Source organism: Indicator indicator, chromosome 3 (assembly GCF_027791375.1).
Source record: "Indicator indicator isolate 239-I01 chromosome 3, UM_Iind_1.1, whole genome shotgun sequence".
In the NCBI taxonomy this organism is placed as follows: domain Eukaryota; kingdom Metazoa; phylum Chordata; class Aves; order Piciformes; family Indicatoridae; genus Indicator; species Indicator indicator.
In genome coordinates this window covers 49,147,869-49,210,245 of record NC_072012.1, presented here as the reverse complement: position 1 = coordinate 49,210,245, position 62,377 = coordinate 49,147,869, and the positions used below count along the sequence as shown (strand labels likewise).

Here is a 62,377-nt window from a genome sequence, read left to right as displayed (position 1 = left end):
GCATTCCTGTGTGGACTACCCTAGGTGATGCTGCTCTGGCAGAGGGGTTGGACCTGATGATCTCTGGAAGTCCCTTCCAACCCCTAACATTCAGTGATTCTGTGCAATACCCACAGCTATGTTCCTTGTAACCTAATCAAATGTCTGCTGTCATCTTAGACTGTGCCCAGGGAAAAAGGACCACTTGAAGTGCAAAAGTAGCACTGGAACAGAAAAAAGCAACTTCCTTAAGAAGCCAGAGTCCTTCCTATGGTTCTATTTGTAGCAAATAGTGTGTGAAGAATCTGATACCATCCTATGGAAATGATCATCATCACATTAAAGAAATCACATAAGGGATATTTTCCACCTTCAAGGGGAGCTGTGGGAAATGGAAGTATAAACATTTTTAATGAAAGAAAACCAGATGGGAATAGAAAGTTTTTAGCAGTCAAGTCAGGACAGATTTTGAACCAAAGAGAGACCAAGGTAACTTTACTGCTCCTTGATGTTTGACAAGCAGCCTGCTCTATAGAGAAGACACCTGGATTTATGGTGCTGTTAATTCTTCCAAATATGCTTCTCTTCCAGAAATGTTTTAACAATGACCAATACAGGAAAGCAGCACTGAACCATAGAATTATTAGGGTTGGAAGGGACCTCAAGGATCATCCAGTTCCAAGCCCCCTGCCATGGCCAGGGACACCTCACACTACAGCAGGTTGCTCACAGCCACATCCAGCCTGGCTGCAAAAACCTCCAGGGATGAGGCTTCCACCACCTCCCTGGGTAACCTGTGCCAGTGTCTCACCACCCTCATGGGGAAGAACTTCTTCCTAACATCCAATCTGAATCTACCCACTTCTAGTTTTCCTCCATTCCCCCCAGTTCTATCCCTACCTGACACCCTAAAAAGTCCCTCCTCAGCTTTCTGTAGCCCCCTTCAGATACTGGAAGGCCACAAGAAGGTCTCCTTGGAGCCTTCTGTTTTTCAAACTGAACAACCCTAACTCTCTCAGTCTGTCCTCATAGCAGAGCAGCTCCAGCCCTCTTCTCATCCTCATGGCCCTTGCTCACCTTCCAGCACCTCCAGATCTTTCTTGTAATAGAGACTCCAGAACTGGACAGAGTGCTCCAGGTGGGATCTCACCAGAGTGCCCTAGAGGGGGAGAATCACCTCCCTCCACCTGCTGGCTGTGCTTCTCTTGCTGCAGCCCAGGATGTACTGTAGATTTCCAAAGTCCTCCTAGGCACCTGTTAAGTGTATTTGGCAGAGATACCCAGAAGAAGACAAACATGGATCTAAACACATTTTTGACTGACTTATCAGGGGGGTTCACATCATTCTGCATCAAAGAACAGAAGGCAGACACTGCTTCAGACTAACACTTTAATCAGAAGTTTTGTTGTCAAATGTAAATTACAATCACTAATACACCCTCCAAGTGCTGACCACATTGGTTCAACTAAGTGTTCTATGTAGGCATATACAGCAGAGGCCAGCTGAAAACAATCACAGTACTTCTTAAGTGCAATCTGCAAAAAAGGAGACAGATCTTGGACCCACTTTGTGGAAATAAATATCAAGTGATGAAAAAGGAAAACAAAATTAAAAAAAAAAGAAAGATTGAGCAATTTTGATGATGTATATTCAATGGAGTTCATGCATGAGCAACAGTAAAAAGATTTAGAGCTCTTCCTTGTAATAGCCAAGTTTTGCTAGTGACATCTCTCTTCTCAGCTGCATCACTTCCCAGAACATCTGATCCACTACAAGAAAAAAAAACAACAACGAAAGAGAGAATTGTCATCAAATATCCATTCAGAGCTTTTCACAGGCTGCCATCAGTTTAAGGGAACTTCAAAAGGAACCTAGAATATTGCATCCAGTTTTGGGCTCCCCAGTTCAGGAGGGACAGGGATCTGCTGGAGAGAGTCCAAGGGAGGGCTCCAAGGATGCTGAAGGGACTGGAGCAGTGCCTGGGAAGGAGAGGCTGAGAGCCCTGGGGCTGTTCAGTGTGGAGAGGAGAAGACTGAGAGGGGATCTGATCAATGTCTATCAATAGCTGAGGGCTGGGGGTCAGGAAGGAAGGGACAGGGACAGCCTCTGCTCACTTGGGCCCTGGGATAGGAGAGGGGGCAATGGATGGAAACTCCAGCACAGAAAGTTCCACCTGAACATGAGGAAGAACTTCTCCACTGTAAGGGCCACAGAACAGGCTGCCCAGGGGGGTTGTGGAGTCTCCCTCTCTGGAGACATTCAAAAACCACCTGGATGCATTCCTGTGTGATCTGCTTTATGGGATCCTGCTCTGGCAGGGGGGTTGGACTGGGTGAGCTTTAACCCCTGACATTGTGATTCTGAAGCAATAGCAGTAAAAAAACACCTTTCCCTTTTGAGACAGGGCTTACTCAAGCCTTTCATTTGTAACTAGAGACTGAGCCAAGAGACTTTGCCATGCCACAGCAATGCCCAAGACCGCATTTATCAGAAGTTGGCAGACAATGATTACAGGATGCTTTCCTGTTGACTTGTTTACAATTTAATAAAAAAATGTTTAAAAAGTTCTCCCTGACAGGCAGTCTGACAAAACCAGCTGCTGGGATTCTCAATGAACGCAATGAGAAGATCACAGAATCACAGAGTGTTAGAGGTCAGAAGGGATCTCCAGAGATCATCCAGTCCAACCCCCTGCCAGAGCAGCAGCACCCAGGGGAGTCCACACAGGAATGCAGCCAGGTGGGGTTGGAAAGTCTCCAGAGAAGGAGACTCCACAACCTCTCTGGGCAGCCTGCTCCAGGGCTCTCTCACCCTCACTGCAAAGAAGTTTCTCCTCATGTGGAGCTGAAACCTTCTCTGTTCAAGTTTGTCTCCATTGTTCCTTGGCTTATCGCTGTGCACCACCCAAAAGAGCCTGGCCCCCTCCACTTGACCCCCAGCCCTCAGCTCTTGAGAGACATTGATCAGATCCCCTCTCAGCCTTCTCTTCTCCACACTAAACAGCCCCAGGGCTCTCAGTCTCTCTCCACAGGGGAGATGCTCAAGTCTCCTAAGCATCCTCCTGGCTCTCCCTTGGACTCTCTCCAGCAGGTCTCTGTCTCTCTTCAACTGGGAGGCCAAAACTGGACACAGGATTGCAGCTGTGGTCTCAGCAGGGCAGAACCAAAACAACAAGTGCAAGAAGAAAAAATGGCCCAGACCCAAAGCGAAGTTGTTTTGATCTAAAACATTCCCATATTCTGTGAAAGAGACCTTTTTTTTTTTTTGGTTTAATACTGTGTGGAAAAAAATTTCCTAACTCTTCTTGTTACAGAATTTCACATAGCATTTTCTTCCTGAGCAACACAAGGGGAGTTTTAGATGGAGAGCAAAAAGTGATTGGGGCTTTATTTAGCTTTATTGGAGAGTGGAGCACGACCAAACTCCTGTAATCCACAACAATGACTACTAAATGACCCAATTCCTGCAATCACAACATTGGCTACTAACCAATAGCTTTCCTGACAAGTTTTAGGCACATGCAGCATGGAAAGTGTCTATTTACATATGTCAAAAGCAGTGTCTTACTCACCATCTTGCTGCTTCAACAGCCCTTGTTGGATGTATCGAATATAGGTAAAGAAGTTACACACAGAAGTGATCTGAATCCAGATTAAAAAAAAAAAAAAAAGGTAGTTAATGTGGTTCTATATAGTGGTATGAGGAGTAGGGGGAGAAATAACTGCTCCTCCCCATGAAATCACAGTAAATTACTTACCCTGTAACGACAGAAAGGAGAGATGTAGTAATAGCTGCTGGAATCTCCGAGTTTGATTCTGTGCTTGCACGACTTGCTCTGCCCACTGAGAGCACACTTCCTACAAAACACCAAGTTGGCAACATTTCATAAACAAATCTGACACTACCAACTCAACACCTGCATGTGTTTGAAGGTGCCAATGTCATTGCTTCCTATCACAGAATCACAGAATTGTCAGGGTTGGAAGGGACCTCAAGGATCATCCAGTTCCAACTCCCCTGCCATGGGCAGGGACACCTCACACTACAGCAGGTTGCTCACAGCCACATCCAGCCTGGCTGCAAAAACCTCCAGGGATGAGGCTTCCACCACCTCCCTGGGCAACCTGTGCCAGTGTCTCACCACCCTTATGGTGTAAAACTTCTTCCTAACATCCAACATGAATCTCCCCATTCCTACTTTTGCTCCATTTTCCCCAGTCCTATCACTCCCTGACACCCTCTAAAGTCCCTCCCCAGCTTTCTTGGAGCCCCCTTCAGCCACAAGAAGGTCTACTCAGAGCCTTCTCTTCTCCAGACTGAACATCCCCAACTCTCTCAGCCTGTCCTCACAGGAGAGGAGCTCCAGCCCTCTGCTCATCCTCGTGGTGCTTCTCTGGACACAGACTCCCAAGGCTCTGCCTTCACTTTGCAAACTGCAATGGTTGCAGTGGGTTCTCAATTGCTTTAGTTGCACAAGGACTAATTTTCTTCCAATACTGATGCACTGTGCTGCAGCTCTGAGTTTTAAAACTTCCTTCAGCTCTGGCTACATACTACCACCTGCACTCCTCAACAGCTCTGAACAGGGGGATTTCTTCAACTCACACTTCACATTTGAAGCTAACATTGCTTACTGTTATTAGGTGATGCCAACACTTCAATAGCTTTAAAAAGGAACTGCTTGATGTTGCATTTCAGCATAAAAAAAAATACCAGCCCTCAGGAACAGCAGTCAGCTTTCAGATGTGTTCTAAGGCCAGCTTTGCATTTATACCAAATTTGAAATCATATTATTTCTTAATTAGAGTATGAAGTAATTTGGGATAAAACAAGCTGTCTAGCAGTAATTCTTCCTGTTACTGGCACAAAAAAAAAAATTATTGGTTTAATCATTTTATTTATCATCACTTTTTTGGGACAGTAACAGGAAGAATTTTTCTCTTCTGGTGTATTGGGAAAGTCTGATGAGGAGAGGCTGAGGGAGCTGGGGATGTTCAGCCTGAGGAAGAGGAGACTTAGAGGGGACCTTATCAGTCTCTACAACTACTTAAAAGGAAGTTGTAGCCAGGTGGGGGTCAGGGTCCTCTCCCCAGCAACTTGGGACAGGACAAGAGGGCATGGCCTGAAGCTGAGCCAGGGGAGGGTTAGGTTGGATGTTAGGAAGCACTTCCTGCTGGAAAGGGTGATTAGAGACTGGGATGGACTGCCCAGGGAGGTGGTGGAGTCACCATGACTGGAGATGTTTAAGAAAAGCTTGGCTGTGGCACTTGGTGGCATGGTTTAGCTGATGTGGTGGTGTTAGGTCATAGGCTGGACTTGAAGATCTCAGAGGTCTGTTCCAGCCTCAATAACTCAGTGATTCTGTGATTGCAAGAATGTTACATTCAGCAACAAGGGAAGGTCAACAGGCACCAGGAAAAGAATTTTTTTAAAGTTTCCTTCAACCCTCTTTAGCAAAAGGTGCAGAGTGGGCCCAAGTGCAGAGGAGGGCAAGGAAGCTGGGAAGGGCCTGGAGAAGTGTTAGTGAGAAAGAGAAGCCTGAGGGGAGACCTCGTGGCTCTCTACAACTCTCTGAAAGGAGGTTGTGGAGAGGTTGGTGCTGGTCTCTTCTCCCAGGTCATTAGTGCTAGAAGAAGAGGGAATGGCCTCAAGCTGCCACTGGGTAGCTTTAGACTGGACAGTAGGAAACATTTTTTGAGGGCAAGAGTGGTGAGGGACTGGAATGTGCTGGGCAGGGAGGTGGTGGAGTGCCCAAGCCTGGCTGTGGTGCTTGGGGCTGTGGTTTAGGGGTGAGCCTTGTAGAGTAGGGCTCTGGGTTGGCCTTGGTGATCCCGAGGGGCTTTTCCAACCTGAATGTTTCTGTGATTACTACAATGTTAAGACATGTAAATAAAGCAGGGTTCTGAATATATTTGGAATCTGGGTTGCAGCACCTCAGATGAGCTGGGTTGTCATGGCATCCCCTGCTTCATTGACTGGAGGGGCTGCTACCTTCCAGTTCAGGAAGTGAGGGAGCCTGAGGATGAGCAGCCTTTCAGAAGCAAAGCAAAAATTACTGAGCCTCTGTGGGTCTAACCAGTGGCTCTGAGGTGCTTTTCAATAGCCCACAGCTGGCTCACAGAATTATGTAAGACAGGAGGAAATGGAAGAGTGGAGATGATTCTCCGCAACAATTTATGAGAACAACAGCACTGATCCATGAAACCCCAGGGTAGCTGAAGCAAGCTGCTCACTATTTCAATCAAGCTTTTGTGAGAAGACAGAGTTTCAGCCCTAGCAAAGTAAAGCTCTTTTTTTCCCTTCTAGTTGTGGCCATAAAATTACCTTCTCTAGGTTATCTTCCATCACAGCAGGAGAAATGCTGCCCTGACAGCTCCTACTAATGAGTCTGTTGTGCACCACTCAGCACACACACAGCACAGCACTATGCTCCCCTGGGGGACAATTATCCCTATCCTGTGGGGAACATCCAGCTGCCTTCCCTTAAGACACCACTTACTACACACCATCACAGGCACCATTCAATAGCTCCTGGGTATCAAGAGCCTTTCTTCACTATTGTAACAGCTCTCCCCCCTCTGTTGTGCTGTTGGGCCTTTGCCTGCTATTTTAGCAATCCATCCCCCCCTATCCCTCAGGCAATTGTACAACAAAATCACAGAATTGTCATCATGCTTGGAAGGGGCCTCAAGGCTCATCCAGTTCCAACCCCCCTGCCCCAAGCAGGGACACCTCACACTACAGCAGGTTGCTCACAGCCACATCCAGCCTGGCCTTCAAAACCTCCAGGGATGAGGCTTCCACCACCTCCTGGGCAACCTGTGCCAGTGTCTCACTACCCTCATGGGGAAGAATTTCTTCCTAACATCCAATCTGAATCTACCCACTTCTAGTTTTCTCCGTTCCCCCCAGTCCTATCACTCCCTGACATCCTAAGAAGTCCCTCCCCAGCTTTCTTGGAGCCCCCTTCAGATACTGGAAGGCCACAAGAAGGTCTCCTCTCCAGACTGAACAACTCCAACTTTCTCAAATCTGTCTTCATACAAAAAGAGCTCCAGCCCTCATCAAAATAATCCCTTTAAAAACATTACCCTAGTTTCCAGTATTCATAGAATAGTAGAATCAGTCAGAGTTGGAAGGGACCTCAAGGATCAGCCAGTTCCAACCCCCCTGCCCCAAGCAGGGACACCTCACACTACATCAGGTTGCTCACAGCCACATCCAGCCTGGCCTTAAACACCTCCAGGGATAGGGCCTCAACCACCTCCCTGGGTAACTCATGTCTACATGATATCACCTATTGAAGAACATTGTTTCAGTAAGAACAGTGCTCAGCACCCTCTAAAAATAAAAATGTGAAAAAACAATAAATGTGAAGCTGCTGCTGTGATTGAGTGCAAACTGAAGCACCTGTTTCCCTCTCACTGCCAGTAGTCATACGTAAAGCAAAGCACATTTGCTGTCAAATTAAGACTTGAATACTGCTTACTCTTGACCTATTACTTATCTGGAAGCAATACCACAGAAGTTTTTGTTGCTACATGGCAGTGGGAAAAGGGAGACTTGGCCTTTTGATATGTTTAAAGTAACTACACTACCTATAGAATATTGTGTCCAGTTCTAGGCTCCCCAGTTCAAGAGGGACAGGGATCTGCTGGAGAGAGTCCAAGGGAGGGCTCCAAGGATGCTGAAGGGACTGGAGCACTGCCTGGGGAGGAGAGGCTGAGAGCCCTGGGGCTGTTTAGTGTGGAGAGAAGACTGAGAAGGGATCTGATCAATGTCTATCAATAGCTGAGGGCTGGGGGTCAGGAAGGAAGGGACAGGGACAGCCTCTGCCCTGGGATAGGACAAGGGGCAATGGATAGAAACTCCAGCACAGGAGGTTCCACCTCAACATGAAGAGGAACTTCTCCACTGTGAGGGTCCCAGAGCACTGGAACAGGCTGCCCAGAGAGGTTGTGGAGTCTCCTTCTCTGGAGCCTTTCCAGCCCTGTCTGGATGTGTTCCTGTGTGCCCTGTGCTGGATTCTCTGGTCCTGCTCTGGCAGGGGAGTTGGACTTGATGATCTCCAGAAGTCCCTTCCATCCCCTAACATCCTGGGATCCTGTGATTTGTGCATTGTCATCTCAAAAGATTAATCTATACCTAACCAACTATTTAAGGATTATACCAGTTCCAATGAAAAATTTGTCTTCCACTGCAGAAAATGCTTTTAAAAACTCAATGAAACTTCCAAATGATACAATGGAATCTACAGGGTTTGAGTAAACATTTCATCAGGTCAAAGACGTAGTGAAGCTGTTTGAACAACAAGGATTTTAAAGAGCAGTTGGAGAACTGATTTCTTTCAGCAGCTCCTGGCTGTCCAGATTCCCTACAGCATTCATGGAATGCAGCTCACAGTGGTGTGTCTTAGCCTTGAAATCAACATCTATTGAGTGGCTCCATTATTGCTGATGGCCTCTTTTGATGTGGGGCTGTTACAGTTCAGAAAAGTGTGTTTTCTGATGACATGAATAAGTTGAGGAATATGTGAAGGCCTGAATTTTGTAGATAAAATTGTCATTTTATATTAAAAAAAGAAATTGATGTATGTAAAATAATAAGAACTGGAAACCAACAGGCATTAGAAAAAAAAGAAAAAGTCTTAAGAGGCAGATGAAAACATTTTGATGAGCTTTTTCCAGAAAATCCATCTCTGTCAAAAGAAATTTACAGAGACAACTAACAACTTGTGCAGAAGATCACCAGCAGAAGAGTCCAGGCTCTTTCAAGAGCTGGAAGGCTCCAGATTAACACTGACCTTTCTTGCTTATCCCTGACACACACTAAAGCACACTACAGATCCCCTCCATCTCCACAGCCATCAAAGTCCCCATGCCTCAGCCAAGTCCTTCCCATCTAACCTTAATGTTTGTATCAGTACCTGACAAAAAGTCTTGCTTCAGATTCCTCCAGGACCATTCCAAAATGTCACAGCATCACAGAAACATTCAGGTTGGAAAAGCCCCTCAGCAGCACCAAGGCCAACCCACAACCCTACTCTACAAGGCTCACCCCTAAACCACAGCCCCAAGCACCACAGCCAAACCACCTTCAAACACAGCCAGGCTTGGGCACTCCACCACCTCCCTGCCCACCACATTCCAGACCCTGACCACTCTTGCCCTGAAAAAAGGTTTCCTAATGTCCAGTCTAAAGCTACCCAGTGGCAGCTTGAGGCCATTCCCTCTTCTTCTGTCACTAATGACCTGGGAGAAGAGACCAGCACCAACCTCTCCACAACCTCCTTTCAGGGAGTTGTAGAGAGCCAGGAGGTCTCCCCTCAGCCTCCTCTCTTTCACACTAACCATCCCCAGCTCCTTCAGTCTCTCCTCATCAGATTTCTTCTCCAGGCCCTTCCCAGCTTCCTTGCCCTCCTCTGCACTGGCTCCAGCACCTCCACATCTCTCTTGGATTGAGGTGCCCCAAACTGGACACAACACTCCAGGTGTGGCCTCCCCAGAGCTGAGTCCCAGGGGACAATCCCCTCCCTGGTCCTGCTGGACACAGCATTGCTGATCCCAGCCAGGATGCCTTTGGCTTTCTTGGCCACCTGGGCACACTGCTTATTGTCTGCAATAACCTTTCTGTCTCTCAAGCACACTTCCTGCTTCAGACTCAAATTTGCCTTCCCCTTCCTCCCTGCTTCATTACATTCCTCCTGCTCAAGTTCAGAGGATTTACTCTATGCATCTCCTCTCAATTCAGCTACCTTTGTCAGTGTGCTATTATGTTCTTAAGTTCTTATGCCACAAAATCTAGACCACAGGCACACAGGATGTTAGGGGTTGGAAGGGACCCAAATAGATCATCCAGTCCAACCTCCTGCCAGAGCAGGACCAGAGAATCCAGCACAGGGCACACAGGAACACATCCAGACAGGGCTGGAAAGGCCCCAGAGAAGGAGACTCCACAACCTCTCTGGGCAGCCTGTTCCAGTGCTCTGGGACCCTCCCAGTAAAGAAGTTCCTCCTCATGTTCAGGTGGAACCTCCTGTGCTGCAGCTTACATCCATTACTCCTTGTCCTATCAGAAGGAGCAAGTGAGCAGAAGCTGTCCCCTCCCTCCTGACCCCCAGCCATCAGATATTTATAAACATTTATTGAATCCCCTCTAAGTCTTCTCTTCTCCAAACTAAACAGCCCCAGGTCCCTCAGCCTCTCCAGTCCCCTAAGCATCCTTGTAGCCCTCCACTGGACCTTCTCCAGCAGGTCCCTGTCCCTCCTAAATTGGGGAGCAGTACTCAAGATGAGGTCTCACCAGGGCAGAGTAGAGGGGGAGGAGAACCTCCCAAAGAGAGGAGTCCCTTACTAGTCCAATGACCTGCACTAGATCCTATGGTCCTGCTCTGGCAGGGGGGTTGGACTCCATCTCCAGAGGTCCCTTCCAACCCCTAACATCCTGTAAGATTCTGTGAATACTAAGCCTGTATGCCTTCAATACCTATTTCTGTCATGATGCTTTCCCTAGTTCAAAAGTACCTGTTTTTTAAGCATCAGGATGGTCTTCTCCAAGGAAGTGAATGTTACTTTTGTGGTCAGTGTATCCTAAGTGAAGTGAACAGCTCTCTCTTAGAGGTTTGTTCTCTTTTACTCCTTTTTTCTAAGGCTTAAATTTATTTGTTGCTTACTTGCCCCATAAAAATCTTGCAACAGCAGCCTTGAAACCTTAAGCCTTCAGGCAATAAAACTGAAAATACACACATTTGACTGACATGATGAGCTGAGGGCATTTTGCTCAACCCAAGAGCTGATGAGTCAAGATTCCCCCTTCTGCCTGTTAAGCTCAACATACTTTGGTCCTCCACATTCGACTGCAGAAGCTTTCACAAATCGAACAGGTTGCAAGCCAACAGGTTCAATGCTCAGAGTGTTGTTTTCAACAGCTTCCAGAACAGCTGAGGCCAACTGCATGAGAAATTTAGAAAGCAGTTAAAAACAGCTCTGTGTTACCCCTTGCCTCAAAGCAGTGACAGATTTCTTCCTCTGTAAATTCAGGAACACTGAAAAAAAAAAAAAAAGAAATTTAAAGAAAAAAATAATAATCCACTCACCAAACAGAAACTCCAATTCCAAGTGAGATTTTGCCTTTGTTGTGAGCAAGAGGTCCCATTTCCAGGCTCCTGCTTAAATTCTGCCCTCCAAATAACCCTGCCTTCCCTGAGGCAGAAGAGCTGCCTTTACAGCTGGGAATGCAGTCAAGCATGTTTAAAAAGCTAACTGTATCTTCAGTCACTCCTCAGAAGCCCAAACAACACACTCATACATTTGTGCAGGCAGTGTTCTTGGCACAGACTGAACACAGCACACGTTTCCTTTAGTTTAAAGAAAAAAAAAAAAAAAAAAAAACTTGCTCTGATTTTCTTACAGCCTGTGGAAACACAAAATGAGGCGGCAAACTCTCTTGGAAAAAGATCACTGGTTTTCAGCTGCAGACAGCTTCGGAATCATGGAATCAGAAGGTGTTCTTGAAGACAGAAATGCATTCAAGCAAGTCAGTCCGAACAAAACAGAGAAAAGCCAACATATAGAGAAGCCAAAGTACATAGAAAGGCCCAGCTGCAACTTTCAAGTGCTAATTAAAACCCCATCTCCAGGAAGCAAAGTGCAACTTTCCTCAGGCCTTTTCTGCTAGTCCTTTATGAACACACAATCACAAGGCACCAGAAACATGCTCAAGTTTTGCTTGGCTGGACTCAACACTTGCCCCAGACGACTGTTTAAATATGGACAAGTAAAAGCCATGAGTTGATTTACAAGAAAGTGGTGTAATTTATGTGGCTAGTAAAGTACTTCTGTGCCCAGGCTCCTTCCTACTGAGCAATAAATACATTTTTCTATTGTCTGTTTTCTATTCTCCTTCTTTGCCACCCCCCAAGAGCAAAATAAAACATTACACACATCCACAAGAGGCTACTGAGACTGAATGCAAGACTTCACCCATTCATAGAGCTGCATTTCCAGTGGTTCAAAACCACAATGCCTGTGCAGTTTGTTTGGTTTAGCTGCACATTAGTTCATTGCTCTTCAAGTGAAAACAGAAATTGGTCACCATGCACAGCAGCTAGAAAGAATAACTGATCACAACTGACAGGTCCTGGAAGCCTCACTCTTTCCTTTGGAGGAAATACAAATCTACAGTAATTATATCAGCACTGAAGCAGAGGGGAGGGGAAAAAAAAAAACACACCACCAAAAATTAAGTTGCTGGGAAACATAGCAGGATGGCCTACTTATACACACTGCAGAAACAATTTCATTTCCATAGTAACCAAAGTTTTTAGTGGGAGAGGTTGATATGATGCTGTGTAGCAATCATAATGAACTGGTATGCAATGAGCTAAAAGACTGATGGTCAGCAAGTAACAGCAGGTGGAAAAGCATAGGGGGAAAAAAGGTAAAATCCCATGAAAACAGTGGATAAATGTTATGAAGAAAATAGAGAATCTTCCATGTGAAGTATTTAATTCTATTAGGGGAGGGGAATGTATTCTCATTTGAATAGAGATCTAATAATATGGTCCCTTTCCCCTAGGGACTGATATCACAACTGCAACCTGTAAAATGCATCTGAAGAACAAAAAGTTGAGCAAAGCAGTTGAAGCCAGAATCATCTGGACATTATTCCCAGGATAGGTAAAACACCAGCCTTTCCTTGGACTTCATTTCATCTAAGACTTTATTCCCAAACACAAAATCCCCAAGTGGCTAACTCTTGTAATCAAAGAAAGCATTCAGACTGTGCTTGCAGCCTGCCCTGATTGACAGGAGAGGAAAACAGTCCATAAAATTAAATAGATTGGTCTCTACTGCCCCCTGTATAAACAAGAGGCTGTGACACCACAGCACTATTCCTAGCCTGGAAATATTGGGGGGGGGAAGAAAAAAACCTCACACAAACCATTCCTACAGACATCAAACTCTGCCAGACAGCAGTAACATCCAAAGGAGGAGACCTGGAAAGGCCACATCTGGAACAACAAAAAAAGAAGAAGGGGAAAAGGGGGCAAGGGAGAGGGCAAGGGGGGGCAAGAGAAAAAAGAGAGGGGAGAGGGGAGCGGGGAGAGGGGTGAGAAAAAAGAAAAAAAGAAAAAAAGAAAAAAGAAAAAAAAGAAAAAAAGAAAAAAAAAGAAAAAAGAAAAAAAAAGAAAAAAGAAAAAAAAAGAAAAAAGAAAAAAAAAGAAAAAAGAAAAAAAAAGAAAAAAAGAAAAAAGAAAAAAAAGAAAAAAAGAAAAAAGAAAAAAAAGAAAAAAGAAAAAAAGAAAAAAGAAAAAAAGAAAAAAGAAAAAAGAAAAAAAGAAAAAAAAAAAGAAAAAAAGAAAAAAAAAAGAAAAAAAAAAGAAAAAAAGAAAAAAAGAAAAAAGAAAAAAAGAAAAAAAGAAAAAAGAAAAAAGAAAAAAAGAAAAAGAAAAAAAGAAAAAAAGAAAAAAGAAAAAAAGAAAAAAAGAAAAAAGAAAAAAGAAAAAAGAAAAAAGAAAAAAGAAAAAAGAAAAAAGAAAAAGAAAAAAAAGAAAAAAGAAAAAAAAGAAAAAAGAAAAAAAAGGAAATAATTTCAGCACTGAAAAAAGAGAAAAGAAAAAAGAAGAAAAAAAAAAGAAAAAAGAAAAGAAATAATTTCAACACTCCAGATACTTCAGTACTTCATTGTAACCTGCTGCAGTCCAAGGAAACAAACGGTGAAAGTTCATGCACAAATATTTTAACACAGGCTTAATGTCAAATAGTTCATTAGCTTAACGTCAGATAGTCAAGGGGAAGTGTCTGAGGCCCCATGTAGTCTGCTTCCATTACCTCACTTTTGGAGAAGGTTAAACATGGAAAAATGTCTTCCCGATAAATTTTGTCCAAGAAAGGGCAGGTTCTGTCCATAGTAGGCTCATCCTTCCAAGACCTGAATTCATTGTACAAAGACAGATCAGCCTGGAACACAAAGATTCACATATTTAGTGCTGCCACTCCCACACTGGCATCTACCATTTGCAAATACCTACAGGCACGCAAGGAGCATTCAAACTGCACTGGCACAGACGTGCTGTGTCCTAGAATGGGCTGGAAGGGACCTCCAAAGCTCATCCAGTCCAATCTCCCTGCAGTCAGCAGGGACATCCCCAACTAGATCAGCCCAGAACCTTGTCCAGCCTCCCTTTGAATATCTCCAGGAATGGGGCCTCAACTACCTCCCTGGGCAACCTGTTCCACTGTTCCACCACTCTCACAGTAAAGAACTTGTTCCTAACATCCAATCTAAATCTGCTCTGCTCTAGTCTGAAGCCATTGTCCCTTGTCCTGTTCCTGCAGGCCTTTGCAAACAGTCTCTCTGCAGCCTTCTTGCAGCTCCCTTCAGGCACTAGCAGGCTGCTATTAGGTCTCCCCAGAGCCTCCTCTAGGCTGAACACCCCCAGCTCTCTCCGCCTGGCCTCATAGCAGAGCTGCTCCAACCCCCTAAGCATTCTCATGGCCCTCCTCTGGACCCTCTCCACCAGCTCCATGTCCTTCCTATATTGAGAGCTCCAGAGCTGGATGCAGCACTCCAGGTGAGGTCTGACCAGAGCAGAGCAAAGTGGCAGAATCACCTCTCTGGCTCTGCTGGCCACACATCTTTGGATGCAGCCCAGGCTGGGATTTGCCTTCTGTGCTGCAAGCTCACACTGCCTGCTCCTGGCCAGCTTCTCATCCATCAGCACCCCCAAGGCCTTTTCCTCAGGGCTGCTTTCTATCCCCTCCTCCCCCAGCCTGTACTGACAGTGAGGATTGTTCCTGCCCAGATGTAGAACCCTGCACTTGCTCTTATTGAACCTCATGAGGTTCACCTGGACACCACCTCTCCATCCCTCTGGATGCCATCCTGTCCCTCTGGTGTATCAACAGCACCTCTCAGCTTGGTGTCATCTGCACACTTGCTGATAGAGCATTCAATTATAGTTGAGATCATAAAAGAGGGGAAAGAACATGTGCTAAAAATTAACATACTTGATTACTAAAAATATCAGTACACTGCTCTGAACCAACCTCTTTCAGCCTTTTGTTCTTTTATCCCTTCTCTGAGCTGCCAGCACTTTGCTATTCCTTTAACATAAATATTTTTGGGAGCTCTTTTGTCATTTCTGTTGCCCTTTGAATCTACCAAAACAAAAACAAATTAGACTGGCAAATTTGTTTTCCATTAGAGCTACTTGCCTTACACTCAGGTGCAATCAGGAGCAACCATCTTAATTAAGCTAGTCCATCAATGTGCAGGTTGCTAAGCCACCAACTTCACTGTACAGATGAAATTCAATAGGTGTAACTTGCTCCCCTAAAGGAGGGTTTCTCGTATCTTAAAACTCATCTCAGGCCTGGCTTGAAAATTAATACAATCAAGAGACACCAAGCAGGAAAAAAAAAAAAAAAAAAAGTCATTTTTGATTTCTACTCTGATTCTAAAAAATAAACTTGGCTACTTTCTAGATTTTAACTCAACAGCACAAAGGGCAATGGTGGAAGTTGAGGCATAGGAAGTTCCATGGAAACAGGAGAAAGAATTATTTCCCTGTGAGGGTGACAGAACACTGGAACAGGCTGCCCAGGGGGGTTGTGGAGTCTCCCTCTCTGGAGATATTCCAGACCTGCCTGGATGTGTTCCTGTGTGATCTGCTCTAGGTGATCCTGCTCTGGATGGACTGGATGAGCTTTGGAGGTCCCTTCAAACTCCTAATATTCTGTGATTCCCCAAGCCTGCAATTTATAAGGAAGCTGCCTTGACAAACCTGCTCAGTGAATATAGCTTGATGCTCTTCCTTTCCAAGCTACACTGTTCCCTGAGTATCTCCTCCCAGCCTTTACTTGCACTTTCACTAGACCAAAGCAATCCCTGCAATTAAATATACAGCCAACTGCAATAATAATAACTCTAGTTACACTTTTCATTTACAGCAAAATACAACAGAGAAATATTTCAGCTCTTTAAACATTGATGCATTACATTTACAGAGTAGATGCTACCTGCCTGCCTCAGAGCCAGGTAGCTACTCAGCTTGCCTAAATCCTGTTAATACCTGAATTAGAAAAGTCCACTTACCCTGAAGACTACTCCCCTATGCTAGAATTACTTCTCTGGGATGCTTGCACCCTTCTGGCTCCACTACAGTTTAGGGTAGACAGAGGGCCACTCTAACTCTGTCTGCATTCCACAAGGAAACTTGTGAGTTGAGATTTATTTGCACTCAGCTCCATCCAGCATCTCAAAATCCAAAGCTCTGGTAGGCTCTCCGTAAGGGTCCAAAGCTATACTGCATGTACCCTGAGCAAGGGCAGGCTCAGCCCCCGTTTGGAAGCAGAGTCACTCACAATCAGAAGAACAAGGGGCAATGGATGGAAACTCCAGCACAGGAGGTTCCACCTCAACATGAGGAGGAACTTCTTCGCTGTAAGGGTTCCAGAGCACTGGAACAGGCTGCCCAGAGAGGTTGTGGAGTCTCCTTCTCTGGAGCCTTTCCAGCCCTGTCTGGATGTGTTCCTGTGTGTCCTGTGCTGGATTCTCTGGTCTTGCTCTGGCAGGAGAGGGTGCACTCAACGATCTCCTGAGGTCCCTTCCAACCCCTGACATCCTGTGATCAGATGCAAAGAGTAACTTAACTCTGTGGCAAGAACATTTAGCAAGAAGGGGACAGAACTAAGACAGGATTTCAGACCCAGCTCCCAGAAATGCAAAAACATTTACCTTAGACCAACAATGAACAAAAGCAGTGAGCAAATCCACACAGCACAGAACAATGAAAGCAGTAGGGGAGACACATCACATCAATATCCTAACCACCATGCCAGGGGCAGACTTGCTTTCCTCATCCCCTGTCACACTCCATTAAATACTCCTGGCTCAGAAGAGCCAGAAAGACTTAAGTTCCACTGGGTGGAAAAAAAAAAAAAAAAAAAAAATCTGTGTTTCTTACTGATTCCCTGGGCTGTCACTGGAAGAAACAGTCACCTGTTTGGAGCAGCCTCAACCAGCTTCAAAGCATCTCCTTATGCAGCTGACCAAAAGAAGACTGAAGAAAAATTCACCACCTTCTCTCCACAAGAAATTAAGACTACAGAGCAGTATGAGAAGACACTGACAAGTCTTCCTTTTACAGCCTCCCAACTTCTAGAAGGAGTTAAAGCAGCTTCCTAAGCCAAATGTCATTATCTATCTTTCATATATATCACTTGACAGGCTTTTCCTCTCTCACTTCTCATGGGGGGAAGGGGAGTTGGAAAGATCCCCTGGAATGTGCAAGAGAGCTAAGCACATCATGGCCTGATCAGCCCAGAGGTGTGTGGTAAACAGGTGGGAGGCAGAGGGACAGAGGCCACTGTGGCACCAACTCCTCCAAGCACACAGAAAAGACCCCCTGGGGGCAGCACCTGGAAGACATCTGCATTATAATGTGACTAGGGGCCAGGGGGGAGCTGGAGCCAGTGCAGAGGAGGGCAAGGAAGCTGGGAAGGGCCTGGAGAAGAAATCTGATGAGGAGAGACTGAAGGAGCTGGGGATGGTTAGTGTGAAAGAGAGGAGGCTGAGGGGAGACCTCCTGGCTCTCTACAACTCCCTGAAAGGAGGTTGTGGAGAGGTTGGTGCTGGTCTCTTCTCCCAGGTCATTAGTGACAGAAGAAGAGGGAATGGCCTCAAGCTGCCACTGGGTAGGTTTAGACTGGACAGTAGGAAACATTTTTTGAGGGCAAGAGTGGTCAGGGACTGGAATGTGGTGGGCAGGGAGGTGGTGGAGTGCCCAAGCCTGGCTGTGTTTGAAGGTGGTTTGGCTGTGGTGCTTGGGGCTGTGGTTTAGGGGTGAGCCTTGTAGAGTAGGGTTCTGGGTTGGCCTTGGTGCTCCTGAGGGGCTTTTCCAACCTGAATGTTCCTGTGATTCTGTGAAATAAACTGTATAAAAGTCCCAAGCTATGCCTGCTCTGGGAGAGAAGTAGTTCCCTGAGAACACTACACACTGGAGCCTGCTCAAGGAGGAAAAACATCACAGACCACACTAAACTCACTTGGACCTCTCCTCTGGCCACAGACAGCACAAGCAGAAAAGGACAGAGACCCTGGGACATCTCCCTCTCCCTCCCCTCCTCTGGACAAAGACCTAAAAGTGCCTTGGGGTGGTAATATAATTTCTCTCCTGCTCTCTCTCTCTTTCTCCATTTTTCCTCTCCCCTTCTCTCTCCCTCTTCTTCCTTCCTCTGTTTCATTTATTTTATTCTTTAATAAACAGGCTGGCTTTGCTCTCAAGCCTCATTTGTGCCTTAATTTCACACAGGGAAATGTTTTAAAAGGAACAGAGTCTCCTTCCTTACCTCCAGAGCAAGACACTTCTGCAGCTCCAGTGGTAACTGTCCTCCCATTCCCTAGTAAATCACTGATTCCGTTTTTCCCCCTGGCTCTTTCACCCATTACTGACCTATAAAAATGACTCTTCCTCTTTTTTTTATGAGAGTGCATGAAACATACATGAGAGTTTATGAACTTTTGGTGCTGAACTTGGCAAAAAGCCACAAGGGCTTATCATGCAGTTATTCTGTTTTTATTTTTTTCTTTTTCTTTCGTTTTTCTTTTTAATGCCCATCTTTATTGATGCCAATATTTCAAACCTTATCTCATTTTCCCCATGACTCCAAAGGTAAACAAGACTTGGAAAATCACCAACTATTGGTATTAAGAAAAATTCCTTCTTTAATGCACACAAATACCTGCAGATTCAGTGCACATGAATACCTCTTAAAATAGTCAGCATTACAGATGAAGATGTAATATACACTAGATTCACTGTGAGTAAAACAAGACAACAAAGCCACCTTCTCAGCAAAAAGAGGACAATCTTTGCAGCATTACCTCTTTACAGTCCTTTACAATTGGCTGCATCATGGTAAGGTCCTGATGACTGCCACCCATAGCACTGCTTGTACTCTTGTTTCTTGCATGGCCTTTCTTAAAAGGAGTTTTTCCACTAGACTGAAACTCCTTGGTTGGAGATGTAGGTGAAGTGGACAGTACCAGTGTTTTTAATGCTGCTACTTCAGCCTGGAGGACATCAATCTTTGGGGGGAGGGGAGGGAAGGGAAGCAAAGTAATTAATAACCAAAAATATCATCTTAGGCTATACGAAGTCATTTAATAAAACTTCCAGTCAGCTTTGTTCAAATCAGAACTCCACATGCACCTTGCTGAGAAGCCAGCTGTGTCCAGAGGTGTTAGCTTAGACACAAAACAACTTAGTATTTATTTTAATACTGTTTACAGGTAATGCTCTGTTTACATCTTTATGATTCACACTTTAGATTTATAACCATATGAGGGGAAAGGAAAAAAAGGCAAACAAGTTGGACAAAACTCACTTTTCCTTGTGCTTCTTTCAACTGTTTTTCAGCTGCAGCTTGTTTGACATTAGCTTCTTTAACCATTTTGTGTGCTTCCTATGTTAAAAAAAATTAGATAGTGTAAATACTTCAGACAAATTTAGAAGAACCAGTAAAAATCCCAAACAATTAAGGGCATACTTTTGCTTCATGAAGACTACTCATGAATAGTAAGTTGAACAACAGTCTGAAGTAGTTACATACCAAAAAAAAACCCCACCTACAAATCTATCACCTGGATTCATCACTGCCCCACCAAGTTTATTCTCCTTGGCCCTGAACCTGAAATTCAGCAACTTCCCCCACCCTCCTCCAGCAGGAACAATACCTCTTCATGAACACCAGGCTCCAGTCATGCTTGGTGGCTGCCAGGTTCCTTTACCCTAAGAGAAAGACTCAACCAGCAGCAACAAAAGCAACATGGGCACAGTAGCTCGTTCAAAAGAGCTTCTCCCTTCCAGCCAGAATAACCAGTTGCAGTCAACTGTAAAGTTCTGCATGAAGGAACCAGTCAGGCAGCTATGAAGTTTGAATTCTTACCATCAATAAAAGAGACAAAGCAACAGCTTATAAGTCATCTGTGGAATAATGAACATTTCTTGAGAAGAACTAATAACCAATCCAAACAAAGAAACATGACCAAGCCAATAAAGAAGAAAGCATAAAAGGACTGGGGTTTTGTTGGGTTTTTTTAAACCTTCTTTTACCTCAATACTAAGCCTTTTGTCTGCATAATGTGTTAGTTTAGGCTCTGATCCAGCAATTTGGGATCAAATTACTGTTCTCATTTGGTGTTTACTGAAGGCAACAAAGATTGAAACATCAGGGTCCCCAGCTAAACGGCTTGAGCTTAGGATCCTTCTCATATCTGTAAAGCGCCTAGCACATATCTGGACGCTATATAAACCAACCAAAAGAAGTTCATCCAGCATCATACCAAAAGATCTGGCTCCCACTGGCATACAACACAGCTGTATCATATGGGTTTGTAAAAACTCTCTTAAGTAACAACAGACACATGCAGGAATGGGCACATACACATTTATACAATGTGTACAAATACATTTAACATCCATCATGCAGTTTCCGCTCGGTGACGCAGCTTTGGAAGCAAAGCAGGTTACAGTGCCTACTGTAGTGTTCTAAACACAGAAACTCAGCTGTGCAAAGCAAGTCTGGAGCCTCCACTGAGGTGCATTAAGATAAAAGCTATCATCTCTGTGGTCACTGAAATTAGTGGAGATTAGAACAGAAGGTGAATCCAAGGGCCGTGGATTCCAGCGCAAGCATCAAGAAACCTCCACGCTGTGCTCGGTTAGGGGCTCTTTAGTGAAGTCAAACCTTTTGAAGTCAAACCCAAAGTCTTTAGTGAAGTGAAGAAAATTCAGGTGACATGCCCATGACAGTGCTGAATAATTAAAGCTTTAATTATGACTATTAATATGCTATATTTCAAACACAGCTTTAACAAACTGCTGCATCCTTGAGTTCTGAGGTGACATTGATACAGAATTTCACTGATAATTTTGTATTCCCCTACAAACACCTGCCCAAGATTTTCCTCCCCTCCCAACACACACAAGCATTTATGCTAAAAAGTATCTCTCCAGTCTCCCATTTATTCTCTACACATAGGAACTGCTTAATATTTTGAGTAATTTTGCCCTAGTACCAGGGTGACAAAATAAAACGCATTGCCAACCCACAGAGCAGTTTGAAATTTGATTATTTTTTCTTTAATGTCAAGTTTTAATTACCACTTTTACACCAATTCAACATCCTAGGGTTTTAAATGCTGCTTCTAAAACGTACCTAATGTTGTATCTTTATGCATACGCTGAAAAAAACAATACTTGTAATTTGATAAATACATAAATCATCTTCAGATTATGAAATTTATTCTGACAGTTACAGGCACCACAATTTAGCCTCTAAGGATTCCTGTATGTATTGCTACGATAAAATGAAAACTGATCATGCTTCAAGTATGGATTTAAGATTTTTTTTTTCCTCCCCTGTATAATCCAAGCTCACAGTCTTTGCTAGCACTACTGCCTCTTTCTCAAAATGAAAAAAGGTCCCATTTAAAGTTCAGGCTTCTCACTTGGTAACCAGGTTCCACCCTGGTGCATCACAGTATTAATGTTTCTTTTCAAGTCTGTGGTGGCAGCACACTGCCAGACCCAAAATTCAAAAGCTGAAAGCTATAGTTATGTTCTTGCTACCTCCATTGATCTGGAACCAAGTTATTTTTTTTTTCCCCATTTAGTCACCATGGCAACCCCAAATTTAGCTCTTATCTAGCTAGCCTTGTTGTCAGACAGAGAAGCTGTCTTAAAATAGTTAGGCCAAAAAAAACCTGAACAGTTTTAAGCTTTCTGGTGTATTTTCTTTATTCTCTTCATTTTGTGTCTAGGCAGACTGACAAGCTCAAGGAAGTCTCTTTCTTCTAAATGAAGAGTCTGCTGCTTGCTCTTAAGCCTCTACTTTAACACCCCCAGGTCTTCAGGAAACTTTGGTATACAATACACTGATTCTCCATGAAACATCTGGCTCAGCTTCCTTTAAGGATATCACATTGAAGACTCCAACAAACCTCAAACAGACTAGCTGTAAGTTCTTCCAACTCCTGTCCAAGTTGATCTCGCACTTTAGAAAGCCTTTCACATTCTTCATCTTTTAACTTCAGCTCCTATGGAAAATTGAAAGTTATTTATTCTGACTTAGAGTAGTAAATTTGGCCTTTTAAAGCTAATACCACAAGGAAGGGGGAGAGAATGAAGTAGGGGGAAAAAATAAAGAAGAAAATAAAATCAGAGGAACATAAAACCTTTGCTAGACAAAGCCTGTCAAAATATTAGTCTTAGCACTAGAAACAGTTAATGCTGTACACACATAGCTACTTTTTCCTCCTATACAGAAATACACCAGGCCAAGCAAAAGTAACTCTAAGCTACACAGAAGCATTTCCAAAATACTCTTGAAGCAAAGAAAAAATTGAATTATTTTTCTCCTGACAGTACAGAGGACTAAAGTAACCTAAAACAGAGATCCAATGAAATATTGGGAAAGACAGAATGTTAGTTTCTGTTAACCCATTCCCCAACAGACACTTTAAAGTAATCCTCAGAAAAAAAAAAATCTTCAGCTTTGTCTGAAGATAATCCCCAATTCTAAAAGAATCTTAAAACCTATTTTTGTGTTGTATCCTATGTATCTCCTTCCATCTAATACAATTCCAAAATCATCCTGTCATTATATCCCTGCTCTTCTTTATGCAGATATATAGTAAGCAAATTAAAGCAACTTAATGAAATTCAGAATGTTATTTGTCTACACTGCTGTAATGTGAATGAGTCCTGACCAGACCAGTTTTACAGTAAGATTTTAACACAGATTTGGCAGGGTAAGTGTTGCACATGCCCAATGTCATCTGTACTATCCCAAGGCTGAAGGAATGAGGAGGAACTTCTTCACTGTCAGGGTCACAGAACACTGGAACAGGCTCCCCAGAGAGGTTGTGGAGTTTCCTTCTCTTGAGAATTTCCAGCCCTATCTGGATTAATTCCTGTGTGACCTGTGCTGGATTCTATGGTCCTGCTCTGGCAGGGGGTTGGGACTCAACCTTCAGGGGTCCCTTCCAACCCCTAACATCCTGTGATCCTGTGAATGCTGGGGCAATTTGCAAAGAAGTACAAGAAGCTTAACAAGGCATTTGAAGGAAGAGCTCCCCCTTTCTCAGCTATTAAACCTTTTAAACTGTTGCCAGAAAGAAAAGTATGGAGAGAGAAAGGGTGAAGCAGCAGACAGCCTGTTCTGACCTTCCAAGCATTTGTTTTGGTTGTAACTCCCCTCCCATCCCTATATAGTTCTTCCTCATCCTCCTCCCCTGCCTACCTGCCAAGGTAGCCATTACACACTAGCATGCCTGAAATCACAGAATCATTCAGTTCAGTTGGAAAAGATCATCAAGTCCAACCATTCTCTAACTCTACCAAGGCTGGTGCTAAACCACGTCCCTCAGGACCCAAGCATGTCACTGACGTACCAAAGACTCCAAATACAATCTAGCAGTAATTTGCTTTCACAGAATCACAGAAACATTCAGGTTGGAAGAGACCCTCAGGATCACCAAGTCCAACCCAGAACCCTGCCCTACAAGGCTCACCCCTAAACCACAGCCCCAAGCACCACAGCCAAACCACCTTCAAACACAGCCAGGCCTGGGGACTCCACCACCTCCTTTGAAAACCTCCAGAAACTAGTAACAAAAACATGTGCCTGCAGAAAATTCTTGAAGTCAATCACTGCAGTCCTTGAAAGACCCAAATGGCAGCTTGCTTTGTGTTTCTGAGAGGCAGTTAGTACTCCTCCTGAAGTCTTCATCATCAAGTAATGTTCTACACAAGGAGGAGAAAAACTACATCTTGCCTTGTAGAATGCTAGTATTATTTGCTCTCACTTCTGCAGTCCAAGTGGCAAGAGATCTTCCTCTTCGATGAAGGGGTCCTGTTTGATTTCAGCTTCTGAATTCCACATGTGTTTAAGGACTCTTAAAGACTCATTTAGTATCTACTTTGATTGATTTGCATATGTAGTTTGTTTCTTACTTAGATGTTTTTTTCCCTTTCCATATGCAACCACCTCACTATTTGGAAAGGTACCACTTAAATGATGGGGGGTTTGGTTTCTCTTTTTTTCCAAGCATGGTGTATCTCAATTGCTCAAACAGGACTCAAATCTTACTTGCTAGCTACTCTTCTCCACACAGTGACCTAGCTCAAGAAATAAATAAAGACAGGAAAATAGCTGCAAATGGAGGGAAGAGAAGGAGAAAGGAGTATAAAAAGCCTAAGGAAAAAAAAAAGACATTAAAAAAGGAAGAAAAAACCAAATTCAATTAATGTTGTGTTGGCTTAAATTATTCCCCATATAAAGTATGGTTTTTAATAAGGGAATAAAAGATTGTGAAGCAAAACGCTTAAAGCTCAAGTTCTTAATAAGGAAATAAAAAGATTGTGAGGCAAAGTGCTCAAAGCTGAAGTTTCAGGTGTTCCTCTAAATGCAAAGAATACATTTCCTTTGGTTTATTTCACTGACTTGTAAGGAGAATGCTACCCTCATCTCAACACATCTTTAAAGGAGGTTATACCAATATTCAGGTCAAGAGTTATCAAACTAACAATGAAGACAAAACTACCCAAGGTTCACTTTGGGGCTACCACTATGCCTACACTATTTTAAGTGAGAGGGTTGCAGTTTTGCCTGCAACTGGAAAGCTGGGAGAGGTATAGATTAAAATTTAGGCATAAAAGTAAAGCTACTTAATGAAAACAAAAAAGGAGACAGCAGGCAGTCTACTATGCATGGCTGCTTAGCCAGGTTTGCCAAACACTGGGCAAGTTTCCATGACATGATTCAGAAGGCGCAGAATCTAACACATTCTTTTGCCAAGAAAGTTTTAATAGCTTGAGCAGGGCAGAAATAAAAAATGTCCAAAAAGCTTAGCAGTTATTTAAAACATTATTATGATTGCCTGTGTCTTAGAGGCATCACTGGAGACTTCCCAGCCATCCACAAAGAGAGGCAGGAAAGATGACTGTGTGTGCTACACTAACCACATCCTTCCCACATCACTGTGCTGAAAAAATAACTTCATGAAGATGAGCTATTATAAAGCACACCACACAAAGATACCAAAGCAGTGACAACAACTACAAAAAATTAACATGTAAAAAAAAATACTAAAGTCTGAACAAACAAACAAAAAAAAGATCAAAGATTTAAGATCATTGGTTTTCACTCTGCTCTTCAAAAGAGGTCCCTTCCAACCTCTGATGTGCAGTGATCCTGTGATACAAGGAGGGTCTTTCAGAAAGAAGCAGTGAGATAAGGAATGCAAATTACTGCCTCAAAACCATTCATATTTTCACTTCCAGAAAGACAATCATCCTGCATCTAGCTCAGCAATTTCACTCAGTCAGAATTAGATGCAGAAAACCAAGGAAAGAATGAAAGTTTTTTTTTAATAGAGCTATCAGGAAAATCATATCTGTGGAATGCTGCTGAATCCTGAAGTTGTTAAAAAAAAGTTTGTACTTAGAATAGATTTTTGACTTGAGGTCTTCACTCAAGTTAATTAAACAGGGTACAGAACAATCAGTCCATTGCAACCACATTTACAAGGGTGTTTCATGAGAAAGTCCAGAGGACCTTTTCATAAACTATTATCTTATGGTCTGAGGGAAGTTGCTTCTGTTTTGCTTGTGTGTAGAAAATGTCTATGCTTATGATAACACTACAACAGCATCAGTCACAGGTGTGGAAGCTGAAAACTTTCATTACTCAGACAGCAAGGAACTGCTAAAACACCTTCAGAGAGCCAACTCATCTTTAACAATCACAAGCCAGTGGCCTTACTCTTCAACTGCAATTTTGGTTTAGGAAAGCTTGAAAGCTTACTCTTCAGCAGAGTTCTTGGATGGTGTTTCATCCTGGGGCATCCCCACTTTTACTGGTTGCTACCTTATAAGCAAATGACAGGGATCTACTTGAGGGAGTCCAACAGAGGGCTATAGGGATGTTGAAGAGACTAGAGCACTGCCTGATGAGGAGAGGCTGAAAGACCTGGAGCTGTTTAGCATGGAGAGGAGAAGACTGAGAGGGGATCTGATCAATGTCTATCAATAGCTGAGGGCTGGGGTCAGCCTCTGCTCACTTGTGCCCTGAGATAGGACAAGGGGCAATGGATGGAAACTACAGCACAGGAGATTCTACCTCAACATTAGGAAGAACTTCTTTACTGCAAGGGTCCCAGAGCACTGGAATCTCCCCAGAGAGGTTGTGGAATCTCTTCTGGAGCCTTTCCAGCCCTGTCTGGATGTGTTCCTGTGTGCCCTGTGCTAGATTCTCTGGTCCTGCTCTGGCAGGGGAGTGGACTGGAAGATCTCCAGAGGTCCCTTCCAACTCCTAACATCCTCTCATTCTGTGACAACAGACATTTAAAAATTATGAATGTACTGTATAGTACTACTGGAATTCATTGGTGGCCACTATACATCTATTTACTCATTAATTCATGCAGTGTTTTAAAATGTCATGTGTTACTGGGGAAAAGTGAAAAGACTTAACCACCACTGTTAGCCTGAGCAGAAACACTCCACTAACCACAGAATCACAGAATTACTGAGGCTGGAATAGACCTCTGAGATCATCAAGTCCAGACTATGACCTAACACCCCCACATCAGCTAAACCATGCCACCAAGTGCCACAGCCAAGCTTTTCTTAAAGACCTCCAGTGATGGCAACTCTACCACCTCCCTGGGCAGTCCATCCCAGTCTCTAATTCCCCTTTCCAACAGGAAGTGCTTCCTAACATCCAACCTAACCCTCCCCTGGCACAGCTTCAGGCCATGCCCTCTCGTCCTGTCCCAAGTTGCCTGGGAGCAGAGCCTGACCCCCACCTGACTACAACTTCCCTTCAGGTACTTGTAGAGTGTGATAAGGTCCCCTCTAATTCTCCTCTCCTCCAGGCACCAGCCTCTGTTAGACTGGCACCTTTGTTGAGGCAGGCAGAACAACTGCGGGGTGGGGGGAAAAAAATCTACTTCACATCCTGTATTCAACACACAAGACACCAAATGATAACATTCATTTTGTTTCTGCAATGAAGCATGCATAACACTTTCTAATACAACAAGGCAAAGGTGATTTTACCTGTTACCAACAAGCCTACTGATCTTGCTTCTAAAGACCATGGCAGCATAGAATTCATTCTCAAACCAAACATAATATTTGCAATCCGTGCCTCTAAGTAGACTGCTCATTCCTCAGAGAAGGAGGCTAACCATCAGTAACAGGTGTTAACACTCCAAGAGAAAATACATACAGAAATCACAGAAACATTCAGATTGGAAAAGCCCCTCAGGATCTTCCAAGTCCAGCCCAGAATCCTGCTCTACAAGGCTCACCCCTAAACCACAGCCCCAAGCACCACAGCCAAACCACCTTCAAACACAGCCAGGCTTGGGCACTCCACCACCTCCCCGCCCAGCACATTCCAGTCCCTCACCACTCTTTGTGTGAAAAACTTGTTCCTCATGTCCAGTCTAAACCTACCCAGTGGCAGCTTGAGGCCATTCCCTCTTCTTCTATCACTAATTACTGGGAGAAGAGACCAGCACCAACCTCTGCTCAACCTCCTTTCAGGGAGTTGTAGAGAGCCAGGAGGTCTCCCCTCAGCCTCCTCTCTTTCAAACTAACCATCCCCAGCTCCTTCAGTCGTTCCTCCTAAGCTTATGAGGCTCACAGAGTCATGAGGATGCTTAGGGGACTTGAGCATCTCCCCTGTGAAGAGAGACTGAGAGCCCTGGGGCTGTTTAGTGTGGAGAAGAGAAGGCTGAGAGGGGATCTGATCAATGTCTCTCAATAGCTGAGGGCTGGGGGTCAAGTGGAGGGGGCCAGGCTCTTCTCAGTGGTTCACAGTGATAAGCCAAGGAACAATTGGTTCAAACTTGAACAGAGAAGGTTTCACCTCAACCACCTCAACATGAGGAGAAACTTCTTTACAGTGAAGGTGACAGAGCACTGGAGCAGGCTCCCCAGGGCGGTTGTGGAGTCTCCTACTCTGGAGAGTTTCAAAACCCATCTGGGTGCATTCCTGTGCAGACTCCCCTAAGTGATGCTGCTCTGGCAGGGGGGTTGGACCTGATGATCTCTTGAGGTCCCTTCCAACCTCTGATATACTGTGAGACTGGGATTTATTCTCCAGGCCCTTCGCAGCTTCCTTGCCCTCTACAGTCATGGATAACACCATACTGACTGTCTGACTGAAGAGGAAATAACTTCAGGACCAAATCATACCCAAAAAAAAAAAAAAAAAAAAAATCAGGGAAAACACAACCATGAAGTGCCACAGCTCAGAAACTACAAGCAAGCTGTCCAAAATAGATGCAGTGTAGTGCTTAATACAATATAAGCCATGGGCAGCCCATGGCTTGGACAGCAGCACTCTGTGCTGGGTTAGGAACTGGCTGGAGGGCAGAGCCCAGAGAGTGGTGGTGAATGGTGCCACATCCAGCTGGCAGCCTGTCACTAGTGGTGTCCCCCAGGGATCAGTGCTGGGCCCCATCCTGTTCAATATCTTTACTGATGATCTGGATGAGGGGATTGAGTCCATCAGTAAGTTTGCCCATGACACCAAGCTGGGACACAGCTCAACCTAAACATGGCAGATAAAGATGCAAATGCACAGGGAAAGGAGGAGAAAAGGTGCCAGGCAATGAGTGAGGAAGCCTTTCAACACCCCCATTTTCTGATACTGCTTTAGAAGGATATCAAAACAAGGAGAATGGTTCAGATTGGCTAAACCAAGGGTTCTCCAGCTCCACTTGTACAGAATACAGCCAGAAATTAAGTCTTCAGTGAAGAAATAGGCGAACATTTTAATTATAGTGACATTTTAAGGCAAAAATAGGTGCAGTTATGCTCTATGAAGACAGGGAGTTGGGGTTGTTCAGTCTAGAGAAAAGAAGGCTCCAAGGAGACCTTCTTGTGGCCTTCCTGGATCTAAAGGGGGCTACAGGAAAGCTGGGGAGGGACTTTTTAGGGTGTCAGGTACTGATAGGACTGCAGGGAATGGAGCAAAACTAAAAATGGGTAGGTTCAGACTGGATATTAGGAACAAATTCTTCCCCATGAGGGTGGTGAGACACTGGCACAGGTCTCATCCCTGGAGGTTTTTTAATTCCAGGGTGGATGTGGCTCTGAGCAACCTGATGTAGTGTGAGGTGTCCCTGCCTGTGCAAGGGGGTTGGAACTGGATGATCTTTAAGGTCCCTTCCAACCCTGACAATTCTGTGATTCTGTACAGAACACTGCCCTGCTGTTACCTCTGCTGCCATCAGTCTAGACTGAAGTAGAACTGTCTCTCAAGAAACAAATGTTGTGGGTTGTTTGGGGTTTTCTTTGGGTTTTTTTTAATCAAACCACTTTGGCAGCAATGCTGTTCATCTTGAGGAGTTTATAGACTAAAAAAATGCAAGACATACAAAGAGACACAAAAAAAAACCCCCAAACCAAACCAAAAACACCCAACTTTATTCTATTGCTGAATAATTTCAAGAACCTTATTTAAATGTCTAACAACTACATGCCCCACACATTTCATATTAAATCAATAAATAAATAATTAAGCACATTAAGAAAAAGGTTGTATTCCAAGCAGAGACACACAAAAAAAAAATCAGATAGTGGATCCCTAAGCTTAGAAATTCCTACTTCCTTTCTGATCACTACAACAAATTCAAATCAATCTTTCATATATGTTAACAGTAGCATACAATTTGGGTAAGAAATTCAGAACAAGTGAAAGAGCAAATCTGTGTTTACTTTGTTTACTCCTAGAAAGTTTGTTATCTGTAAGGTTTCCAGGCTCAACGAGTTCACAAAATTTGAGTGCTATTTCCAACTCTCATCTTTCTCCCTGTTCCTAATACACAGCACAGAGACTTGCAGAGAATTTAAAACCATTATGCAAAAAAAAAAACCCAACCAGCTGTACACAAGCACTACTTATTAATTATATCCCTACAATTTTTTAAATCAAGTACTTATTAACAAAATTAACATACTCAGAAATAGAAATCTGAAAGATGTCTATGTTTAAAAGACATACTGAATAGTGCAGAGTGTGTATAGATCTATGTAGACAGTCCTGACTTTTGGAAGAAAGCAATCAGAGATCAATTAGGGATAGAAAAGGCTAGACAGGAAGTCAAAGAAAGCAGATACTACAGAAGGAATAGGGTTTACTGTTGTACAGTCTGTAAAGACTCCTGCTATGATTCCTCTGTTACTAAGCAGTCCTGAGACAGCGCAAGTTTAGTGTAACACTGGTAAGAATTAACCTGTTGGGTTGAGAATTAGCAAGAACTTTGATGTCACCAGCCTCAAGTTAGTCCTGAACTGTTTTTCTTAAGACCCCAAGGGTCTGAAAATGCATTAACATGCAGTTAGTAAGTCCTAGCAGCCCTAATGCTATTTCCTTAAAAAGCAGCTGAATAATTTTCAGAGTGAAACAGAAAGCATTTAAATCTTTAAGAGATGGAGATACCTTGGCATAAGATATCCAGATAATGCCAAGGTAACAGGAACAGAACCAAGTTGTGGTTTTCCAGTATGTTAGCTGTACTTTGGTATGTTGTCAGGAGCTGGAAGAGCTTTTCTAAGTTTAAACTTTAATTTGTTCTTAGATTCTAAAGCTCTGATTTTAATCGCTACGATTGTACATTTGCAAGCAAGGTCCTCAAACTTGGCTCACGTTAATGTCTCCTTTCAATGTTCATATGCTAAGCAATTGAACACATCAGCAAAGGAAGCAACTACTCAGCAACAAAACAACAGAAAAAGAGAGTCCATATTTAAGATTCACATTGACAAGCACAAATGGAACTATGAGAGAGATGATGACTACATTCAACAAGATAATGCAACACCCAGGTGAGAGAGCTCAAGGGTGGAACCACGTAGAGGAGAGGGAAAGAGCACAAATACAAAGAGCACAAAAATCTACTGAACAAGTTTTAGCACAGGGGGATGTTGGAATGAGAAATAATGGCTTTGCATTTATATAGCACCATCCATCCAAACAAGACAAAGCGCTTTACAAATATTAATGAACTGAGCCACAGCATCTTCAAATGTATCCATATTCAATTTGAAGGGTGGTGTAACAGTAACTCTAAAGGACACCAGTGACATCTTTATTGCTTCCTTTCTATGCAGGCATTCCCTTATGAAGCATTGGAAGTACTCCTGTTCTAAAGCATTTCTATATTCCATGACACCTGCTACACTTTTATGTTCTAGGAGGAAAAGACTCAAGAGGTATATAATCAGCATTTATAAATACTTATACAGGAACCAAGGACTGACAGAAAACTACTCCTGTTCTCAAATATCAAAACAAAGGAAGGATCTGCTTTTCAAAGAAATAAAAAGCTTCTAACCACCTATTGCAGCAAGAACTTTCCAAGGGCAGCAGCCCTAAAGAAAAACATTATCAAGGAACAATTCTAAGACATCAGCGCTGCACACATGCAGAAAACTTTGACATAAAACAATCCTATAAGGAATCAGTAGGCCCAGACTGCACCTTCTGGCCCATCTATCATTCTGCAACATTAAAACCACTTTGGAGAGAGAAAAAGCAGGAGGAGACAAGACAACAGGCCTTACCCTCTGAGCCTTTGCAAGTTCTTCTTTCAATCGTTCATAGCCCTTTTCTCTTATTTCCAGTACAGATGGGCTCCGTAAGTGAGATAAACTGTCTGTACTCAACCCAAAAATATCTTCATTTCCTTCAGCAACATCTGCTACTGTAGCACCCTGCAAAAACTCTCTCTCTACGTTATTGCTCTCCTTTCTGGAATTACTGTGATTGAAGGACCCACCCTGGGGTCCAGAGGTAGAACAAAGCACTGCGTCGGTAACATTGATGCTGCAAAGAGAGCAATACATTTGGTTGTTTAATTTACACAATGCATTAAAGAAGAAATATTTCAGCAATGGCAGTAGGGGTGTTGAATGTGCCATTATGGACACAACTCAGCATTACAAACTTACTTTAGGGAAGGTATGACTTTAATATGGCTTACAAAGAGGTTTCACATGCAGCAAACCAGCAATTTCCATCAGGGGACAGAGGGAACTTACCTGACACCTGATACTTCTGCACAATTCAGTTGCCTGGGAGATGAATAAACAGGTTGTGTGGGAAGGTCAGAAACGTCTAATGCATTGGGCTGGATCGCGGTGGAGGACACGACAGAAGGATGCGGTCTGTAGATGACGCTAGGTGAGGTAGTTTGTTCCTGAGTCCCTGGCTCCTTCACTCCAAGAAGATCTGGTGTAGTAGGTGAAGCAAGGTTCACTTCATGAAAGCCTTCCAAGGGGTCACTGGCCATAATAAAAACCTCATCATATGAAACCCTGAATTAAATAATCACATTGTCAGAATGCAAACAGGAAATCACAGGATCACAGTACATTAAAGGGTGGAAGGGACCTCCAGAGATCACCGAATCCAACCCCCCTGCCAAAGAAGCAGCACCCAGGGGAGTCCACACAGGAATGCAGCCAGGTGGGGTTTGAAAATCTCCAGAGAAAGACTCCACAACCTCTCTGGGCAGCCTGCTCCAGGGCTCTCTCACCCTCACTGCAAAGAACTTTCTCCTCATGTGGAGCTGAAACCTTCTCTGTTCAAGTTTGTCTCCATTGCTCCTTGGCTTATTGCTGTGCACCACCCAAAAGAGCCTGGCCCCCTCCACTTGACCCCCACCCCTCAGCTATTGAGAGACATTGATCAGATCTCCTCTCAGCCTTCTCTTCTCCACACTAAACAGCCCCAGGGCTCTCAGGCTCTCTTCACAGGGATATATTTCATTACATCTGACAACTATTTCCATTTCAAAAAACCACTCAGAAATATGTTCAGAATATTTCATGATATAATGGAAACTGTAGACGAATTGTGCCAATGCACTAACTTTGACTACCAAATATGTTTAACATACATTGGACTGTTGAGCCCATCAGAGTCAACAACAGACTCCACATCTAAATGGGATGATGAAATCAAGAACACACACCACTATCAAAAAGCAAAATTATCTTTAATACAGCTTAGAGTTGGTTTGTATCAAGACAAATACATGACATTCATGAAAGAGGGCAAGACCTGGGAACTGGTAAGAAAAAGAATAAATAAACAAACCTAAAGCTTCCACTTCTAATTTCAAATAAGCAAATAATCTAGAGCCAGAAATCAGTCAGCCTGGAAATAATTCATAGTCCATAGTGATTTTAGATAAATTACACATCAGATCTTGTAAGAGTTGACTGAAAATACAGAAACAGTCAATAAGATTGCTCCTGAAGTATGATGACGTGCATTTAATACAAAACATGATTAAATGATAATGAAAATCCTGAATAAGTACCATTCCAAAAATATGTTACAGGTAAAAGAGTACTACGAATTAGCACCTCAACTGACAGTAGCTTTTTTTTTTTTAATCACATATGCTTTTCAAAAGATCAACAGAAAACAAGTACAATACACGGATTTTCAAGCTACAACAGAAAGCTGTTTTCACAGAATCACAGAATTGTCAGAGTTGGAAGAGACCTCAAGGATCATCCACCTCCAACCTCCCTGCTGGACACCTCACACTACAGCAGGTTGCTCACAGCCACATCCAGCCTGGCCTTAAAAAACTCCAGGGATGAGGTTTCCACCATCTCCCTGAGCAACCTGTGCCAGTGTCTCACCACCCTCATGGGGAAGAACTTTTTCCTAACATTTAATCTAACTCTGCCCTCCTCTAGCTTGGATTCATTCTCCCCCATCCTGTCACTACCAAACACCCTAAAAAGTCCCTCCCCAGCTTTCCTGTAGGCCCTCTTCAAATACTGGAAGGACACAAGAAGATCTCCACAGAGCCTTCTCTTCTCCAGACTGAACAACCCCAACTCTCTCAGCCTGTCCTCATAGCAGAGCAGCTCCAGCCCTCTGAGCAACCTTGTGGCCTTTCTCTGGACACATTTTTCCAGCAGTTTATCAGAGATCACAAAAAATCTTTGCAGGATACAACACTAAGTTGGAAGGAGTATGGAGAATTTCATGAAGGAATTGCTTAGCAGTGATTATTCACTGCAAAAAAGGCATTTTCCATGCTATATGAATAAAGAAGAGGGAAACTTAAGGCTTCACAAAGGTACTTAACATGCAAAAAAAAAAAAAAATGAAGTGCACAATCTAAATGAAATAATACTTCACATTTTACAGAGAAATCTGCTTAGATCCCAGCTAGACGAGCACAGATTTAGATTACATGTTAGGAAGAAGTTCTTCCCCATGAGGATGGTGAGACACTGGCACAGGTTGCCCAGGGAGGTGGTGGAAGCCTCATCCCTGGAGGTTTTTGCAGCCAGGCTGGATGTGGCTGTGAGCAACCTGCTGTAGTGTGAGGTGTCCCTGCCCATGGCAGGGGGGTTGGAAGTGGATGATTCTTGAGGTTAGATGATTCCAGTTATTCCTGGAAGAACTGAAAATAAAGCCCCTCAGCTAAACTTTTCCCAGAGCCTGTCAAATGGGCACTCAGAAGCATACCATCAGTGTAAAACACTTCCCATTCACAACTCTTTTCTTTCCTAGCATTAATTCTCACTTAGCAGTGAGCAGGCAGAAGCCGGGTACAGCACCCATACAGGACAAAGAAGCCCATATTAAACTTCAGTTTTGGGCTCCCCAGTTCAAGAGACAGGAATCTGATGGAGAGTGGCCAATGGAGAGCCATGAGGATGCTTAGGGGACTTGAGCATCTCCCCTGTGAAGAGAGACTGAGAGCCCTGGGGCTGTTTAGTCTGGAGAAGAGAACGCTGAGAGGGGATCTGATCAATGTCTCTCAAGAGCTGAGGGCTGGGGGTCAAGTGGAGGGGGCCAGGCTCTTTTGGGTGGTGCACAGCAATAAGCCAAGGACCAATGGAGACAAACTTGAACAGAGAAGGTTTCAGCTCCACATGAGGAGAAAGTTCTTTGCAGTGAAGCTGACAGAGTCCTGGAGCAGACTGCCCAGAGAGGTTGTGGAGTCTCCTTTTCTGGAGATTTTTAACCCCCACCTGGCTGCATTCCTGTGTGGACTCCCCTGGGTGCTGCTGCTTCGGCAGGGGGCTTGGCCTCAATCATCCCTTACAATCTCTAATATTCTGTGATCTCTGTTTCAGTACTCACCAACACCATTATTGTGTTACCAACACATCACATGAACACAAGTTAGGCATTAACAAAACCAAAGGTACAATGCAAAAAGCTAGGTGGTCCTAAAAATAAAAGCTCTCTGTTAAGGGAAAGAGCTCCTCAAAGTAATGGTAAATAAAGAGGGGAGGTGAGGGGGAGATGAAGCACATTCAACTCCAGTGTTATTAAAGGTTACAGGATTGGGGTAGGGCATAGCCCATTACTGACTAAGGCAGCTATGCGAAAGCACAATGAATCATAGATTAGTCTGGGTTGGAAGGGACCTCCAAAGGTCATCCAGTCCAACCCCCTCTGCAGTCAGCAGGGACATCCCCAACTGGATCAGGTTGCCCAAAGCCCTGTTGAGCTTCACCTTGAATATTCCCAGGCAAAGGGCCTCAACCACCTCCCTGGGCAACCTGTTCCAGTGTTCCACAACCCTCATGGAAAAGAACTTGTTCCTAACATCCAAATCTGCTCTGCTCTATTTTGAAGACATTGTCCTGTCCCTGCAGGCCTTTGCAAACAGTCTCTCTCCAGCCTTCCTGTAGCCCCCTTCAGGTACTGGCAGGCTGCTATTAGGTCTTCCCAGAGCCTCCTCTTCTCCAGGCTGAACACCCCCAGCTCCCTCAGCCTGGCCTCACAGCAGAGCTGCTCCAACCCCCTGAGCATTTTCATGGCCCTCCTCTGGACCCTCTCCATCAGCTCCATGTCCTTCCTGTATTGAGGGCTCCAGAGCTGGATGCAGCACTCCAGGTGAGGTCTCCCCAGAGCAGAGCAAAGTGGCAGAATCACCTCTCTGGATCTGTTGGCCACACATCTTTGGATGCAGCCCAGGCTGGGATTTGCCTTCTGTGCTGCAAGCTCACACTGCCTGCTCCTGTCCAGCTTCTCATCCATCAGCACCCCCAAGTCCTTTTCCTCAGGGCTGCTTTCTAACACCTCCTCCCCCAGCCTGTACTGACAGTGAGGATTGTTCCAGCCCATCAGCACATGGTAAGCAGAGAGCTTTACTAGGAGGCAAGCTGACAATGTGTAAAAAGAAGCAGTGTTGACACAGCACTCCTCAGTAGTGATTCTGTTACTGCCAAGAAAACCTGATATCCTGACATTTCTGGGCAGCACACTTAAAACAAAATAACGAATTTTCTTAATACTTTTTTCCACCATATCAACATATGGTGAAAGCTTGAAGCGGCATCAGCACCTACCCAACAGGTGGTTATTGTTGTCTGAGTTGATAGAATGCAATTTGCAACACAGAACCACAAGAATATCAGGGATTGGAAGGGAATTCAAAAGATCATCTAGTCCAATTCCCCCTGCCCGACCAGGATCACCTGGAGTAGGTCACACAGGAAACGATGTGCAAAATTCAAATCATGTAGTAAATCAGGATGAAACAACAAAATAAACTGATTTCCTTATACCTTCAACTGGAATTACTGCAAATTGCTGGAAGCTGTCAAAATGTTGCAGCTTTGTAATACCTCCCCACTGCTACACTTGCACTGCTCACTACCTACATAAGGTCATAATGAAACAAGGCTCAAATCTGATGTTGTATGTACACAGGATCACAGGATGTTAGGGGTTCAAAGGGACCTCTGGAGGTCTTTGAGTCCAACCCCCCTGCCAGAGCAGGACCAGAGAATCCACCACAGGGCACACAGCAACACATCCAGACAGGGCTGGAAAGGCTCCAGAGAAGGAGACTCCACAACCTCTCTGGGCAGCCTGTTCCAGTGCTCTGTGACCCTTACAGTAAAGAAGTTCCTTCTCATCTTCACTTGGAACTTCCTGTGCTGCAGTTTATATCCATTGCTCCTTGTCCTATCTCAGGGCACAACTAAGCAGAGGCTGTCCCCTCCCTCTTGACATCCAGCACTCAGATATTTATAGACATTTATTAAATCCCCTCTCAGGCTTCTCTTCTTCAGACTAAAAAGCCCCAGGTCTCTCAGCCTTTCTTCACAGGACACATGCTCCAGTCCCTTCGTCATCCTACTACAAAGAAATCAGTTTAACAGTGGTCAGTATAACACATTTCCACAGCTTCTAATAGGAATCAAGGACTATGAACACTTTCAACAGCAGTCAAATCAAATTACTCAATCTAATTCTCCTGTTACTACTCTAAGAGGGGCTCAGCTTCTTGTTTGAATCAAAGCAGTCAATAACTAAATACTAAAAAGCTCCCCTGAAAAGCAGCAATTCAGTGTTGTTTATTCTCTTTTGGAAAAAAAATATAAAAATAAAAACTTATTATTGAAGTCCACCAACAACAAACACTGGAGTCTGTCACAGATTGCTTTCAAATACAAGGCAAAGTTGAAGATGCCATCTTTAAATAATCTCCTAATTGTCACAGCTTAACTAAAAGAGGCACCAGCACCAAAAATCTAATGCATCAAAAAAAAAAATCCCATTTTTAGCTTTAATAATAAAGAGCATCACATCACAAAAGGGTCAGCTACTCAAGTGAGCAACAACAACAAAAAAAACCAATCAATCACATAAGAAAAAAAATGTTACTGCTTCTAGACATTTTGATGGAAAAGTAAACTCCAGCTAGCATTTACAATAAAAGTGCCTAGAGTGCCAATGGCATCCTGGCTTGTTTTAGCAACAGTGGCCAGCAGAAACAGGGAGGACATCATCCCCCTGTGCTCAGCACTGGGGAGGCCACACCTTGAGTACTGTGCTCAGTTCTGGGGCCCTCACTACAAGAAGGACATTGAGGGGCTGGAGCATGTCCAGAGAAAGGAAACAAGAGTGGAGAAGGGCCTGCAACACTTGGCCTGCAAGGAGAATCTGAGGGAGCTGGGGGTGTTCAGGCTGGAGAAGAGGAGGCTGAAGGAGACCTCATTGCTGTCTACAACTACCTGAAGGGAGGTGGGAACAAGGAGAGGGCAGCCTCTGCTCCTTGGTGTCAAGAGACAGGACCAGAGGAAATGGTTCCAGCTGCCCCAGGGGAGGCTCAGGCTGGATGCTAGGAAGTATTTCTTCCCAGAGAGGGCTCTCAAACATTGGAATGATCTGCCCAGGGCAGTGCTGGGGTCACCATCCCTGGGGGTGTTCAAGCAGCCTGTGGAGCAGGAGCTTAGGGACTTGGTTTAGGATTGACCCTAAACTGGGTTGAAGGTTGGACTGGATGAGCTTTGAGGTCTCTTCCAACTGGATGTTTTCTGTGTGATTCTGTATAGATGCCTATAGCTGTAGTGTTTTAATCTTCATTAAAATGTAATGAAGTAAGTCTCAAGGATTTCACTGCAATGTCTGCTTCAGTTAATTTGGGAGAGGACAGAAAGTGGATTATTTGCAACAGTTTCTCAAAAGAACTGGCACTAGCCCACCAACGGGCCTGCAATCTTCTCAGTGGATTTAAAAAAAAAGTTTAGAAATATTTGGCATTATACAGTGTGAAATGTAATACATTTTAAGCTCTAAAGAACTCAGCAGGGAATTAAAGAAGTGGTCTAATGCCTTTTAAAGAAATAGTGCAGTTAAGTACTCCATTCCTATAGCTATCAGATGCAAACAGGCTGTTTAAAAAGTGAAATTGGTGTAAGGCACAGACAGACAGTAATTTAAAGTTCACAACCAATTCAATTACAAATACTCAGCAGATGTTAGCATGGGACAAAAACTTGGTGCAAGTTTTTTTTTTTTCTTGAATTGTTTTGTATTCAAGCTTAGCCAGGGAATTCAAGCAAACTTAAATATGGTTCTAGATGCCAGCTCATTGCACAAGCACAATTCAAGACTTGGCATAAAAATTCCCTTAAGGTTTGCAAGAAACAATTCTTTACAATTTAGCAATTACAGTAGAAGTTTCTACTTCTGGAGCCCAAATATGTAATTTTTCTGAGCCAGAAAAACACAAAAGAAAGCACTGAACTGATCTAGTCTTTACATATCCTATTTTTATTTGTGAGTGACCTTACACTAGGTATTTACCAACAGATGGTAAATTAGGCAAGTGAGTAAACAGAAGGCAAATTTTAAGGCAGGCAAGTCTTCAGAGCTAGCAAAATCATACTTGGTTCACCAGGAGTACGGTTTTCTATTACATTCCCACTAGTGATGTCACAAAGCTATGACATGAATCTTTTTCTACCCTTTACTCTCAGGCTAGGGATTCCAAACTCCATTTCCTACTGTCTTAAAAGAAATAGGTAGTCTTCCTGAGAGCAAGATTTGATAAAGTTAAAAGAATTTTTGATTTGATAAAGTTAAAAGAATCTTCATTTTGCTGAACTGATGGTTAAAACTCTTTTTTTAATCTTTATTACAGAGTTATCTTCAACTAGAAAAATACAGGTGCAGGCAGCAAGTGGCTCTCTTTACAGAAACAAGCAGCACATAAAAATCACCGACCTATATTTATGAAGTGCTTGTGAAACCTATAAATAAACATGTTTTAGAGTCTGGTAAATAGTACACTTCTTACTAGGAAGTAAAATCGGTGCTTTGCAAGGTAGAATACTGCAAACTCTTATTGCAAACAAATGTTCAATGGATACTGCTCAGCTCACAAAGACTCTCTAAACCAAGGGAATTTAACTGCAAATATGATTCTCCCTGCCAACACTTTGCTCTTTTCAAGACTCAGCACTGTTCTGCCTTATCTTTGAGAACTTCACAGTTCCATCTCAGGTTTAACACTGACCACAGTGACTGTGCCAAGACTTAGAATTGTTTTGGGCAGAAAAGACCTCCAAGATCATCAAGTCCAACTGTTGACCTAACACCACCACAGCCATTAAACCATATCCCAAAGTGCCATGTCCACACGTTTCTTAAACACTTCCAGGGATGCTGACTACACCATGTCCCTGGGCACCGTATTCCAACACCTGACCACTCTTTCAGTAAAGAATTTTTTCCTATTATCCCAACTAAACCTTTCCTTGCACAATTTGAGGCCATTTCTTCTCATCCTATTACTTGATACTAGGGAGAAGAGACTGATCACCACCTCACTACAACTTCCTTTCAGGTAGAGAGCAATCAAGTCTCCCCTCAGCCTCCTCCTTTCCAGACTAAACAACCTCACTTCCCTCAGCCACTCCTCACAAGATTTATTTTCTCCAGACCCTTCACCAGCTTCGTTGCCATTTCCTGGATATGCTCCAGCACCTCCATGTCCTTGTAGTGAGGGGCTCAAAACTGAACACAGTGTTTGAGGTGCAGCCTCACCAATGCTGAGTACAAGAGTATGACCACTTCCCTGCTGCTCACACTGTTTCTGATCCAGGCCAGGATGCTGTTGGGCTTCTTGGCCACCTGAGCATATTGTTGGCTTGTGTTCAGATGGCTGTCAACCAGCATCCCCAGGTCTTTCTCTGCCAGGCAGCTTTCCAGCCACTCTGCCCCAAGCCTCTAGCATTGCATGGGGCTGTTCTGACCCAAGTGCAGGACCTGGAGCTTGGCCTTGTTAAACCTCATACAACTGACCTCAGCCCATAGATCCAGCCTGTCCAGATCCCTCTGCAGATCCGACCTTCAAGAAGATCAGCAGTCCCACCCAATTTAGTGTCACCTGCAAGCTTAGTGAGAGTGCACTCAATCCTTTCATTCAGATCCCTGATAACGGCATTAAACAAGACTGGACCCAAAACTGAGCCCTAGGGAACACCACTTGTGACTGGCCACCAACTGGATTTAAGTCCATTTGCTACCACTCATAGGGCCTGGCCATCCAGCCAGTTTTAACCCAGGGAAGCATCCTCAGACCTAAAGGCCCTCTAATTTTCAGTTAATACTGAAAATATTCATTTAGTAAACTTAAGTAAGAATAATCTCTGTTTTCATGATATGCGAAAGCTTTCTAAGCATATCTGCAAATGCTTTTGGAGAAACCTTTCCTTCATTCCTGAAAAAATGTTTAGCATGCAATTGCCTAACAGAGGTCTTAGTTAAGTTATATTAAGACAATTTTTAAATGTCATATTAAAAGCAGTCTTTAAAAAATATAAATCTGAAGTACATCATTCTTTTCTGGGGAAATTTATAAACACCAGTAGAACAGTGAGACACCAGCTCATTTGGCATTTGGCATGAATTTTAAATCAAGTCAATAAAAGCCATGAAGATAGCTGCAATCTATAATCAAAAGGCTTATTGTGACTGGTTTTTTCCTACAGAAAAAAAAAATCCCCTTTTAAACACAGTGTCACAAGACAGACATTTCAGTCACAGCTGTGAGGTGCACTCCCATTTGTTATTTATTGAAAGCATAATGAGAATGGTAAATTATTTATCCTTCTTTGCTCACTAGGTAAGGTTAACCAAGCACAGCAAATGAATGACTGCCAAGACACAAACACAGAAAGCCTGACTTTAACCCTTCCCAGAACTCATTAAGCAGACCTACAATGAAAAATAAAAATATTAAAAGAAGACCTCAGGTTTTGCCCCATATTTTACTGATGAATACAAATATGTGAGCAGATGGTAGCTGCCAATATATGCTCCTAGACTGAATAACCTTCCATCTGCTTCAAAAGTGAAGCTGATAATTTTACAGTTATGGCAAGTCTGTGGAAGATTAATTATTTTAGCTAGCCAGATTACTGGTCTTGAGGCAGGACTTAGTGATCCTGAGGGTCTTTTCCAACCTGAATGTTTCTGTGATTCTAGGAGACTTCCTAAGAACATGCTCAGAAATGAACACAGCAAACAACTCAAGCAATATACAGAATCTTAGTACACTATCTGCAAATAAAACAGACAATGCTCTCGAAGCGATGAAAGCACTGTTGCTTTTTTTGTTTGTTTCCTCAGCAAAGCAAGCATTGTATCACCAAGGTTTTGGCCACCCGGTGTTTTCCTGCTTCGAGAGTCCTGAGAGTCGAGCATCAGCACTTCAGTAGCACAAATTTCTGCACTGCTCATCACTTGCAGTCAACTTGTAAACAGAATTTCCCTTCCTGAGTCTTACTCTCTAACGTAACTGCATTACGAAATTGGGGTTAACTGAAATCCCCTGCTACTTAACTGCTTGAGCTCACAAGGCTATTTATCGGCGACCTAGTATTAATGCTGCTCGAAGACCTTAAAGCAACCAGAAACGCTACAGGAGAGCGCAGCTCCACAGTCCCACAGAGCAACACTCCCCTCCGGTCTCCAACGGCGCAGTTTCTGGCACCCCTAGGCACCGTCGGCCCGGGCCTCGGCTGAGGAAGGCGAAGTCTGTGAACCCCCACAGCAGCCCTGTGCCCCCTCCCCTGCCGCCGCACCTCCCTGCCGAGAGGTTTGTGAGCGGAGAAGACTTCAGCACCGACTTCTCACAAGCCCCCTGCTCCTCATTTCACTCATTCTCGCCTGAATGCCCTTCCCCACCGGCCCTACCCCTCGTCAGAGCCGCCCCCACGCAGGCAGCCCTGAGGGGGGGACGGCCGCTCCCCAGTCACCAGCTGCGGGCGTGCGACACCTCTTTGTCCGAGGCCGCCTCTCCCGGGGCAGGTGCGTCCGACACTGGCGGGCTGATCTCTGAGAACTACTTTTTGCCACTTCTGCCTTCGACAGCGGCTGCGTTTGGGGCCATGCACATCCCGACCACCGGCTGCCCCCTCCCCACCCACGCAAACCTCAACGGGGTCGAGGGCGCCCGGGCCGGCGGCCCCTCCTCGCCGCACACAGCCACGGAGGCACGGCACGGCCCGGGCCGCCACCTGCCACCGCGGTACTGCTTAGTGGGGGACGGAGGGAACACAAGATTCCCACTCCCTGCAGCTAAGACGGCCGCAGCGGGCGGCCAATGGCTTCGCCTAGGGGAAGAGCAACCCGCGCCCCAGAAAGGGGTAGCCCTCCCAGGTGGCGCCGGCTCCGCCCGCCAGCCCGGGCACGGGCTCCCGTGAGCGCGGCAGCAGGCAGGTGCTGCGGCGCTAGCGGGGAACCGCCGGCAGACAGACCGGACAGCCGATGCCCCCCCACACACACTCCTTCCCGCAGAGCCGAGGCCGCGCAGCTCCCCTGCCACGTACCTGCCGAGCCCTGTCCGAGCGGCGGCCGCCGCACCGCGTCCCCTCACTCAACCTGGGGGGGCGGGGCGCTGGGCAGCCGCCGCGCATGCGCCCCGCAGGAGCACCGCCCGCAGAGGGTGGGGGGCAGATGTGTGCGCGACCCCCGCCGCCGCCCCCTAGCGGGGGGTGGCGCAACCGCCCCGCGATCGGTGAGCGGTGCGGACTGGGGTCCGGTGAGGCCTGCTCCGCACGGCAGCCTGCGGGGGCCGGAGGCAGGGATGCGTGGCTGCGGAGGCCAGGTGCCACCCCAGAAGCCCAGGTGCAAGGCCGGTCAGAACTGCTTCCTGTCAGTCGTGGTGTCCGGGCCTCGCTGTCTGCCCTCCCCGGTTGGTGACCCAAAATACCTATGAGGGACAATCTCGGGGAGACGTTTCCGTTACAGTTCTCGCAGTCGGCCATGCTGCCAGCTGGCAGTCGGGATTTTAGAGGCCAGAATGTCTGGCAAGAGGAGGCCTGAGGCCGAGGGAAAGCAGACGTGTTGCATAGGTGTGCGAAGGGCAGAATGCCTCTGCTCCAAGCAGTGCCAGGGCAGCCTATGGGAAGACACTGACTGCAAAATGCAGGTAGAGCATTTCCTTACAGCCTGGCTGGAAATGGCCTGGCCACTCAGGGCTGGCACAGCACAGAGCACGGGTGCTGTCTGGCACTGCAGTTCACAAGGAAGGCTGCACACCCTTGCAGCTTTGGGAGAGATCAGTAAACATTGCTGTGCCTCCTCTCATCACCTGGAAGAACCGCAGAATTGTCAGGGCTGGAAGGGACCTCAAGGATCATCCAGTTCCAACCCCCCTGCCATGGGCACTACAGCAGGTTGCTCACAGCCACATCCAGCCTGGCTGCAAAAACCTCCAGGGATGAGGCTTCCACCACCTCCCTGGGCAACCTGTGCCAGTGTCTCACCACCCTCATGGGGAAGAACTTCTTTCTGACATCCAGTCTGAATCTACCTATTTCTAGTTTTTCTCCATTCCCCCCAGTCCTATCACTCCCTGACACCCTAAAAGGTCCCTTCCCAACTTTCATGTAGCTCCTTTCAGATACTGGAAGGTCACAAGAAGGTCTCCTCAGAGCCTTCTCTTCTCCAAACTGACTAACCCCAACTCTCTCAGCCTGTCTTCATAGCAGAGCAGCTCCAGCCCTCTGATCATCCTCGTGTTGCTTCTCTGGACATGTTCCAGCACATCCAGATCCTTTTTGTAACTGGACACAGTGCTCCAGGTGGGGTCTCACCAAAGTGGAACATTGCTTCTGTCCACAGGCAGGTGAGTGCAGGGCTATTAAAGGCTGAATGTGTTGTTAATCTGAAAAAAAAAAGAGGAAGTTAATAATTTTGTATTTAATGGTGTAGAGTAACAAAAGCACAGGATTACCCAATTAAAACTGAGAAAATTAAAACATATGCCAGAGCATTATCCAATGATTTTTCATTCACAGGGCATGCACTGCTCCAAATCAGATTCTGAACCTGCCCAAAGTGTGTAGTAATTAAAGAATGAACTGTAATTCATATGCACAGAACTTATGAAATAAGGCCACACAGGGAGCTAAAGTAGGGCTCATCTGCTAAAAAGATGTGGTTTTTTTCAGCTTTGCTGGTTTGTCTGACAAAGATACATTTACTATAACAACCTCTCATCTTTGCTTGCCTCTCTCCTCAAGCCATCATTACTGCCACCCTGACAAAAGCACAGTAGTTGGGGCAATTTTCCATCTTTTCAGAGGAACACGCAGCTTTCACTTCTTTCCTTTTGATGTCCTGATCTGTACTGTCTTTGTGTTTCCTGTGTCTTTGGGAAAAAAAAAAAAAAAACAAACAGTAGGCAAAACATTGGAAAGCTGCTATAAAACAAGACTTCATTTTACCTCTGGTTACAACTGCAGTGCCAAACCCCACGCTTCAAATGACAGCGGTGTTGGCTGGGCAGCAAACTGAACTGAACTGTGTGCTGCAATGGTGAGGAACTTCAGAAAAAAACTAAGGCAAACAAAATCTTGTCCCATTCATCAGTTCAGGAATCTAGGCCACGTTCCAGTCAATAATTGAAACGTTAATTATCTCGGCAGCTTTCCACTGAATGTGGAAGAATCCCGTTTGGCCAGTCCTGCAGGACACAGTCACAAATAATTTTCTCTCTGGCACCTTCATGGTAGCATCCACTAAGCAAGAAGTTCATTGAGGGCAAAATAATATCACAGAATCACAAAACACTAGGGACCTCAGAAGATCATCCAGTTCAACCCCCCAGCAGAGAAGGAACACCTAGAGCAGGTCACACAGGAACACATCCAGGTGGGTTTTGAATGTCTCCAGAGAAGGAGACTCCACAACCCCCCCGGGCAGCCTGTTCCAGTGTTTTGTCACCCTCAGGATGTCAAAAGGCTAATGTATCAATGCCATTTACTTTAGTAAATATATTTACCTATAAATAATAACATCTCCTAAATTCCTTTCCAGGATGTAAATCTACACTGGCTACAAGGGGGCTCAGGCAGCAAAAATGGCTACAGCCTGGGCTGCATCAGGAGAAGTGTGGCCAGCAGGGCCAGGGAAGTGATTCTCCTCCTCTACTCCACTCTGGTGAGACCCCACCTCTCATCCGGTTCTGGAGCCTCAATTACAAGAAGGATCTGGAAGTGCTGGAAGGTGTCCAGAGAAGGGCCATGAGGATGAGCAGAAGGCTGGAACTGCTCTGCTATGAGGATAGACTGAGAGAGTTGGAGTTGTTCAGTTTGCAGAAGAGAAGACTCCCAGGAGACCTTCTTGTGACCTTCCAGTATCTGAAGGGGGCTCCAAGAAAGCTGGGGAGGGACTTTTTAGGGTGTCATGGAGTGATAGGACTGGGGGGAATGGAACAAAACCAGAAGTGAGTAGATTCAGATTGGATGTTAGGAAGAAGTTTTACACCATGAGGGTGGTGAGACACTGGAAGAGGTTGCCCAGGGAGGTGGTGGAAGCCTCATCCCTGGAGGTTTTTGCAGCCAGGCTGGATGTGGCTGTGAGCAACCTGCTGTAGTGTGAGGTGTCCCTGCTTGGGGCAGGGGGGTTGGAACTGGCTGATCCTTGAGGTCCCTTCCAGCCCTGACCGTAAGCAACCTGAAAGCTAAGGAACCAAGCTGTTCCAAAAGTAGAATGTTCAACCAGCAGCATGATTTGAAGTTTTCTGACAAAAGCAGAGATGTTCAGTTTGAAGAGCTCTGACCCTTCCAGTTATTTCATTTACTAATCCTGACATGCAATAGAACCCAGGCAGTGCTCTCAGAATACAGGGTTGCCAAATTAGAAGATGCATCAGGAAGTTCATTAAAAACAGGATTGCAAAAGAGGCATGACAAGTGGAATCAGAAGTTAAAAACAATGTGTTAAGACATAACAAACTGACAAGAGTCTATAATTAGGATCTGTAATCCTGTAGTTCTTAATCCTGTACCATGACTGTACTTAGCATGACAATCTGCTGTCTTAACCAGATTAGACATCTTGCACTTCAAGAAATAAAAGCAAGACAGTTCCAAAGACATTTGACTGTGCTAAAATTAATCACCAGCAGATTTATTTTGTCAAAGCACTCCTGTATTTTTGCTGTATGTAATACTTTTAAAAGGCAGGCAGCAACCTACCCCAGAAAAAATAACTTCTATGGTTAAAATTAAAAGTTGAAACAATCTGGATTAAATACAGAGACATAAATAAGTTTGTTTGTTTGCTTTGTTTTAATTTTCAAAATTATCTATTTTAAAATACTACTTTTATTCACCCCTTGATTTCTTCCAGAGTTGCACATTAGTGTCAGAGCAGGGCTGTTTCTCCAGGTGTGATGAGCTGGGAGCCAAGGGCAGTCCCACTAATGAGGACACAGTGAAGATCAGGGCTAGGGTAGTGATAACAATAGGCTTTGTCAGAGACCATCACACAAGGTGAGATACCAAATCAAGTCATAAAATCACACAATCAACCAGCTTGGAAAAGACCTCCAAGATTATCAAGTCCAAACAATCACCCAACCCTAACTAATCAACTACACTATGGCACTAAGTCCATCCAGAAGGTCTTGTCAGGAAGAGCAAGAGACAGAGCAAGAGACGGAGCAAGAGACCTATATGTAGACCTACACCTAAAATTGTAGGCCTGAGGCTCGTTCAGGGAGGAAGCAACCAAGATAGGCTTACTCTAGACAGACCATGGGCAAGCTGCTGTGATCTCAGCCAGAGCTTAAATGGAGCCCTAGAGTCCCCTCCTATTATGGAAAGAAGGTAGCTGAATATGGACCACAGATGAGACTCCTCAAGCCAATTAAGGACTTTTAGTGCCCTTAGGTCCCTGGCAATGAGGGCAACTGGAAGCCCTTTTAGAAACAAACCCATGCAGACATCATCTGACAGGACCATTCAGCAAAACTGCACAACACACAAAGTCTGGAGGACAGACTTTGCTGAATCTGCATTGTTTCTGATGATGAGCACCAGTGTTTGCTGCTCCTGTAAAATCTATTCACTTGGCTTGTTACATCAGTTCATCTTTTCCTTTCTAACTCCTCCCTGTGGTTAAATGCCCCAAATGAGAAATTCCTCTTCTCCAGATACACTGGAGTTAGAAATACTTTTCAAGGTCTAACCTAATCTTCTTTGCTGCAGAGTAGAACATGAGGTAATGAGCTTTTCCTTTTTAACTCCTCCCTCTGGTTAAAGCTCTGTTGGTGCAGACTTGGCCACAGCAATCTGTGTACTAACAACTGACAGTCTCACTTCTGTACCTTCGCTACAGTCATAGTGGTGCAAAATGAAGTAAACATCATTGCAAACAGTTCCTGCACTGCAGAGTCCTCCTGGACTGCAGCTCTGCCTGCTCAGGTCTTCTGTTGCATCTGAACCATCCATCTGAGAGACTGTTTTCAAAGGTGGCAGTTTCCTTCACTAGTAGTTACAATCCACTGGACCTAAGAGATCTATTTCAAGGAGAAAAAAGCACAAGAGGCAAAGGCGTTCCAGAAAAGGTAGCCCCAGACCATGATGGGCTTCCCTGTTGAAGGCAAGAATGGCCCCAAGACTTTAAAGACACCAACTGCATCGTTTTTCTTTGATCTGAGTTGAAGTTTCTCATCTATAGGCACAAACACAAATGCCAGATGATCAAGTTTTTCCTCCTACAAGTTGGGAGGAATACAAGAACGAGGTTGTTGTTCTCTTAATGGAAGATGCTCAAGTGTGTGGTAGGGGAGGGTGCCTCAACAATTTCAGGGAATAATAAAGCAGATAAACTCTGAACTCTTGTTTTCCACTTGCCTGTGGTACTTCCTTCTTGGTTCCTTGGGGTTTGTTTGCTTGTTTCAGTGTTGAATAAACCATAATTATCACCTCCCTTTCCATGAAGATGCTATAAATCAATAAACTCCAGCAAACCAAAGGATGAATTTATTCATAGAAGTCACACATGTATTGCAACCCCATAGCACAGTGAAAAGAAACAAAGAATAATCCACTGTGTATGGGGGGGAAAACAAACCATAATTATTACCTCCTTTCAGTGCTATAAATCAATAAACTCAAGCAAACCAAAGGATGAATCTATTCATAGAAGTCACACTTGTATTGCAACCCCATAGCACAGTGAAAAGAAACAAAGAATAATCCACTATGTGTGTGTGTATATATATATATATATAAAAATATTAAAAATGGTATAGAGACTATAAATTTTAGGTATTTTAGAGATTTCCCCACACACACACTGTGTACTAGGTGAGCTGAACCAGTACTAGCATTTTTGGGGAAGCATAATCTAGACAAAAACTCTCCAGTCACTCATATTTCTTCACCATTTAGCTAAACATTTAGAAAGCAAAAGTAATTGGTACATTGGCATCATCCAGCTTGTGGGAGTGAGAGAATCCCAGAACTGTCAGGGTTGGAAGGGACCCCAAGGATCATCCAGTTCCAACCCCCCTGCCATGGGCAGGGAGTCCTAAAACTACAGCTTTTATCTTTTTGCTGCTTCCCTGATTCCACTAATACAACTTTAAAACCAATGAGGTCTATGTTATTCTTAGAATCTACCTACTAAAAACCCCCCAAAACAATCACAAATAGGCAGGACTGATACTAGCTCCTGAAGCTCTTTCTCAAAACTTCCAGTGGTGGAACATAGAAGGTTTCAGCTCAACACGAGAAGAAACTTCTTTCCAGTGAGGGTGATAGAGCCCTGGGGCAGGCTGCCCAGAGAGGTTGTGGAGTCTCCTTCTCTGGAAGGAGTCCACATTCCTGTGTGGACTGCCCTGGGTGATGCTGCTCTGGCAGAGGGGTTGGACCTGATGATCTCTGGAAGTCCCTTCCAACCCCTAACATTCAGTGATTCTGTGCAATACCCACAGCTATGTTCCTTGTAACCTAATCAAATGTCTGCTGTCATCTTAGACTGTGCCCAGGGAAAAAGGACCACTTGAAGTGCAAAAGTAGCACTGGAACAGAAAAAAGCAACTTCCTTAAGAAGCCAGAGTCCTTCTTATGGTTCTATTTGTAGCAAATAGTGTGTGAAGAATCTGATACCATCCTATGGAAATGATCATCATCACATTAAAGAAATCACATAAGGGATATTTTCCAGCTTCAAGGGGAGCTGTGGGAAATGGAAGTATAAAAATCTGGAAACTTGAAATGCCAAAACATGAGGAAAAAGTTATTTACAGTGAGGCTGATGGAGCACCCAGAGAGGTTGTGGAGTCTCCTTCTCTGCAGACTTTCAAACCCCACTGGGTGCATTCCTGTGTGGACTCCCCTGGGTGATCCTGCTTTTTTGATTGGATTTGATGATCTCTGGAGGTCCCTTCCAACCTCTAACACTGATTCTGTGATTCTGTGCACACAGCTCAGCATCCCTGAGCACTGCATTCCAGTACCAAACTAACCTTGGAGTTAGAAATATGTTTCAAGGTCTACCCTAATCTTCTTTGCTGCAGAGTAGAACAGGAGGTAGTGTGCTTATCTTAGTGGATGCAGGAAGCAACAATCTTCAGAGCATTTGATGGTGTCACCTATCCCTTCCATTTTATCAAATAATAAACACTTTTTTTTGTAATGTTGCCTCATAGGCGATGGTTTTTAGACCTCCAGTTGTTTTTATTGTTCTCTCTGGGCTTCTTCCTGTGGGTCCTCATATTTTGTAGAAGAACAGTGCTCAAGTCTGGGCACAGCACTCAAGCTGAGGTCTGAACAGTACTGTCTTGAACATATCACACAACTCCTGATAGTGCCCAGAAAAGATCCTTTGGGTTTTTTTTAGTTATGGCAGCAGAAGGCTGCTTAACCAATCTGTCTCCAACTTTGTGTGACTCCACTTGTGACATTTCTTCTATGTCCATTGATACCTAACTGAATTCTAATCTTGTTCTGAAAAAAAAATATGTTTATGATCCTTCATATGTTGGAAATTTGGTAAGTGCACTCCAAATTCATGGAATCATAGAATCATAAAATGGTCTAGGTTGGAAGGACCTCCAAGGGTCGGCAGGGACATCCTCGACTAGATCAGGTTCCCCAGGGCTTCGTCGAGTCTTACCTTGAATATCTCCAGGGATGAGGCCACAACCATCTCCCTGGGCAACCTGTTCCAGTGTTCTACCACCCTCAATAGTCAAGAATTTCTTCCTGATATCAAAACTAAATCTGCTCTGCTCTAGTTTGAAGCCATTTTCCCTCATCCTGTCCCTGCAGGCCTTTGCAAACAGTCTCTCTTCAGCCTTCTTGTAGCTGAACACCCCCAGCTCCCTCAGCCTGACCTCATAGCAGAGCTGCTCCAACCCCCTGAGCATTTTCATGGCCCTCCTCTGGACCTGCTCCATCAGGTCCATGTCCTTCCTATATTGATGGCTCCAGACCTGTACACAATACTCCAGGTGAGGTCTCCCCAGAGCAGAGCAAAGTGGCAGAATCACCTCTCTGGCTCTGCTGGCCACACATCTTTGGATGCAGCCCAGGCTGGGATTTGCCTTCTGTGCTGCAAGCTCACACTGCCTGCTCCTGTCCAGCTTCTCATCCATCAGCACCCCCAAGTCCTTTTCCTCAGGGCTGCTTTCTATCCCCTCCTCCCCCAGTCTGTATTGATAGTGAGGATTGTTCCAGCCCAGGTGCAGAACCCTGCACTTGCCCTTGTTCAACTTCATCAGCCAAGTCAGAACTAGGATGATCCTCTCAGATGAGATGCTTTACTTTAGCCATTAGCCATCCAAACCCATGGTCTGAGGATGGTTTTCATATCAATTGCTATTATCTTTGGAGTGGTTTCTGCTGGGCAGTGTGTCTGTCCCATTTTTATGGAGCCTTACCAATTATCTCTCCATTATCACATATATTGATTCTTTCCTGCTTGTCCTGGAATTACTCAAATGATGTACTCAAATTAAACAGCAAATCTGTTGCAGCATCAAAACCTCAAACCACTTTGTAGTCCTCTCCTCTGTTAGACTTCTCAGTTCACCAAATCAGCATCAGAAATAAGAGCTTAAACTTAGGGCTAAAAAGTGAATGCCCTATGTTCCTTAACTAAATGAATGAAAATAAAAAAGGGGAATAAGTTCCTTTTACACACAGAATCACAGGATGTTAGGGTTTGGAAGGAATCTCCAAAGCTCATCCAGTCCAAGCCCACAGGGCAGGTCGCACAGGAACACATCCAGGAAGGTTTTGAATGTCTCCAGAGAGGGAGACTCCACAACCCCCCTGGGCAGCCTCTTCCAGTGCTCTGTCACCCTCACAGGGAAAACATTTTTCCTCATGTCTCCATGGAACTTCCACCATTGCCCCTTGTGCTGGCATTGGGCATCCCCCAGCAGAGCCTGGCTCCAGCCTCTGGGCACTCCCCCTGCACATCTTTATCACCAGCAATGAGGTCACCTCTCAGGCTCCTCCTCTCCAAGCTACAGAGCCCTCAGCTCCCTCAGGCTCTCCTCATAAGGAAGATCTTCCACTCCCTTCAGCATTTTTGTGGCTCTGTGCTGGACTCTTTCAAGCAGTTCCCTGAGGTCCTTCTTGAACTGAGGGGCCCAGAACTGGACACAATATTCCAGATGCAGCCTCAGCAGGGCAGAGTAGAGGGGAAGAAGAACCTCTCTGAACCTCCTAACCACAGCCCTTCTCATCCACCCCAGGATGGCCTTGGCCTTCTTGGCCACAAGAGCACATTGCTGGCTCATGGCCAACCTCCCATCCACTCTCTATTCACAACCTGCAGAACTCATTGACACAAGGGACCAAGAATTAAAAATTCTTTATGGCATTAAGAAAAAAAAAAAAAGCCAACAAATTTTATATGACTACCTAGAACAAACAGAGCCTTATCAGGGAATGTACAATGAATGGAGAATCTAAATTCTCTATCAGCTACTAAATGGCCACTACTGACTAGCAAGGATTAAAAAGCAATTTCCCCTTTGAGCACCTTGGTTTAGCATTGCCCTCTTTGCCTGTAAGGTTGATTCTGCAAACAAGCTGCCCAAACAGGCAGACTCTGCTGTGCATATAACACAAACAAGGCTGCTAGGTGTTTTTCTAAGGTGCTTTTAAGTGTAGATGAATAGTAAGCAGAACAAACAAACAAAATTAAATGCCCTCCCAGCTTACGTAAGGACTGCCATGTGGCTTTGTTTATCTTTACAAGCAAAGCAGGGATGGATCCAGAGTATGATTAAAAATAGTACAACCTGTTCATCCCTAGTTGGAAAACGGCAAAGATGCCAAACCTGGATTCAGAAATGAGGAAAATCAAAATACAGAATACATTTTCACCTGAAAATTAATTCCCTCCCCCCTCCCCTGAAGCCAAACTAACTTTGTAGCTCTGACAACCCTATAGTTCACAGGATCACAGGGGGACAGGGGTTGGAAGGAACCTCTGGAGATCTTCCAGTCCAACCCCCCTGGCAGAGCAGGACCAGAGAATCCAGCACAGGTCACACAGGAACACATCCAGACAGGGCTGGAAAGGCTCCAGAGAAGGAGACTCCACAACCTCTCTGGGCAGCCTGTTCCAGTCTCTCACCACCCTCATGGTGAAGAACTTCTTCCTAACATCCAATCTGAATCTACCCATTTCTAGCTTGGAGTTTTCCATCTCTGCCCAAAAATACTCAAAGCAGGCTTTACCCAGAGCAGTGTGGAAGACAAATTCCCCATCTGGGAAGAGAGGATGGCTTTAAGGTTGAGGAGGGCAGAGTTAGGCTGGAGATTAGAAATTCTTTACAGTAAGGGTGGTGAGACACTGGAACAGGTTGCCCAGGGAGGCTTTGGATGTCCCCTCCCTGGAGGTGTTCAGGCCAGGTTGGATGAAGCCTTGAGCAACATAGTCTAGTGTGTCCCTGCCTATGGCAGGGGTGTAGGCACCAGATGATCTTTAAGGTCCCTTCCAGCCCAAACCATTCTATGGTTCTATGAGTAACTGTAATATAAACAAACAGTTTTGATATTCCTACAAAAGATGTGAGGAAAAAAAATCCCTCTCCCTCAAATCTAACTCCCTGAAAAGGGCAGGAGACACTAACAAATACATCATCATTAGCATAGCCAGCAGGGCAAGGGAGGTGATTCTTCCCCTCTGGTGAGACCTCACCTGGAACACTGTGTCCAGTTCTGAAGCTCCTATTACAGGAAAGATCTGGAGGTGCTGGAAGGTGTCCAGAGAAGGGTCACGAGGATGAGCAGAGGGCTGGAGCTGCTCTGCTGTGAGGACAGACTGAGAGAGTTGGGGTTGTGCAGTCTGGAGAAGAGAAAGCTCCAAGGAGACCTTCTTGTGGCCTTCCAGTATCTGAAGGGGGCTCCAAGAAAGCTGGGGAGGGACTTTTTAGGGTGTCAGGTAGTGATAGGACTGGGGGGAATGGAACAAAAACAGAAATGGATACATGCAGATTGGATGTTAGGAAGAAGTTGTTCCCCATGAGGGTGGTGAGACACTGGCAGAGGTTGCCCAGGGAGGTGGTGGAAGCCTCATCCCTGGAGGTTTTTGCAGCCAGGCTGGAGGTGGCTGTGAGCAACCTGCTGTAGTGTGAGGTGTCCCTGGCCATGGCAGGGGGCTTGGAGCTGGATGATCCTTGGGGTCCCTTCCAACCCTCACCATTCTATGATAATACATTGTGTTGCCTGCTCAGTGTTGTGTGGCTCGGGCTTAGCTTGCTACAAACCTTCTTTGCCTTTCTTAAGCAATGTCTCTCTAATGAGTACAGAGAGAAGGAGCCAGGATTTTAGTGGCACAGGCTGTTTATCACCCATCAGTATTCTTCAATGTCCACAACAATACAGAATTCTGTAGACTACTTCATTAAAAAAAAGAGAGAGAAGAAATTATTTTTGCTTCATCCTGCATGTCAGAAAGGAAGATTATGCAAATGGCTGTGCAACCAGCTGCATCCTAAGCAAGGGAATACTGAATGCCTGGCATTGGGCAAGAAGTTTTGAAACCCTAAGTCATCTTGCAGAGCAGGATGACACCAGGTTCAGAAGAGCCAATCCTCAGAGCAAACTCAAGCACCTCTCCTGCTCTTGCCCTTCTGACCCTCTAGCTGTCACTTAAGCTGAAGCTACATTAGCATATATTAACCAGCTCACTCTTTCAGCTACCAAGATAAGTAACACATGGGAGAGGTTTGTCTGATGCCAAGAGAAAGGTCTCCCAGTCAGCCCAGGTGTTGACTTTTAAGCCTAGTTTCATAGAATCATAGAATTGTCAGGGCTGGAAGGGACCTCCAGGACCATCCAGTTCCAACCCCCCTGCCATGGGCAGGGACACCTCACACTACAGCAGGTTGCCCAGAGCCACATCCAGCCTGGAATTAAAAAACCTCCAGGGATGAGACTTCCACCACCTCCCTGGGCACCCTGTTCCAGTGTCTCACCAGCCTCATGGGGGAGAATTTCTTCCTAACATCCAATCTGAATCTACACACTTCTAGTTTTGTTCCATTCCCCCCAGTCCTATCACTCCCTGACACCCTAAAAAGTCCCTCCCCAGCTTTCTTGGAGCCCCCTTCAGATACTGGAAGGCCACAAGAAGGTCTCCTCAGAGCCTTTTCTTCTCCAGACTGAACAAGCCCAACTCTTTCAGTCTGTCCTCATAGCAGAGCAGCTCCAGCCCTCTGCTCATCCTCATGGCCCTTCTCTGGACACCTTCCAGCACCTCCAGATCCTTCTTGTAACAGAGGCTCCAGAACTGGACACAGAGCTCCAGGTGTGGTCTCAGCAGAGTGGAGCAGAGGGGGAGAATCCCCTCCCTGGCCCTGCTGGCCACACTTCTCTTGCTGCAGCCCAGGCTCTGCTTGGCTCTCTGGGCTGCAAGTGCTCACTGCTGGCTCATGTTGAGCTTCTCACCCCCAGCACCCCCAAGTCCTTTTCTTCAGGGCTGCTTTCAAGCCAGTCCCTGCCCAGCCTATATCAGTGCCTGGGATTGCCCTGACCCAGATGCAGGACCCTGCACTTGGTCTTGTTGAACCTTATGAGGTTGGCTTGGGCCCCACTCCTGCCTGCCCAGGTCTCTCTGGACACATTTGGGTTTGTTTGTTGTTTTTTTCTTGATCCCACCCTCCATGTGCCAAGTCCCATGCTGTAACATCAGTTTGCTTTGGTGTGTCTGTGCCTTCCAGCAACAACAGGATTGTTGAGGCTGGTAACAATCACAATAATAATAATAATAATAACAAGAACAACAATATTTCTAATATCAGACTCAGCAGAGCTGCATAACAAATGATGTTTATTTCATGACAAGGAAGCTGCAAAAACAAAAGTGTTTCTGAATATGGCTTTTACAGTGCTGGGAAAATTAATCTGTTAGGGCAGCAGGCTTTATCCTGCAGACAAATTCATTTCTAATCCTCTGAAGTGTTCTTCCACATGACTTCCAGAGATAAAAGAGCCTCCTTTTAAGTATATTTCCACAACCCACCGTGTGATGCTAAGGATGGTGGTATCTCTCCCACTAGATTAACTTAATTATTGCCATTTCTCTCATGAAAGAGACTGTAAGATACCACAGCAGCTCTCCACACGTTTGTTCCATGAGCAGAGGATAGCTTATGTTAATTTGCTCATTTGTTTGAGACAGGAATTCCAGCAGCTAGTGACAGTCAGTAGAAAATTAAAGCAGAACTCAATATATTCTCAGCTGAGAAAATCTGACAGCAACTCCTGTAACGCTGCCCTCTCCCCAAGACTTTAATTATTCACTTCTTTGGAGTGAGAAAAGTCTTTCATGTTGTTCAGGCCAGGTTTTATCCTGGCTGTTATGGCATTTCTTTGGCTGCTGGCATTGCATGTTGTTGTTATAGCTATTGATGTTGTTACAGCTTGGAGCTTCACTGACACCCAGCAGGAATTGATGTCTCCCCTCTGCCAGTACAAATGGGCACCAAGATCAAGAGGGAAGAGGAGCAGAAAGCACAAACCCATGAAATGAGTCTCATTTGATGGATTCCTACCATCTGCTGCACTGCACTTCCTTGTTAAACACTCATGGATGGTATTAGCAGGGACCTGCCTAGTTACCCAGTGCTGAAATGCTTTTGTCCCTGTGTGATGTACAAGTATCCAAAGAACATCAAGAAAACAGGAATGCAAAATACTCCAGTAGCAGAGCTGCATACATGGAGGAACTTCTGTTGTGGTAAGATGAGACATCTGAAATTCTTGTCTGCCATGAACACCTGTGTGGTGGGTTGAAATCACCCCCCAAAACCAAAATTTTCCACACCAGCTCAGCTGGGAAGCAAATGAAGCTTTAATTACAAGCACAACTACAACCTAGAAGTATGGAATGCAAGGAATATGTACAAGATCTACAATATTTCCATGTATCTACAAACTACACAAGAACCCACCCTGGCCAAAACCAGGGGGCTGCCAACAGCTTCCCCCTCTCCCCCCCTGCCCCTAGACAAGGGAGAAGAAAGAGGAGAAAAGCAGAGAGTAGCTGTTAGTACTTAGCCACAACAAGAACACAGCCAAGGTCAGCAACAGCCAAGCAAAAGCCACCAGCTGGTATCTGCTAGAGTGAAGGAGATGAAAAGAGAAGGAGTTGGTTTATAGTTAGAGTGGCTTGGAGATAGCTGCCAGAGTAAGATTCTATAGATTTTAAATCGTCTCCAAGATCTGCAAAATCATTTCTTAGAGGTGAAAAAAAATTAGTGGTTTATAGCAGAAAGAGCAGTGGAATTCTAGACCCAGTTCACATGTTGAGGTGGGACTGAGGTGGGACTGAGGTGGGACCTCCTGTGCTGGAGTTTCCATCCATTGCCCCCTGTCCTAACCCAGGGCACAAGTGAGCAGAGGTCCCTTCCATCCTGACCCCCAGCCCTCAGCTATTGATAGACATTGATCAGATCCCTCTCAGTCTTCTCCTCTCCACACTAAACAGCCCCAGGGCTCTCAGCCTCTCCTCCCCAGGCAGTGCTCCAGTCCCTTCAGCATCCTTGTAGCCCTCCCTTGGACTCTCTCCAGCAGATCCCTGTCCCTCTTGAACTGGGGAGCCCAGAACTGGATGCAATATTCCAGGTGTGGTCTCACCAGGGCAGAGTAGAGGGAGAGGAGAACCTCCCTGGCTCTGCTGGACACACTCCTCTGAATGCCCCCCAGGCTCCCATTGTCCTTCTTGGCCACCAGGGCACATTGCTGTCCCATGCAGAACTTGTTATCCACCAGCACTCCCAGGTCCTTCTCCACAGAGCTGCTCTCCAGCAGATCACCTCCCAGCCTGTCCTGCTGCAGTTTATTCTTCCTTCCCAGCTGCAAAACTCTGCTTATGAGGCTTTAAGGATATGCTTCAACTTCATTTGCTGCAGTGGACTAATGCCTGGTCATGACCATCCATGCATCTTATGGTGGAAGCAGTCACAAAGCAGATGGGAGACAATAAAAATATGGATCCTTATGGAACTTTCTCTTCTTTTTTTCCTTCAAATATATATATTACTGTGTTATTTCCACTCTATGTTGTATGCATCAGCTGCCTATTAGCCAGTTAATCACTTGGGACCCTATTTGAATGTGCTTCCTGACTAAATAATCTATTAAAGTGCTAGGAAATCACTCAAATTGCCCAGGTGGCTTTTGGTAACATAGATGTACTCATTCAGAAAAAATGTGGCAGAAAGACAGGCTTATGAAAAAACCATGAGGAATGAGTTCCAGCTCCTAATCACAGGGCACAGACTGCAAGTCTCTCTCTGTTCTTCAGACTCACTGATGGAGTAGTCTTTACTGTACCAGATTGGAAGAAAGAATCAGAATTATTTATAAAATTCTTTCTCCTGAATCTCTGGGAACTATTCCAGGCTCATTCCTTGATAACTCCAAGCAGACAATTCTCCAGGAAACCCACGCTGATGAATTGTCCAGAGGATGCCTACTGACCCAGCACAGCACATCTATGCCTTTCCCAGAGGATGCCTACTGACCCAGCACAGCACATCTATGCCTTTCCCAGAGGATGCCTACTGATCCAGCACGGCACATCTATGCCAACCTTGTTGAAAGCTCCTCAGTGATGAAGACCATGCAGCAAGAGAGACTTCTTGCTAGGCAGGTTGGAAGGAGGCTGCCTGAAAGAGCCCTGCTCAGGAGGGTGATTTGTCATACAGAGAGACCTGGACAGGCTGGAGAGGTGGGCACAAGCCAAACTCAGGAGGTTCAACAAGACCAAGTGCAGAGTCCTGCATCTGGTTCTAAACAATCCCAAGCACAAATCCAGGCTGGACAGGGACTGGCTGGAGAGCAGCCCTGAGGAGAGGGACCTGGGGGTGCTGGTGGATGAGAAGCTCAACATGAGCCAGCAGTGAGCACTTGCAGCCCAGAGAGCCAAGCAGAGCCTGGGCTGCAGCAAGAGAAGTGTGGCCAGCAGGGCCAGGGAGGGGATTCTCCCCCTCTGCTCCACTCTGCTGAGACCCCACCTGGAGTACTGTGTCCAGGAGCCTCTGTTACAAGAGGGATATGGACATGCTGGAAGGTGTCCAGAGAAGGGCCATGAGGATGAGCAGAGGGCTGGAGCTGCTCTGCTATGAGGACAGACTGAGAGAGTTGGGGCTGTTCAGTCTGGAGAAGAGAAGGCTCCCAGGAGACCTTCTTGTGGCCTTCCAGTATCTGAAGAGGGCTCCAAGAAAGCTGGGGAGGGACTTTTTAGGGTGTCAGGGAGGGATAGGACTGGGGGGAATGGAACAAAGCTGGAAGTGGGGAGATTCAGGCTGGACGTGAGGAAGAAGTTCTTCCCCATGAGAGTGGTGAGAGCCTGGAATGGGTTGCCCAGGGAGGTGGTTGAGGCCCCATCCCTGGAGGTGTTTAAGGCCAGGCTGGATGAGGCTCTGGCCAGCCTGATGTAGTGTGAGGTGTCCCTGCCCATGGGAGCAGGGTTGGAACTACATGATCCTTGGGGTTCCTTCCAGCCCTGACAGATTCTATGATTCTATAAGGGAGAAACTCTGCTCAACCTTGACTGGTCACTGCTGCTCCCCAGGAGGAGGCCACCAGATCAGCAGTGCCCATGAAGCTGTTCCCTTCATCACTCTCTGTGCCAGCTCCATCTGTGCTGCCCAAAGTGGGCATTGGGCACTGTTTCCTCTCCTACTGCAGCTATGTAATCTCTGGCCACTGTCATGTGGTAGACAAGCAACAGGGAGAGGAGGAGGAGGAGGAGAACATGGGACAGGTTTGCCCAGTGTTTGTCACCCCTGGTGCTGTAACACCTGCAATCCTGTGTCCAGTTTGGGGCTCCCCAGTTGAAGAGAGACAGAGACCTGCTGGAGAGAGTCCAAGGGAGAGGCAGGAGGATGCTTAGGGGACTTGAGCATCTCCCCTGGGAAGAGAGACTGAGAGCCCTGGGGCTGTTTAGTCTGGAGAAGAGAAGGCTGAGAGGGGATCTGATCAATGTCTCTCAAGAGCTGAGGGGTGGGGGTCAAGTGGAGGTGGCCAGGCTCTTTTGGGTGGTGCACAGCAATAAGCCAAGGAACAATGGAGACAAACTTGAACAGAGAAGGTTTCAGCTCAACATGAGGAGAAACTTCTTTGCAGTGAGGGTGACAGAGCCCTGGAGCAGGCTGCCCAGAGAGGTTGTGGAGTCTTTCCAACCCCTCTTGGCTGCATTCCTGTGTGGCCTCCCCTGGGTGCTGCTGCTCTGGCAGGGGGTTTGGACTGGATGATCTCTGGAGGTCCCTCCCAACCTCTAATGTTCTGTGATCCTGTGGTACTGTAACTCCCCTGTAAGACTGCAGCCCAGTGGTGGAGGGGCAGAGGAAGAGATGCCACAGACCTGCCCCTGCCCCAGTGCCTCCCTACAGCTCTGCCTCGCAGTGTGCTCCCTGCAGCGGTGTCCTGTGCACAGCTGCCTTGCCAGCAGCCCTCCCAAATCTACAGCAGGAATTTTGTGTCCAGCAGGACTGTCACAGCCATGTCAACATCACCCAGGAGCAAGGGGTGTGATTGTCATTAACCAATGTTTCCTCAGCCCTTACCCTTAGGTGACACTTTTGTCAGACTGGGAAAAGCATTCACTGCTGCTTTTTTTTTCCTTTCTCCCCAGTCCTTGTGTTTATCCTCTGTCTCTAAAACACTAGACAGCTTGTCTTGGGGGAAAAAAGCTCTGTAGCTAGTCCTAAGTGAAACAAAGAAATCATGGTGGTGGCTTTCACAACCTCTCTTATAATAAAAGAGCTTTGGGAGCCCACCCCCAATGTATTTGTAACATTGTCAGTGTAAAACACTAACATAAAGCTAAGCTGAAGCACTGAACTGAAATGTAAGGCTGCCTTCAAATTTGCAGGAAGGATCTCCACTCACTCATGCTAACCCAGATATGCTGGGTTTAAGAAAAGCGTGGATGAGGCATTTAGTGCCATGGTCTAGTTGATTAGTTAGGGCTGGGTGCTCAGTTGGACTTGATCAGCTTGGAGGGCTCTTCCAACCTGGTTGATTCTGTGATTCTGTGAAAGATGTTAGCATCAGCTCAAAAAAGTAGTAAGTTCATTAACTGGAACTTTGCAGTAGGCTTGACAAGCTGTCTCTCCCTCCCACACTCAGGTGGACCCACACAACCTATCAGGACTGGGCTTCCAAGTGTCCTCTAAAATGGGAATGCTGTTAACTGGGAAACAATTTGCCCAGCCAAGACACAGAGGGTGCAGTAAAGCCACACAGCAGCCTCTGTTAACAAGAGCTGTACACCAATCAACTCTACACCAATCAACTCTGCTTCTCCTGCCCGATGATAGCACAAGGGGCAGTGGTGGAAGTTGAGGCATAGGAAGTTCCATGGAAACAGGAGGAAGAATTATTTCCCTGTGAGGGTGACAGAACACTGGAGCAGGCTGCCCAAGGGGGTTGTGGAGTCTCCCTCTCTGGAGATATTCCAAACCTGCCTGGATGTGTTCCTGTGTGATCTGCTCTGGGTGCTCCTGCTCTGGCAGGGGGCAGGGGGTTGGACTGGATGAGCTTTGGAGGTCCCTTCCAGCCCCTAACATTCTGTGATTCTGTGACTCTGTGACTCTGTGACTCTGATTCTGTGATTCTGTGACTCTGTGACTTTGTGACTCTGTGACTCTCTGACTTTGTGACTCTGTGACTTTGTGACTCTGTGACTCTGTGATCCTGTGACTCTGATTCTGTGATTCTGTGATTCTGTGATTCTGTGACGTTGTGACTCTGTGACTTTGGGACTCTGATTCTGTGATTCTGTAATTCTGTGACTCTGTGACTCTGTGACTGATTCTGTGACTCTGTGACTCTGTGATTCTGTGATTCTGTGATTCTGTGATTCTGTGATTCTGCGACTCTGGGACTCTATGATTCTGTGGTTCTGTGACTCTGTGTAATGGAGGAGAGAGAAAAACATCATCTGGCTTTGGGAAATATCCAGCAAGGGCTGAGGGGTACCTTAGTGATAAACCAGGAGTTATTTCCTACAGGATCAGTCACAATGGAGCTGCCCAGCTGGAATCTGTATTTATTTCTGCCTCTGAACACAGAGCAGCTCTGATCCTCATGTCTTCTGCAACACAGCTCAGAGGCAGCGCAGCGATCTCAGCTGCTCCAATCTGTGAGAAGACCAAAGAGCTGCCAGGAAAACCACCTGATAGCCACTGGCACAGAGGTGCTGTTATTTACTGCTTAGCATGACCAATGAACAATTAAACTCAGCA

General features: G+C 45.2%; 1 protein-coding gene across 1 annotated transcript; it reads right to left on the bottom strand.

Annotated features, from left to right (window-relative positions):
• Positions 1-1,666: 1,666 nt before the first annotated feature.
• Positions 1,667-32,377, bottom strand: RAB3IP (RAB3A interacting protein). The gene is made up of 10 exons (XM_054399590.1): positions 32,109-32,377; positions 31,632-31,893; positions 21,989-22,084; positions 19,372-19,449; positions 18,869-19,072; positions 13,813-13,941; positions 10,817-10,929; positions 3,738-3,837; positions 3,552-3,621; positions 1,667-1,749 (listed from the first exon to the last, which is right to left on the bottom strand). Exons 1-10 carry the CDS (start codon positions 32,357-32,359, stop codon positions 1,667-1,669), a joined length of 1,386 nt encoding a protein of 461 aa, XP_054255565.1. The 5' UTR covers positions 32,360-32,377.
• Between the last annotated feature and the right edge of the window lie 30,000 nt (positions 32,378-62,377).

Bases quoted from the DNA above. Each gene is read 5' to 3' on its own strand.
- RAB3IP (XM_054399590.1), bottom strand. From the start codon at position 32,359: ATGGCCAGTGACCCCTTGGAAGGCTTTCATGAAGTGAACCTTGCTTCA. The intron at 19,450-21,988 runs GTTTGTTGGAGT...TTTTTAACATAG, and splicing joins TTACAGCTAGTCTGTTTGAG to GAAGCACACAAAATGGTTAA. The intron at 3,838-10,816 runs GTATGTTGAGCT...GGTGTTTTGTAG, and splicing joins GTCGAATGTGGAGGACCAAA to GAAGTGTGCTCTCAGTGGGC.